Here is a 71449-nt window from a genome sequence, read left to right on the forward strand (position 1 = left end):
CACTTAGAGCGCATACCTCCACCAAGACCCAACCCATAAATTGAATTAACCATCAACATCTCGCGATGACAAAGAACTCCTGAATTCCTGGATGGCTTCTTCCTTGACTCATAGCACATCCTTCCACCAAGTACCATGTTAATCCATCCAGTGTTTTTTGTCAAAAACAACCAAACAAACCAATGGACTGGGGAGAAAAAATAACCTCTTTAGCTCGACAAAATGAACTAAATCCATCCGTATTGACTAATTGTTAAGGTACCTTTCATTTGGTTTACCTTTCAGGAATTTTCTTGACATTTACTGACTTAAAATGTAATGTTATAGTTTTCCCTGTGGAGCTTTTTCAAGTTGAAGTCATATTTAAACCTTAAATCCCAGTTGTCAGCGTTGGAGTCTCTCGGCTGAAGCGACCTCAATAGTTCGACAGGGCTCACGAAGACAAAGTAGACAGTGTGTGTTGTGCCAAATGATGTTCCCATGAAATCAATCACAGGACACTGAGACCTCAAAACTCTGCCAACAGTGTGAGCGTGTGTGAGTCTGGACAATCACTATTAAAGCACAGGAACACGAGGGAAGGGGGAGACACGCAGCTCGGTTGAATGTCATCACGTACTTGCTCTGAACAAAGCATTTTAGACAATTGTATTTAAGTATATCTATTTGTATCTGTCTTTTATACATTTATCATTAATGTACGCTACAGTCAATTTGGTGGATTACTTTCTATTTATTAGGTTACACTACACTGTACAGCGATTCCCATGCTGTGTTCTAATAAAACAGTGATACCAAAACCATGCTCTCTTCTTCAGTGTCTGATTTCGGGCCCATTTGTGAGGAGTTTTGCAGACACGATGCTCTGCCAGCACCAGAGATGGAGAAAGATGTAACTCTGAGGATGATGAGGGTTTTTTTTTTTCAGGAATGACGAGAGGCTGAGCAGCAACGCTGTCGGAAAAACAGCTGCACGGCGAAGTGGCTCCAGAGACATTCACGCAGCCTCTTAAAAGGCACCGAAATAACTGGATTCAATGAGAGAGCCTCAGTGCTCGGAGAAGAGCTGGAGAGGCAGTTGAGAGAGGGTGATAGGCTTTTATTAAAGTCGACACCTCCATTATGCTAACATGTCAAATTATAGGGCCCTGCATGTCTGTTTGAGTAAGTTGACAGACTTAATTTCCGTAGCAAGAAATCACAAATGAAATTGTCACTGCATCTGTGGCACGTTTATGACATTTTGTGACTCCATCCCTTAGCTACCTGGGATTTCAAAAGGAAAAAAGGAGGAAAAATGCTGAGTGTGTCTCTGGGTAACCTCGGGGACTCATTTGTACTGTGTGCGAGGTTCGCCAGGTTATCACTTGTCTAAACAATGATTCAGACAGAAAGCAGAGCAACAACGAGGCTCCGAGCTCCGAGCCGGCGTTCTCCCTCTGGTTGAAGAGGACTCATCATTCCCCGCTGTCACCATGGAAACTAAATTGTATTAGAGGTTCCTGCTGCCTCACTCTGAGGCGCTCACTCCAAACAGAAAAATCCAATTCAAGCTGGTGTGCACGCCTGGCAGCACCGCTCGCCTGTACAAGACTTTTTTTTTTTTGTAGCATCCAGTACATAGAACAGCTTCATGCGGGTTGTCATGACAACTGCACCCCTAATGCTTCTATAGATGACACCTGCTAATGCCAGGACACACACAAACAAACACACACACACACACACACACACACGCATGCACATATGCACACAATTGCTCACTCACTCACAACACTTGCATCTGTTTCTCATTCCGCCTCATCCCGCAGTTCACACTGTTACACACTCATCATCCCGGGCTCTTCCTTTTTCAGCGCCCTCCACCGCGATAATTGTCTCCACTCCTCTCTCCTACGTCTGTGCTCTCCACGTTGCCATGGAAACTGGCTACAACTGATGGGACTGAAATGTTGCGATTGGCATGTACAAAAGGCTTGTGCACATACAAACACGGACACACACAAACACGTTTGCTCATTCATTAATATGCACAAGGCACTCTTAGTTGTTTTGTATGGTTTTGGCTGTACAGATGTGCAACCACAAGAAAATCATAATTGCAAATATTAAGGTCACACACTAGATAAGTGAAAATGTAATTCAAGTTTGATGTCAGGTTTTATCAGCAGAGAAAGGACAGCACCACGAGCAAAGCTGAACCATTTCATTTTAAAGCTTGCATTTATTTCGATACGAAAAAGCAGAAAGAAAAAAGTATTCCACTCAGTTTCATATTTTTGTTGATTATGAAATGAAGTTGTTGTGATTGATGTTTTTTTCATCCCACAAATGAAAAGGGAGCAGATGTGCTTTCTTAAAAAATGACTGTTTGTGTCCAAGATTATGTCAAACCTGTTCACACTGGTGTTTTTATTTGGACTGTGGATCGACTGTCCAAACTGAGTGGGACTCACTCCGACTGTCAGCTCCTGTCTCATATAAAAACACATCCATTGCTTTCCTTTGTAACTAAAGACAATCTCCAATTAACGACAAGATATATATTTTTAACAAATCACAAATTTTTCATATGCCAATGTTCAATCAGACATCTCAAAATATTTGACCTTGAAAAAGCATATTTTTTAAAAATTAAGACCAAATCAGTGCTGTTATTATTTACTGCGACGGGGAAAAACAAATAGTCTGTAGCTGTGCTGGTATTTTTGTAAGACATGTAGTGGAGCATGAAGGTTGTTGCTATGTGGTTAAATTCCTGAGGCATTCTTAAAGCTATTTTAAAGAAGGAGCACGACTCAGGTGTAGTCAGACGGGTCTGTTAAAAAATAATTCAGTAATTAAATTTAAAAATCAAATCGCAGTATATTTCTTATGAATGAGTCTTCTGCCTTTTGAGGTATCAGTGTCTGTGTTAGTTTCACTCCTGATCACAGACAGCTGTAAAAGAGGAGGAGCAGCACATCAGCTGAAGTAATCATTGACTTATAGTAGATACATATACTGCACATATATCTATATATACTATTGACAATAATTTATCTGTAGGCTACTTCATTGTGGCTAAAAACCCTGCAGTAAAAATCCAGCACATCCATGAAGGGCTAGAAATGCTGTCACTCTCCATGTTTCATGTTAGTTTTTGCATCCTATTGTATTGTATAGATTTATAAATCACATTGTGTCCTTATGTCTTTCCACTGATAGAAAAGAGTTGGAGTTGCTGCGTCTGAATCTGAGCTCGATAGGAAAGTCCCTGAGAGAAGACACTACAATGTCCTGTTAGTTAACAACCTGACCTTTGGTACTGCTTGGATACAATACAAAGAGCATGTGTGGAAAGAGACAGGCTCTATTCTCCTGAAGGTGCTGTACAGATGTAATGTGTTAGGATGGTAGACATTTCCTTCACACTGGTTTGCATGTCACCAGGGGTGGACTGGGACAAAAATTCAGCCCTGGCATTGTCTGTCCAGACCAGCCCACTACATTATCAGCGGACACCACATAGAAGTCCACAAATCTCGCGGCATCTTCTCTCATGCATACTACTGTTATCACCTAGCTCAAAGATGGCAACAAGAAGGGAGGCCACACACAAACCTCTCAAGCCAAAAGTAAATTTATTTAACTCCAAATCAAGATAGCTCTAACTACGTAGTGGGATGTGTAAAATATGTTACGAGTCAGTGGTGTTAACAGTGTTTGGATGTGTGAAAATAAGGTGTGATGTATGTTGTAAGCAAAGAAAAACAAAGGCTGAGGGCCCCATGCCCCTGGAAGCAGCCTTTAGATCTGCAGCTGAAGCCCAGCCCAAAAGGGCAGGCCAAGGGTGACGCCCCTGCCAGCTCTACCTGTGTCTGGAAAACAACTCCTCAGGCTCTCACATGTCAAGTGGTCAACCTGAGAAGGACATGGATACATTATAATGTCTCTAATCATCACAAATTAAGTATGATTTCATAAAACATAAAAAATTATAAACTCACCAGACTGGAGGAGACTCAACAGACATGGTACAGTGAAGGCAGAGAGTGGAGGCAGACAGAGGGCAAGTCCTCGAACATGGACAGAGAGGGAACAACTCCTCAGGCTCTCACATGTCAAGTGGTCAACCTGAGAAGGACATGGATACATTATAATGTCTGGAAAATAAAGAAAATGTTTTCCTCTGTCCTGCACCTAGAGTTGAGAACTTTTTGGATGTGTGTTTCTTTTAAAACCTTTTGAAAATTATATAGTATTCATACATTAAAAAAGACATGATAAACTTACCAAATTCTAACAGTGGTCCCAAATGTCCACATATAAAACAGAGGGAGAACGACTCCTCAAATATATCACAACAACCTGTAATGGAGAATAATTTATCATTTAGTGTACATGATCACACCATTAAGGATCAACACATAAGCACAATAACACTTCTGAAAAGAATTAGCTTGATTCTGCATCTCTATTTACAGCTCAGAAAGTTTACTGTTGCTATGGCAACAGTAAACGACGTTAGCAGCTCTTAGCTAGCTTAGCTAAATCATCTGAACAATAATAACCCATAATATCACAATTCGGCATATTAAAACAAAATCAAAAACGTTTTCTACTTTGTTTTGGACATGCTACAAAAATGTAGCCTAGCCAGCGCCAGGCCAACGTTACTTACCATGTGTGCCTCCACTCGCTCATCATTGTCGAGTCCTCCTCGCTCGTCTCCCGGCGCACCTGCTGCTGCTGGGCTGGTGAACCCGGCACCAAACAGGTCCGTCAGTTTGGAACATGTAGCAGCCTCCACCTCCAGAGACTTCAGCTTTTTTTTTCGATGCTTCTCAGCGCCACCCGGGCGTTTTTAACTCTTATTATCCATTTCAAGTTTCTGTCTCACTCCCCCCGCCAATGCCATGAGGTCCCGCCCCACCCTGGTTTGTGTTGTGATTGACAGCACTGTCCGGGCTCTCTGAGCCTGTCATCCCATGATTGATTGACAATGACAAACAATAGACCAATAATATGTGTCGATGCTGGCAACACACTGCTAGCCCTCTGTAGCCAATTGGCCGGCCCAATTGGAGGGAATTTAGAGAGGAAGAAGAGAAAAAAAACAAAAACAAAAAAAACATAGCGGACCAGACCGGCCCACATTGGGTCAACGGCCCACCGGGACGATGCCCGGTATGCCAGATGGCCAGTCCACCCCTGCATGTCACAATATGTAAGGACTGTATATGCGAATGGAATGTTACAGTAATGTGTCTTTATTATTCACTGACTAATGATAATAACGGAACTCATATGAAAACTAGAGAACTCGATAGAACGGATACCACCTCCGTATCCCAACAGTCCGTCTTAAATTCAGTCAAGCTGCTTCAAGTGACCCATGCCTATAGATATCAGTTCCTGAAATGTCTCTGATCGCACAATGTTAAATAAAGAAAAAAACTATTCCTTAAAAACAGACAAATAAACAAACTTACCAGCAAGCAAAGTGACAGGGTTAAAAACATAACCTTTTTTGTGGAGGGTATAACTTTAATATAAAAATTGACCATGTTTTTTTCCAGACAGAATTCTAAAGTGAAATAAACATACACCCAGTGAATACTCACACGAACATGCATATACGTACAACCTTGGAGGCGTATGTACTAATTCAGCATGAATCAGTCACCATGCAGACGGCTGTGGCATTATACAAGCAGAGCCGTAATTAGCTTTTAGCATACTGAAAAACAACACAAAATAGCCTGAGCGCTGTGTGGGCGGGGCCAGAGGGCAGCTGTACTGTAAATGGCTTTCAAAGGTGGATAATGAGGGGTTGCAACTGCACAGAGCAGTTTAGTGCATGTTTACAGAACAATCATTTGCAGTGTATTGTAAATGTAGGGGGTGTATGACTGAGAAAGGTTCATGATGGACCACGTTTTAAGACAACACCTGCCTGTTAGTATAAAGGGGTCAAAATAAGTTGGTAAAGCATTGGAAAAAAACACACAAGCAACAGTTTATAATGAAACATTTTCTACTAGAGAACCTTTTCAAAAAACTGTCCTCAAAGTGATGCACCTAGGAAGCTCCACAGCTATACACACAGCTACATTTTAGACTTTTAGTATCACTTGAAATGAACTTCAAGACCAAACTCACGATGGAAATGCAAACAAAAAGTGAGAACACACTGCCTTGATCGCCATTGTCCTACGTTTAAAAGACTTTGACCCTTTGCAATTTGCTTTATAAACATTTTTCAGGCACATAACCTAATTGTATAACTCAGCTAGACTAGTAAGGCATTAGTTAAATGTGTTAAGTTATCCAGAAACACACTCACATGACGCAGCCAACCAGTAATAATAATTATTCCTTCTTTAGATTTTCCCGGTGACATTTGGTGGCGATCTGAGTAAAATAAATGAAGACCCATTCAATCTGAATGTAAAACAATTTCATACTTTTTGTGGTCCTTTTATTAGGAAAATTGAATTTCAGACACTCTTCAGCCTTTTTAAAGGCCACCCGGTATTCACCATGAAATGAATGAAACACCCTGTCACCTCCACATTGACTCAACCTGCTCAGAAGCATCACTTACAAAAAAGAACATTGCTTTCATGCTAATTGAGTCCATTTTCCAGGAGCGTCTGACAGTATTACCTGGTACTAATAGATCTCATGTACTTTTTGTTCCTTTGGAGTCATTCATGCAGAACAGATTCCAAGCTGAAGTGAGACAGATGCTTGTTGAACATCAGCTATTAAGTGTTTATGGAGAGGATCCTTTTAAACAGGAGGAGAATAAAAGGGTGGAAATGGTTGTTAAAAAGGGAGCCCAGCTTTGAGTTGATATCTTTTCAGGCTAATAGCTGTCTGTCAAACTGTCACTGGTTTTGACTGAAATCTTCACAAAACATTAATGCATTTTTCTGCATATTTAATGTTAGGTCAGTATTGGAAACTTAGAACTCCCCCATATTCAAGTGATAGTATTTTGTCTTCTCTTCCACCCTCAGACAGCTTTAAATACATGCAATGAAAATACCTGATGCAGTTCTCTTTTGTTTTTGTTTATTTCAAATGTATCTCACAAATAACAATACACAACAAAGGAAGACACTGTAAATAAACAAGGTTAAAATGGGGTGACCCAGTCATTTTGGAATCGTATAAGACATTATTATTTACCTGTTTGGTTCAGTTATTGTTTGTTTTCTCATTAAAAGTAAAAAGAGTAAATTCATAATATTTTCCCTCTTTTCATGACAAGGAATCAAAAGGCTGACCGTGTCATGTTGGAAGGCTTCAGCCTCAGAAAGCTCAGAACAGAGACTTGTAATGGGGACTGACTTTACCTTGAAGTGGATCACGTTGCTGTGAGGTCTCGAAGTGAAATTGCAAAGAATTTGAAGGAGTGATCCATCATTTTCTATCTGGACCGAAGGGCTTGCAGGTGAGAAATGATGAAAATTGTCAGCTCCCTGCATGTCCCCGGTAACAGCACCGTTTATTACTTGTGGTTCATGTTATTGCAAATTGATTCACATTCAAAGGTACCACTGGGTTCCTCTGCAAAAATCACAAGGATAGTTTGAGATGGTTTTGGTCCCGTTCCAGCCGACGGCTTTCTTTTTTCAGTAGATATAAGGGAAGATCCTGTAGGGCACGCGGCGACAGTAGGTGTCCCACGCTATTCCGTATTTTGTCCGGCACTGTCTCTCGTCCCGGTCCTCTCGGTGGATCAGCAACACGGCGAAATATATGACGTAGAAGTAGGGCATTATATGTGAGAATCCTGAGGAAAAGAGAAACGTGGACTTTTTAGCAGAAGAAAACAACAACATATCAATGACATATCAAACAGTAGACCACATACCGCCCATCAGTTTGAGTCAATCAAGCTGCACCAAATTTCCCCACACTCATAGATTTCAATTCCTTAAAGGTGCCTGATTATTTTTCATCAAGATCCATGAATTGTTCCCGGGGAAAAATGGTGAAAATGTTGAAAAATTGCCAAACTCTCAATGTAGCTGGATCTGCCCCCTAATCCAGAGCTGCACTCAAATTTGATGGGAACTTCCCGAACTCCTACCTGTTCAGTAGCTTTGTGTAATCTTCCTTAAAATTAAACACACAAACCACCTAACAAACTGACAGGGGGGAAGACATAACCTCCTTGACAGTGGTAAAAACTATAAAATATATATTAACCATTCAAGAAATCATGAATTTCAAAGGATCAGAAAAACACAGAAAAACGAATCCTTTATTATTGTTATACGGGGGTGTTTATAAACATGACATGTGATTTTTTTTTTTGTCTAACTTTTGATTAATTGCTAAACCTAATAAAAAAAGAAAACAAACAAAAAAAAGGGTTTGTTACTATTGACATCAATTTTGAATTATATCGAACAGGCTGAAATCAAGAGAACACCCTCCTCTACAATTGTCTTTTCTTTCAAATGTTCAGTCAGTCGAATACAAGCGCAGCACAGTTAGTACCAGGGAGATTAAGCTCATTATGTTCTTTGAGAATGGGATTCACAGTGTGATTGAGAAAATATCCTCTCGTCTTTCTCTCACTGTTTCTGCGATCAGGGTTTACATGTGGCAACTGCTCCTTTTTGCGGGAGCAGCTTGCATCTGTCTGTAATGTGAAAAACATTCCATCGTTTACCTTCTTTTTCTTGTTTCTTTTGACGCCATAATTCAGCGGTTTCAGCCAGAAACGGCTGTACATCTCAATTACAAAGGCGGCTACACAAGTGACTCACTTCAAGTCGAATACCAATTAGCACAATGTGTCAGCTGGAACAAAAGTCTGACAGTCGCCATTATGAGGAAGTTTTCAAGGGAACATAAAGCAGTTTGCGGGGGATCAAAGTGAGAGTGTTGCTGCCTTCACTTCTCCTGCACCAGTATTGAACAGAGTATAATAACATGATGAGGACAGGAAGGAAATCATAATGACTAATGCTGGGTCCATACAGAGCTGATAAACAGCCACTATGTCTATCGGAAACTGGGGAATACATAGTTTCAGTATTGATGTGAGAAGCTGACTCTTCAGATAAATCAACAGAGATTTTCTTGTATTTTCTTCTGGGCTACAGGATCTCATTTTTCAAGTTGTTTAGCAGAAGTAAGAATGTTGTCACCATCCATGGACTTACCCCAAGCTACAAGATTGTGTAACATTGTTATATGCACCTGTAGAACCCACGAGTTTGTTTATCGGATGAGTCTTTAGTATAACCTCTTATTCGCGATTTCAAGGCTGAGCATTACGAATCCTCAGGTGTCATAGCGGTGTCTGATTGGTCGGCGCTCACTGTTACCATGGAAATGTTGACGACAACTGAGAAAAATCAGGTCGGCTACGATCGGTTCCATTACATGACGTTTATCACAGAGGGGCCGTGATATTCTCTTCCAACCTACTGCAGTTTTTAAGAGATGAGGAAGAGAAAGTCCAACAACTGTAAATCACTACAAAATGGTTAAATTCAAAAAGAAGAGCTTGAAGTTGGGATTATGAATCAATGGTTTATGGGATGCGTACTTCCTTCAGTCTAAAATAATGATGTGGACAGACTTGTACCTTCAACTTTTTTTCCATCTCACAATATTTTCTTTGCTCCAAATCTAATGTTTAATGGGCCTGGTTCCAGGGTTAAAACCTTTTTGAGAAATTGACTTCTGGAACCAGAGTCGCACTGAAAGTGGGCAGTCACTGCTGTGCTCTATTGTGTTGACTCACTACAGACAGAGAGCAGGACCACAAGTTCCACAGAGAGGATGTGGATTGCTCTTCTTCAAAGGTGTTTCAGTCCAATTCAACCGCAGGCAGGGGTCGGACTGAGGTGATCTATGTTTCAAATATAAATCTGCACCATTGCTGGAAAGATTATCTCACTGAAAAGATCAACAAACATGTCTAAAAGTGGGCATAGCTGGATGTGATTAATACTCTGACATACAGTAAATCTCATGTATGACTTCATCCACATTTTCTAATGAAACCTCTCCAGGCTTGTCTTATGTCCGTGTGACCTGCATGAGAAATGAGGCTCGCGGAGGCTTTTAAGCTGTCTCACCACATGGCAGGGACCACGCCAGGGCCATGAGGAGGTCGCCGAGGTAATTGGGATGACGAACGAGACCCCACCAACCGGACACCAGCAGCCGCTTCCCTGTTGCCGTGGCGATGGTCTCCAGTCCTGCAGGGAGGAATTGCAGAGGAGGAAGGAAACATTTGCTGATCACCAAAAAGAAAGTCTACCACCGTACATTGGTCCACTGGGGAGCAATATTAAATCCACAACCGTGTCAAATTTGATTCACAACAAAATTTTGAAGCCAGTGTCAATAACCTTATTAGATCTTGTTTCTTTCACCTAAGAAATAAAGCAATAATCAAATCAGCTCAGTCCTGACCTAGAAAAGCGTGTTCACGCCTGTGTCGCGCCTGCACTACTGTAATGCACTTATTACATGCACCAGTCAATACCCAGAGTCTCAGCTTCAGTAAGTGCAGAACACCGCTGCTCGAAATTCAACAAACCCCAAGTGTAGCACCCGTTTCTCTCCCTTCATTGGCTTCAATTTAGAATTAATGTAATTCCTGATTTGAACTGGTGTTAAAAGACGTTGGTTTTTAATAGTTTTTACCTGCTATCTCTTTCTATTATATTTCTTATTTGTTTTGTCAAGCTCTGTTCTGTGTTGATTTATTCCCGTGTATTTTGTAAAGCTCTATGTTAATATAATTGCTGTAGAAATAGCCTTTCATTATTATTATAGACTCCACATCTCCCTCTCTATTCTGACACAAAGGGGAATTAATCCTGTCTTTACATGAACAGCATGAAAGGTGAATTATAAAGAGTATATTTGAGCGTATTTGTAATAATTTGGAAAACACATTGGAAAACACATTGGAACAAAATAAGAGAATAACTGACGTGCAACACTTGGATGTGTAGGTTCTCGTCTGAACTGGTTCTTCTGCGAGTTGGATTTTCTGAAAATATAATATCCAATACCTGATAGCAAAGAGATACATGTTAATATCATCATAGTCATGACACTCTAAATTTTGCAACCTCATGAAAAGAAGCTAATTACCATTCAGTGTTACTATAACTGCGGCTCCGAGCCAACTCAGGGTCTGTGGGTGCACAACCAGGAAGGCTGCCTGCAGGCCATATGTGAAGGGAACCCAGGCCAGGTCTCCAAACACCAGCATGAAGCCAAAACCATCATGCACAATGTCCATGGTTGTCAAGACAGCCTCCTGTGAGGAGCACAATGAGATGAGGTCAAATACATGTGATAATAAGAAGGATAAAAATGGCAGAGCTGCCAGGTGCCTTATTTGTAACTGTGAATTGACATTTGACACCGCTGAGCCATCACCTCATTCCACAGAGCGTCCGCCACATACAGCAGCTGGAAACTGTTGACCAGTAACATGGCGAGGGACGGGGACCCTCGAAGCTCCACCTCCTTCATCAGCATGCCCAGGTTAATGACGACCTAACAGGAAGTGAAGACCAATCGTCACTAGTTCGACAGTTTCACCTGACAGTTCATGAATATCTCACTAGGGGCGGGAACAAGTATGTTTGTTGGTTTGTGAGCAAGATAATGCAAAAAAATGCAAAACGGTTTACATGAAACTTGTTGGAAGAATGTGGTGTGGGTCAAGGAAGTTTTTTTTCTTCACTTTCTTTAAGATTGCAAGACACAGGGATGTTTGATGTTTTCAATGTTTTCCCAGGGAATTAAGGAATCCTTAGGCATATTTAGGTAACTGATGTCTATGAGCGTGTGAGATTTGATGCAGCCCCTTGGCAGAGGAATGCGTTGTACTCAGTGACATTCTGGTTTCTTTCATTGATTTAGCTGCTGATTACTTTCATGATTAAACAGTTTGTTCCATTAGAGTTTAGAAATGCTCATGCCGTTTGTTGACATTGTCAAATGTCTTGTTTTGTCTGAGCATCAGAGCATAGCTCAAACATATTTAGTTTTACATCATAGAAATAGATCAAGTTTACACAGTTGCTGGAACCTCCAAAGAATAAGCATTTATTTTTCGATGATAAATCAATTTTCAATTTATTGCCAGTCAACTAATTGACTTAGCAACAGATCATTTCAGGTTTAGTGGAAACCTCTGTGAATTTTTACTGCAAAGTGACACATAATCAACGTTTTCCTGAGGTCAGATCCATCTATGGCTGCTCTAATGCTATTATATTTTCTGTTATAAAGGTTTCTCCCTAATGCATTCGCGAATTGAGAACAGAATGATGAAGTCCAAAGGCTACAATCACAATAGCACTGGACCACCATATCATGTACAGCTCCTAAACAAAACCAGTTGTGCTTTACAATCATTGTGTAAAGCATTCTTATGCATCCATTATATAATCTGGGGCTCTGAAAAACCTGCAAATGTAAAATGTCGAATCTTAAAAGTAAATAGTTTGCAACAGGAAATTAAAATCTCCCACATACTGTCTGTAGCCAGTTGGTGGAGGCTTTTTCTGTCCTCTCCTACGCACACAGCTTTAAAACATTCAGATGTGCAAAGATTTGACTCCAGATACAAAGAAACAAAAAAGAAATCTGCAATAAGGACTCGTTACATTTTACAGCATGACTCTATCCTTTGACTTTTCATGTTGATTTTTGTGATTGAGACAAAGATGCTGTAATTCTTGTTAAAATTCTAAATTGTCTAAAGTGCATTTATTCTTATCGGGTCTGATGACGCAGACAAAGATGATGATGATGCACACCCCTGTGCTCCAACTGATCTCTCACTGTGTCAGGTCATCAGGGAGAAAGCTCAGTGATTCTGACTGTGTCAAATCTCACAGTCCACAAATTCTACAGTAGATGACAAGAGAGCAACATCGCCACCTGTTGGTTGTGTTGGGTTCGATCACTATCATGTAACTAAAAGGTGGAGTAGTTTATTCTGGAGAAATTATGATGATATTTGAATTTAACAGCAACACAAATAGAACCCTGTCTTTAGTGTTGCTACAGAAGCTCCAACCTCCTTCTGTGAGTTATTTCAACAGTCACAATAATGTATACTCTACTGTCAGTGATGCTAGGAACAAGGAATTTAAAATAGCACAAGGAAGAAAATAACATGTAAGGTTTATATCTCTGATGTTATTTAGATTTAGTCTGTATACTATAGTACAAACAGCTAATTGACCGTAAAAGGTTTATTTATATAGTTATATAGATAGTCGCTGAATTTGTGTTTTGGATTAGAATTGTGCAATATACCTTTAAAATTCTTGCATAAAAGGAAAGATTACAAAAGTATTTTAGTTTTAAGCACCCCAATCCAAATGTCACAACAGATTTGCATATTTCAATATTTAGATTGAAATGTCAGTCCGTAGATTTATTTATTCATGTTTTGGTTTAAAATAGTTTTTGCTGTTGTTGTGCTGCATCGTTAGAAGATAAACGCTGGTGCTAAGCAAATTCTCTGTGTCAAATGTAAATGTATTCAATACAATTACATTTAATAAAACTGGTCTTGGCATTGGGAAATGACAGTTCTCTTCAGATTAGAGAACTGTACATGAACCTTTTATCTGAAACGTTCATCAGTGTCTGGATTATCTACTGATCTGTTCACTTGTGCAGGTCAAACTCACCCAGCCAATCAGACCTGGTCTGAGCTCACAGAAATATTTAAGGTCAAAGTTTCCGATCCGAGGATTTAACTCCCGTCCAATGAAGAAATCGTACAAGGGATTTCCTAAACAAAACAGAGAGAGAAAAAAAATTCACAGAAGGATTTGAAATACAGTTTAAATCAGAAAATGTCTGCAGATACATATTGTGGATACAAAGTGGAGAGGGAATTAATATCAGCTCTCAACACAACAGGCATTATGTCAATTACTTTATTCTCTAAACCAGTTAACAGCTAATTAGCAACTATAGCTGAAACGTACTTGCGACAAGAAGATTATGTTGTCGTCTGCGTTTGTTTGTCAGTCTGATAGTTAGCAGCATGGATCAGGAGATAAACCATTACATTTTGGTGCAGAGCTGGATCGATTTCACAGATAATAGTTCATGGATCTTGACGGGAAAAAATCAGGCAGGTTTTCAGACTAATATTTAGGAGTCTGTGCTGGTTAATATCCAATTAAAAATGTGTATCTAGTGAATTTAATTGTGGTTTAATAAGAGCAATCCTTGTTTTTAAAGTAACTGTTGGGGCGCAGAGTTGCTATGTGCTCAAGGTCGAGTAAAACGTTTATCATCATTGTTAAGTGTGTTCCTTACAAATATTTTTTTCTTCTGCTAATTAGGACTAAACAATACATCATCAGCAGATGAAAATAAGGAAATTGGTCTTAAAATAAAGGATGCTGCTAACATGGCAAAAAATGCTAAACAAACATTTGGTCACATCTCTTTACAGCTGGGTTTGCTTTCTCTTTCCTACATTACATGCAAGGGCCATTTTCACATGTTAAATAATCACTAATGTTAACTGAATTTCTTTCCTGCTTGACTTTAATAACATGGTACCGAAAAAAACTATGCTTTCTGTGCTAGACTGTTCACTTCATGCCTGCAGGCTCCTGTGGATCTTGGCCGTTACATAGTTACCCAGAGGAATACCAAGATCCTTCACTGAACAATAAAACAGGCGTTCGGTTGCACAGTGCATCACCGCTGGCTGTTTTAGAACAGTATTTTAAGCTGGATTCTTTCTTCAGTGATGAAGCTCGGCTCTCACCTGTGTTGCCCCCCAGAGCGAGCGCATGGGAAGGCGCCCAAAAGGAGCGGATGTAGAGGTAGACGGAGAGCAGGAACGACATGGCTACTGCGCTCACCGCCAGAGGCAACAGCAGCTCAAACAGATGCCCAAGAGGAGCCCCGAGCCCCAGAAACAACAGCAGCAACACGCCGGTGACGCACAGGCCATGAAAACCTGAGAGAGAGACACACAAACAAAACCAAACATTGGAGCAGCAGGGGAGCGAGATAAGCTCGCTGACACAGGCTGGTATTCAAACAGACAGGGGAAAGTTGGAAAAGGTGGGACTTCGCATTGTGTAACTAGCGTAACTCAAGGTCAGACAGTGTGGAGGTGAAACTAAAATAATATGAGTCTCACTTAAAACAAAGAGTAGCAGCTGGTTTATACTTCTACTACAGTTGAAGCTTTACAAATGTAAACAAATAATTTGCTTATGTGTAGTATTCAAACATAGCAATAAAATGTAATAGCTATTATTATTTTTACTTTACTACACTACAATACTCACATTAACTTTTGTCTTTAGTGATCAATACTAAACGATAAACTCTACTTTACCATTAATGGGATACTTGAGGCGTGTTCCATCCCTCAGCACTAATCCTTCAGACACCTGCAGGCAAAAGGGCTTATTATAAAAGGTAAAGTGTTCACTAAAAGTTACACAGTCAATAAAAACACATCATCATAATTTCTGCAATATAATGATGGACAATCGTGTGTTATTTGTTGGTATAATTAAACACCCAAAGCATACCTTCAAAAACCAACGTTGGTTATTGATTATCAATGTGTTTTCTTTAATACTCTATAGACCGGAGGGAATTTAACTTTTCAGCCCACAATTTCCAAAATGTAACAGAGAGTACGATCCCCATCATATCAAAGGTTGTTGATTTCAGTGAGTTCATAAACAATTCACCTACATTCACTTGTTTTAATGTTTCCTGTGCTGATGTAATCTACTTGCTGCAACTGATGCTGTCACTAATCTGTTGTAGTCACCTCAGGAGTCACATGGACACATACAAAATCACAATCACAAAGCTGATTATTATTTGCATGGTTTTTAATTTGAATATTCCCTCGTGCATTTTAGCCTTTGGAGCAGCAATGGTGAAAATATGATATTGAGATTTGTTTTTAAATTGTATTTGACTTCAGGAAATCATCTCACCGCCCTCCTTCTGTATCAAATCCCCAAAAGATTCAAGTTGAATCTTGATCCAGGCTGATCAATGTGTCCTACCTTTCCTAATGGCATCAAGTAGAGGAGGGCATGGAAAGCGATCCATCCCAGCAGAAGCAGGGGGGCCAGAGGGTCCCACAGCTCGTCACTGGAGGGGAGCAGAGGGGGCCATTGGAAGACAGAGGCTTCAGGGGATCGACTCATACAGATCAGGAACAGCACCGTCAATGGAAGAAAGATGGGAATGCATAAAGCACCTGGGAGGTGACAACACATTAGAGTGAGATGACAGACGGTGTTTAGAACACCTGCTTGACAGCAACAGGAGATATAGGCTCTGACGTTAGAGACATGTTCATCTATTAATCGGATTCATATTGCAAATGTAGATTATTACCTGTGAACAACAACATCATCTCATATGACTGCAGTATTTACACTAATACTTGTCTGTGTTGGTGTAACAAAGCTCCTGGTTCAGATCAATATTATTAGAACACATGATTTTACTTTGAAAACTCAGAAACCAATTGGATGTGATGTCCATTTCAGGGAACAGAGCAAGAAACAAGGCACAACATTACACGCACACACACACAAACAAACACAAACACAACACACACACACACACACACACACACACACACACACACACACACACACACACACACACACACACACACACACAGAGACTTGGGTGGTAGTGATTATTCTCACTTAGAGTCGTAATGATGATTTCTGTACTTTGCAGCAGCCGTCTTAATAATTGTCACTGCAGTGAGAGATTGATCATCCTATTATTTTTTATTGAAGTATGATCTACAAACTGTACATTTCCTTGACACATGACCAACTACATTTATTGTACACAAACAGTGAATTTGTATAAATGTTTTTTGTGTTAGCTGTTATCACCGCCACCTTTTATTCCTCCATTTCTGCCTAAAATCTGCTTTTATTCACTAAAACATCAATAACCTAAACCTCTTACCCATGTTTCACCCTCGTAAACTGGAAAAGCAGCAACATAGGATATTGGAATCATAATAGATTCCCCCTTACCGTTTGTAAACAGAAGCAAGAAGAAGTGATACATGCTATAAAAGGTGGCGGTCGAGGTAATGGAGAAGCTGAAATGTGTTGATTAAAGTAAAAGTGGAGGCGAGGTGAGATGTCTCTGCTGTGACTCACCCAGGGTTCCTCCGAATTCCCTCTCTGTGTCATGTGAGGATCTGGGTTTGGATGCTTGATTGTTTAGCCTCATCATTGGACTCCTGTGAAAAGACAGAGGCCGATGAATCCTAGTCCAAAATAGTCAAATCGAAAAGACCGAATGAAGCCCAGTGATCAGATGGTAATGCCAAAGAAACAGAGCCTCCTGAAGATGTCGAGTTGTTAATAAAGAAAAGTGATATCTACATAAAGTTTTTGCAATTTATATTAACAGAAAAGTATGCATATGTATGATCTGCAGTAAAATGTGCTTATATATTATAGATAGATAGATAGATAGATTACTTTATTCATCCCCGAGGGGAAATTAAGTCGTCATAGCAGCCGGTACATTTGAATACAATAAAATACAATACAATACAATAAAATATAAAATATTGCGGTAGAAAGAATAAAAACAGAAACACAAGATAAAATAGGTAGATAAGGTGCAGTGGCAGATGATGGTAATAGTACTGATGATATGATGGTAATGTTATTGTTGTTAGACAGTATATAAAAAAATAGTACAGTATATATAGTACAATAGTATATCTTATCTTATGTAACTTATGTTATATAAGTGTAAGGCTTTGTTTAATTCTCTTAACTGAGCACAGTGTGGGCCTCTTCACAAATACACATCCTTGTTACCAGCAGAGGTGCAGCCCCACAGTATTTGTTCTTTATGCATTTTACTTGCAACTATCTCTACATCATTTACTCAACAGCCGTAGAAAGCAGGGACTTGTACAAACTGTAAAACAATTATCACCTCATATTCAAAACTGTACTAATAAGAATGATGACAGATGCCAGTAGGTTAGGAAATGGTAAGAAAGCTTCCTTTAAACAGCTCCATTATAATTAAAGACAAATTCATTTTATATTCGTGTAGCTCCAAGGCACAACATAAATTATCTCTAGACACTTTACAGAGTAAGGTGGAGACTTTGGAATATTATAGAGAAAACAAACAGATCCCACAAAGAGCAAACCCTTGAGGTCTGTGGGCGAACATCTGCCTCAACTGGTTTGGGTGAGAGGAGAAAGATGAGGGAGAGAGGAAGAAGGGGGGGGGGGAGACCAGGAACAGTTGTGTAACAATGCTGATAACCTGTCAATGCATCTCGGATAATATCCCACATTTAAACCTTTGAACGGGACTTCTACCCTTGATACAAAGTGCAGTTGCCTGAGGTTCTTTTATTGCAATAGAATTCATTAGGATCTGATGCAGTTTTCCCACATGATCCTTAGAAGCAGCTAAGACAAGTCCAGTCTCCACTTGCCTCAAGGAGCTTCTAAATGTAGTTGATCACACTATGAGGAATATTGCATGTGCATACTAGTATTATATGATCGCTACTGCTGTCAACAAACGTCCAAAGTTCAGAGCATTTCTATTCATCTCCCCCAGTGAGAACACAGACTGTGCAGTGACACGAGCGTAGAGAGTAAACAGCTGCTTATATCAAAACACGGTAAGGAAACGTGAGATCTTACCGGTGTGTAACGTGGAGCAGCAGTTAAAGTGTAGGAACTCTTACGCATCCATCAGTCCAGCAGCCTGCACATTGAAACGCCCCCCGACGCACGCTTTTTTCAGAAGGAAATTGCCTTTCAGCCAATCAGATTCCGCCATGGTCATCAGAAGAGGGTGGAGAGAAGAGGGCTCAGCCAATCAGATGAGGTGTTCAGGTGGCGAGTGTGCTGCACGCTATGTTGAAAGAGGGCTGGCAGTGGTTGTGAAACACCTGAATTACATCGTTGTTGTTTTTTACTATAAATGTTATTACTATATCCTTACTTTGTTTTCTTTTACTTTGAGTCTTGTAGAGGAACCACACACTTTGACTCATTCAGACACGTTTATTGTGGACACACTTTAAACCAGGTGTTTGTCTGTGTAAGACATGAACAGAAAAGATGGAACCAGCCTGAAGGCAACATGAGTCTTCTGTAGATGCTTTAGTGTAAGACATAAACGGCATAATCAGATGACATGCACACTGCAAGTTATTCAGCAAAAAGACACTGAGGAGAATATATTAATACATAACATTTCCACCAGACACAACTTTTTTTGTCATTCATATACTGTTCCTATTTCCTTCAATGGGAACATGGGCTTCCCCTTTAATGTCTATTAAATGACAACTTTAACATTTAAAAGGACCCATATATTACACCTTTCTGGGATTCTATTTGAGGTATTGGTACCCTTAAGATGATATATCAGTGGTTTAAAGTAAAAAAAAACTTCTGCAATGTGTATTTCCATGTCCTCTCTTCTGCCTCTCCCTGGAGCCTCTCCCTGGAGCCGCAGACAGAACAGGCTGGTTTCACCTGCCTCTTGAGCCCCTCCGATTGGATGACTGCACCTTGAGTGATCACGCTGCAGAGCTGTTTGTTGTGGTTCGCCTGTGGTAGCTAACAAGCTGCTAGCTCAGCAACAGGTCTGCTTAGTGTCGCGTTATGGTGTGGTGCTGGGGAGCTGGAGTGGTGGGTTCAGAGGCTAGAATGGTACCGACTGGGTGGGTGGGTGGGGCTGAGAGACGAGTGCGATCCCGAATGACATCACACGGGGGAGGAAGTACGAAACTAGACTTTTCGATAACATTTCTTAGAATGGACTGAGTGAAAAAGTCCGTTGAGTGACTGTTTTAGTACTTTGAGGGTCCCTACTGACCCCCTTCAAGTCATTACGGATAGTAAAAGCCCAGAAAATGTATTTTACACAATATGGGCCCTTTTATCAATGTACTAGAAGCTTGTCATGCCTGGATTGCAATGTAGATTTGCCCCAAACTGTCAGTCAGTGTCAGTGTATATGCCTCAAACACAAGATGATTACCTACAGTAGAATTTAAAACAGATTCCCAAAAAGCCATTTTATGAATCTGATCAATAAATTTAACATTCTGTTATATTGCAAATATAATATTTCAATTAAATACAGTTTTCTGGCTGAGCTGCGCTTTGACCCTCAACCTCGTTCACAGATGACTTCGATCACACTCTGCTCCATCGGGGCGGGATCCAGGCAGCGGTGAGCGGAGCTGCCCACTATCTCATCCAGCAGGAAGTGCACCAGGTTCTCGTCGGAGACAAAGCGCCACAAGTACATCTGCAGGTAGTGGCAGTCGACCTGGATCTGCTGCAGCCCGTAGCGGCCAAACGTGCGCAGGCGGACGCACTCTAGGAACGTCTTTAAACTGATTTTGATGATTCCCGTCATCACAGAGACCTGAGGGGGTGGAGGGGCGTGTTAAGAGGGATGTTTTCAGATGAAGGGTAAGTTAAGATTCAACAGCATTGAATAAGATTCATCAGCATAACAAACATCTGCACTCACCTTGTTGAACTCCACTGAACTGAAGATGTCGATCCTCTCAGAAAACAGCTTGTGGATGTTGCTCAGCAGATTGGTATCCATAGGAGCGCTGCAGGCGCACAAAAGATAAATCACTCAAGTAAGATCACAATCAAACCATTTAAGTTTCTCTTATGTTAAGAGATTGCTCACTATTAATTTTCGGGCCTGCAATGAAAATTAAGGAGGTACTATAAATTTGAAGCATGTAAACGCAAGTCATGAAAGAAAATGGTGATTCACAAAGATAAAGGAAAGAAGCTACAACTGACTTTGGACTTAAAAGGTAGGTTGGGTAAGTCTTTTCTGAAATACTTGATTTCTTATTTGCTGAAATCCTCTTCACATCACGATAGCCATAAATTAATAAAGTTGTCTGAATAAATAAGTATAAACATGACCAATTCAGGCCGAATGAAATGATCTAGGTCTCCGATTTTGGAAGGAGCTCCAAAGCTGTGCCTCAGACTTACACGCACTTTCTTGCAACTTAAATGATGCATCTTACGAGTCAATGTTAGCCACATGCCAGTGGAACACACACCAGCAAAATTGCAGGATTTGATCATTCTATCAGAAAGAGTTTGATATGTTGTTAGTACTTAATATGAGAGTGTTGTGAATAACCAAAACCAGACCAAAGCTGCTGGAGGACTTCTCTCTTTCTCAGTCTGTTTGTAGCTTATGTACCTTGGAGTGTAGCTGGCTGCATAGCGCGCTTGCTGCCTGGAGTTGCTGTAAACAGAGAAAGTCCTTTTGCTGGAGTCGCTGCTGTGTGCCTTCCTCACACCTTCCTCGTATAAAAGCCCGACCTACAAAAGAGCAAAACAAGGGATGTAAGACAGCCTGCTTGTGCATGCTGATGAGAGCATAACGACAGGACTGGAAGACATGTTGTTCAGTATGCACAGTTTTACCTGCACGTCAATTGAGGTGGTGTCCTCCACTACTCTCTTCATCACAGCGCGGACATTTCTAGGCTCGATGGTGTTCACCCAATCTCGTGTTTCAACACTCTTTCTTAGCATCTGGGAGATAATCAGGCCCTGAACCTGAACAAACAAATGACAATTCACAATACACACATGGGTGGGAATATTTGGAGTATTTTCCTGCACTGATATGATGTGTTGTCCCTCAGTGAATATTACTGGTAACAACTGACCTTGACATAATGGTTCAGTAGCTTCTGTGCTGCCTCCCTGGCCTCTCCACATAAAGTTGTGACCTGTGTTACAGGACTGTGATGCTGTGAAAGTACAAAACACCTACAGGTTATTTTTTTTTAGAAGTGAGCTACTTTCATTTGAAGAATTGTTTTGAAAATGCATAAAACAGATTTTATGCTGCATTTGTAAAGCGAGTGTTTCCATTTGCCTGCACGAGGAACTGTTCGTCTGTGAGCGTGAGGATGTAGGAGATGGTCGAGGTTTCGTAGTCCAAGCAGAGGCGAGACAGCAGCAACAGGAGGGCCGGGGGAGTTGAACCTCCTTTGTCTCCTGCGCTCTCACAGAACTGGCGAGATGACTGGCAAATAAACTTTATAAAGTTCACCACCAGGCTCTCACGTACACCACGACTACAGAATTCACCCTGCGCGGAGAAGACAACACAAAACAGAGGGTTAAAATTGTACAGGATGGAACAAATGAAACCATTAATTCATCCCAATACCAGGATTCAGTCATTTTATCAATCCCTGTTTTCATTGGTAGTCTTAGCTACTACTTGAGTTTTATCTCATATGGGACGAAGCGTAATATGTTAAACAGCAAAACCATTCACCTTGAAGTAAGGCTTGTTGGAGAACGCAATGTCCTTAGCTGTGAAGAGATGCACTGATGCCAGCACTGATTTAATCTGATTGAGAATGGAGGCTGAAAGGGAGGAGAGCAGCTCCGGCAGGCTGTTTGGAGCATCTCTACCAGATGCCGGCCCCCCATGATGAGCTCCGCCTCCAGTCACTGAAGCGCTAGCCACAGAGAGACGCGGTGTTGCCAAAGCCTGCCTCACATCTGTCAAGCTGTCCAGGTAGAAGCTCTGCAGGGCGGCGAGGTACTGCTTGACTCGCTCCGTCGCCGCCCGAATCACAATCTCTGTCCCCTTGTTTGGCACGGAAGAGCCCGGCAGCAGCTTGGACACGGCCTGAAGTCTGCGGTGGAAGCGGTCAAGTGCACGGACCAGGAGGGAGTTATCTCCAACCCCTTTCTCCTCTTGTATCCTCCGCTCTACAAGTGAGAAATACCGAGCTGCCAGGTCATCCACAAAGGCACTCAGCTTGCCGTTTGCCATCTGGGGGATATTTTTAGATGCTAGCTCTCCCGTCTGAGCGTGGTTGACAAAAAGTTCTTGATAGGATGTAATTAACAAACATAAGCTGCTGACAAATTCATTGCAGCCTCGGTCAATGAATTCCAGGATGTCAGTGTTTGAGGTGGGAGAAGATAGAGCTCTCGTTTTAGGTGACTTATCATCTGGAGATCCGACCACTGCAGTCGATGGGGACCAGCGCACTGGAGCATCTTTCACAGCTGAGGGAGAGGAGTATGGTCTTATCTCTGCTTCCAGGCCCTGAAGGTCCGACTCGAGTCGAGATCGTGCATGGCTCAGGAATTTATCACAGAGCTCCTCAGCTGGCTCGTCCAGCTGTAGCAGCAGCTCCACACACTGTGATAAATCTTTGGCGCTTGATCCACCGTCCCTATGTGCACAGATAAACAGGAAGAAATATATGATCTACAGGAATCAGGAAATGAGGATTTTTTAATCTGTTGATAACAAAAATAGCTGTACCATTGTAGTTTTAGTACAGGCTGCTCACATGTTCACATATGGAAACGTTTTCAGAGAAAAATATGATCTTATGAACAAATATAAATATTATTTGTGATCAAATCTGAGTAAAATTATGCCAAAAGTCCAAAAGAACTAAATTAATATAATAGATAATAAATTCATATAATACAATCTACATTTCTGTGCATTCATAAACCTGCATGCACTCATAATAGTCCCATCCTTTTCTAGCAGCAAAAATTATACATGCTTCCTCACAGCGGCATCACTCACATTAACATAGATTAAGAAATTCCCACCTGAACTTCTGTCGAAGCTCCTGCGCCAGCTTGTCCATGATGGCGTGACAGTCGTCCTGAATCCCCTTGAAGGAGGGCAGGTGGCTGTACTGATGCAGCACACAGCGGGCCCTGCGGTGGGAGCTCACTGCCTGAGCATAGGCCTGCAGCTCCAGACACTTGTTCAGTCGAGCCGGCAGTTCAAACAGAAACTGCAGCTTCCTCAACAGAGTGTGAACCCCTAGAAAGAAATATGTGCCAAGATAAAGAAAATTGAAAATAACCAGGATGAAGCCCCCTGCCCCATAGGTGAATAAACAAAAAAAACTCCAGTATGGGTCTCACCTGACAGTTTTGTAATCTGTGTGTGCTGGTCCTGTAGGGTACCACTGATAGAAGCACTGAACTCTGTGATTGCTGCCATGTTAGCAGAGAGACAGTCCATTTCATCTTCCATCTTTTTGAAGTCATTTTTCATCTTTCTTATGGTATCTGGAAACAGGGAGGGGTTGCTCAACAATCTTGGTTCTCACAATTTAACAAACTTGACAACAAAGGTAAAGCAAAGTTCCCACTAAACAACTTTCACAGTAGTCAGATCACTAGGGCTTGGGAGACTTGTGATTGGGAGAATTACAGTTGTTGTGAGTTTAAACTACATGACTTACTGGTGACGGGGATTCACAAACTACACAATGTTTCACCATGAGAACATTCTAAAACTATGTTTGATCCCGAAAACACATGCAAGAAGAGACACAGTGAATCCAAGTGATCCTGCTGCTCTTCAGTCATCCTGCTGTGGAAGACGCAGCTAGAGCAGGTGAAATGCTTCAGTTATAAGGAACCAAACCCGACAGGCATTTAGTTTTTTGTGTCTGAACCTGATGCAGTATGTTAACTGCACTGAGTTTGTTACCCTGTCCCTCACACACATGGTGATTGCATGTTTTCCCTGATTACAGATATGAGCAGTGTGAAAACAATCAGAGGCCACCTCACCACAACATCAACCTTCACTACCTGCACCCTGTCCTGCCCTCTGATTGGAGGGAGTTGGCCAGAGTTGTCGCCAACTAAGGCGACAACTCTGGCGATTGGAAATCTGATTGGAGTTCGCAACAAAACAAGGACGTGTCTGTCAGCCTTTTTATCAAGTCTTTGAAACACAGATCGGAGGTTTTTCTCTGCGACTTGCAAATCGCCCTGAAACTCATGTAGCGTGAAAAAGGCTGAGGTGAGATGTTCACTCACCTGTAGCAGATATAAACTTGTTGTAGTTTTCATACACCAACGTCTGCATGTCACTGTCCAAAGAGCGTATCTGCTTCACCATGCAGGTCTCCTGGTCCATCAGCTCGGCAAGAGAGCACTCTCTTCTGAGCTGCGTTTGGAGAGGAGACATGGAACGGTCACAGTCACTCATAAAAAGAATAGATGCATATTTTATAAAAAAGAAGAAAAGCAACACACTTTATTGAGTACATCTTTGTTTTTCATTAAACAATTATTCTTATAACTGCTTTAAAGAAAGATGGGTCGAATTAGTAAATGGGTATACTTTGAGCAAATCCCATTTCAATTTTTGCCAGTTCCTTGACATGTCAAGCAATAAAAACCTAATAATTTTCACTCTTAGTTTTCTGTTTCTTTTGGAACCACAACTGTCCACATCCTCATATGAGCGTCCAATTTCTGGCATATTAAAGGAGACCGTCTGATCGTAGATTTCATCAGACAGTAGTTTCCATATAGAAGAATATGGATGAAGATAAGCGGGCAGATCGAGGATATGGTTTTTTGGATCGCTTTCTCTAACATTGTGAGATGGGATGTTTTTCAACATTTTCAGTGATTTCCCAGGAACTGATTAATGGATCTTGATGAAAAATACACATTTAGGGAAAGGAATGATTAAATATCAGGTGACTGTCTAGTGATCTTTTTTTGGCATCATAATCCCGTATTTTCGCAATCGACTACTGATGATGTAACGGCTTCTTGAAGGGCTGTCCCAATTCTTATGGGAAGATTTCAACCACTTCCCCCTGAGACTCCGTTTCAAGAGGCAAGATAACCCTCTAAAACAAGGGGTAGGGCCCAGGTGTGAAATGGGACTAAGTGACTTCAAGTGCTGATCAGGTGCTGATACCTAGTGATGAGTGTTTATTAGTTCAAGTGAGCAGCGTGGAGGCGGACACAGAAACTCCGGATCTCTGTGTTTTCACTGTTTTCCTACAAAGTCAGTGACCGGCTGCTTCCCGTGAACGAGTTCTGGTCTCACTGCATGTTTCTCTCTGAGCAAGTGAGTGAGTGGGGCGCCTGTGCGTGTGCGCATGCCCCCTGCATTTGCATGTGAGAATTGAGATAAATAGTCCAATGAAATAAATGTGGCATAATGAAATAAAATTCCCATGAAATAAATCAATGTAGTCTTTTGAAAACAATAATTTTTAAGTAATTGTATTTATCTAAGTAAATGGATTTAGTTATATATTTAAATCATGCTATATTTATGAATTTATTGGCATGTATTTTATTTCGGGGTTTATTTCATAGCCATATGTATTTATTAAATTTGGACTCATACGGCACTCCATAATGAAGCACACCACACACAGCAAATGGTATAGAGTAGTGCATTGATCTGTAGCAGAGACTCTGTGGGAGTCTTATAGAAAACAGGCTTCATCTCGTTTAACAACATTGAATGGGTTGACAGTGCTGTGCAGTTTAACACAACACCGGTACCGTCAGCAGCTGCAACCTCACACAGCAGAGGTCTCTCACCTTGTTCAGGTAGTGCTCGGGGTCAAAATGAGGCCCGTTGATGTCGCAGGGATCCAGGGACTCCATCTCATCATCAGCCTTTCCCTCCTGGTTCAGGCCGTAGTAAAGCTTCAGCATGCCGTGGACCCTGCGCCTCCTGTCGGGGCCACCGTCCTCCGAATCCGCCGCCGTGACTTCGTCCATAGCGAGCTCCAGCGGCCAGCTGACAAATACAACACAAACAATACGACGATAAACAGGCGTCCAGCAGCAGCAAACAGGAGGCCGCTAACAACCACCGTCTGCACACTGCTCACTTCTTCTTCTTCTAAAAGCAGCTCAGACCCGTGTGGCTCAGCTTCCTCCTAATATTAACACGTTCTTTCTGAATAATTAAGTCAGAAAACGGCTTATTTCTCCAGAAGCCCCATCGGCTGCCTGGAGAAATATACTTCCGGGTATGTACCCTATCCGGTGATACGTCGTCACCGGCAGTCACGTGACTACACTTGGCTGACGTGGGGGAATGTTGTAGTTCTTCTCTCCAGGCGGAGGGAAGGGGAACTACAACTGCGGAATCAATTTTTGTCGTAAATTTGTAATCCTTATTAATGGAGAAAATACTATATTTATGGGTCTCTCTGCCAGTTCTTTCACCATTGCAACTGTTTAATACATCAACAATTCCTTTGATATATGACTACTGACACTGTCACCCGTTCCTTTGACGAAGGCTACCATTGACTTCCATTAAAACATTTCCCGCAGTTTTTCGCAATTAACGAGAGAACCGTTTTGCGAAAGTCTCGGAATAGAGAGATCAAACCATTCCCGACCGAGCAGCAGGTTTTGATGTATGTGTTGTGCATTTGCAACAAAAGCTGAGGGAGGAGTAGCGGAGCAAACTTTATGGCAGAAGAAATAAGAAGTATGGGGAATATTAGTGTATGTGCATGCATTGCATTACTGCACAGATAAGAAACAAATGAATGAATGAGTGAATAATCTATCGTTAATGGAAAGTATCCTCAAGGGTGGAAGTAAGAAGTAACGACTGAAGAAAATTGGAAGAGATGAGAATACTTCCAAATTAATAATGGAGGGGATCAACATCTAGTGAGTTAAAAAAAGACATGGTAATTTGAGTTGACATTTTATTTGAACTGTATTGCATTAATAATCAACTGGGCTGCGTTTTTCCATTCATCATTCACAACACCCCACTGACATGCATTGATTGCAAAAAAACACATCTCATACATATAGTACATTTGTAACTAAAAACAAACTGAATGTAATTAACCAGTAAAAACAATAAATTGTAATCAATTATGTTTGTGAATTTTGAATAGTGTCTTATGCTCAAATGTTTAACTTAGGGAGAAACATTTCTGAAATATTTACAGAGGGGTGATCAAGAGGAGACATTTGAAACTCGAAATACAAGAAAACAGAAGCTGAAGAGCAACAGGCGCCATCTACAGGGAGCACAGTTTTCCTTTTATTAAAAATCTGTCAAAAGTCTATGAAGCATCAGGAAAATACAGTAACAGTGGAATATAGCTTTGGGATTTAGGTCAGGGATATTAAAATTATTTGAATTAAGAGTTAAGGTCAAAACTATTTCCTCAGGGGTAATCCCAAAACAACTGTCCACATGTAAATCAACAGTGTTATATAACTCTTACATCCCTGCAGATTATATTACAATGAAATTAAACACTATAATACTTTCAAAGCCTTATTAAATGTATCTAGTTCAAATTATACAGGTCTGTCAAATTAGGTCGCTCATTATAGTCATTATAGTATTGATGCCGAATATAAAATCATACAATTTAATTCAAATGAAACTAGCATACACACTCGCACTCATTCACACTGCAAGCCTTAGTGGTCAATTCAGATTTCCTTTTTGTATGTAGCTGTTCATATTATCTTGTCAAATGTGGCAAGTATCAGACTCCAATGTGAACTGGCATGGCCCTGATGTGCCCCGCATTCACAGAACAAGTTGTCACATACAGCACCCAGTCCCCCGCTGTGTGAGCGTAGTGTTATGTGTAGGCAGTGAAGTAGAAAAACACATCCTCACAGATATTCTGAGAAACGGCCACTTTGCATCTGTTTATTAACAAAAAGAAAGAAAAAAAACCTAGACATATTTTAATGAGGGAACCACCATTCACTGTTCAACAGCAGCCCAGCGTAGTTAACCAATATATCAATACACTCAGCTAGGAAATGTGAAATGCATCGTCTATTTGAAAATATGGGAAATATATTACAAACACAAATTATTTTAAACCACAACAACATTATGATTAATGGATTCCAAGCACCAAAAACACTGCTATTGAGATTCCAACTAAGTACAAACTAAAAGGCACTTTATGTTTCTGCTCAAAGATAAGGCTTGAAATGACCTATTTCTTCATTCTAGTGTACAAACAGTGACCAGTATATGAAAAACAAAGTAAAAATATTCGCTCATAAAAGCTAACAAACGATACAAAACAATCGGCAGATGTAAAAGATTTTAAAAACAGTGTATTAGTATTAATAGTGCAGTATTACATGATGATGTGTAGTCTTTCGGAATGCCTATTCTACAATGTGACATGCATAGTGTACGTGAGCAAAATTATATTGGTCTGCTGCGGTTAGGGTACCGACGTCATCGGATGTAAAAGTCAAAAGCATAGAGACGTAAGCACAATCTGCAATTTGCAAGCTAAGGAGAATCAGGGAGAAGACACAAGGCCACCACATCTGAAATGAGGACATATTGCATTGTTATAAAGATGTATAACTCCTGTAATGTCCATTACTGAGGTGACACAGTTTGTTAAATGTACGGAAGAGAAAGAAACTGCCCAAATCAGGGTCGGGATGGAGTTCAGGCGTACTCCTGGAGGGACTGTGATCTGCCTCTGGAGTGTTTAGGTAGCAGACTGTTGTTGCAGCATGTTCGATGGCTATGGTTTGGTGTACAGACGGAGATCTTAACGGCAAGCTTGTCTGTACCATGAGCACAGAGAGGACCGCCGCTGTCCAATGAAAGCCACATATCTCAAGAATAGATTTTTAATTCCAATTGAAGCACTAAATGTTCTTTATGAGATGAGATTACCCTTCGTTTTGCAAACACAATTCTAATTGTGTTTGCAGGGATAGTGGTTAGATGGATAACCAAAACTTAGACATTGAAGTTGCAGTTTGAATGGAAGGTTTTCTTTTATTTTAGCTTCTCTTATTAGAGAAGTTGCACAACTTTGACATTGCATAAGTTTTACTTTGCTTATCAGGTCCGACCAAGCAAGTGAGTCAAGTCGTGACTGGTAGACGGGTGTCACTTCCACTAGGTAATACGTTCTTTATTTTAACATAGTACATAGATTTGTAAGATTTTGAGTTTGTTGTACCATAGTTACCATGTACCATCGTTTTACTTTAGCTCTCCAATGAGCACTTTGATACTGTGAACATGCAATTTTGGTTTGTACAATCCGGTAATATGAAATATCCTGTTACTTTACATGTTTAGAACAACATCACATAATTCTGCTTTTCCTAATGAAAATTCATTTAGCTTGTTCTTTTTTTCCAAGAAAACAAGCAGCAAGTCTCAGCAAATTGTGTCAAAATCTCAAATACGTGTACTTACAAGATACTTCCACAGCAAATCCAATGTGCTCCCATGTGGACTTTTTGTGATCTGTGACACCAAACGTTTCTACCAGCACTTTTTACAAGTGGTTTCATCCTTTCATGAGAACAAGGCACTGGCAGTTTAAAGAAGCGGAGTGGTGGGGAACACGCCCTCGGATCGGCCCCTGAAAGTGTTTGTCATGCTGACCGTAAAGAGTTTTTGCCAACTCATACAGCTCTGAGGAGGATGCTTTAATGTTATAAGGGGATGTATTGCAATGTTCAATCCCATAGAAGAGTTAAAGTAAGAGGTAACGCAGTGGTTATACTCATTTGAGGTTAAACATGTTTGAATAATACCAGTAAAAACGTCTCCAGAGTACTGCAAAAGGTGGAAAAGGTCACAAGATATCATACAGTCATCATCTGAGGTTTTCTCTAAGGCATGTCCCAGACTAATGAAGGAGGTCCCTCATATAGTGATCAGAGAATAGCTCTATTATGTAAGGCCATCTCATGAATAGCCACTTCAGTTTTACCTCAGAAGCATAGCTGTTAATAGATCTATTTTTTTTGCTTTTCACATTGCTGTACTCTCTTAATATACGAAATGTCCAAAGATAAATATTGTCACACACTCTTAAATCCCTCACTTGGTCCTCTGCATGTTCATATATTATCGGTTAGATGTCTAGAGCGCGTATCAAGTCTTGTCTTTAAATCTCAGTGTAAAATGTTCACGTTTGGTCTTTGGGACGTACAGGGCAGATCAGTGAGTTTAACCCTGCTCCAGACTCTCTGTCACTTGCACAGCGGAGTATGTGGCTGCAGACGACTGTCGGGTGAAGAAGGACGCAGCTCTTTTTGGCTTCAAGCGTTTGATTTCCTTTCCTGAAAGACAAAGAGGGACAAATATTGAAAAATTCCACCAGCTGAAGTTACCACAGGGAGAGTGTCCTGGTTTAGAAGTAGCTCACGTTAGAGAGATTACGTTAGGATTACTAAATGCAATCATCAGACTCACCATTGTCCACATAACTGATAGTGTTGAGCGAATGGACCCGACTGCACACAACACTGCTTTGCCTGTGCAGCACCCCACGCCGCCCTCCACGTCCGTTCTTGTTGCTGCCATCTTGTCCGGCTGGCTGCTGAGACAGACCCACCTCGCCGTCCATGTCGACTGCAGCTGCACCCTCAGACGCAGATTTCAGCTCCAGACAGAACTCGATGAAGCCGCTCATTAGCTCTGCCTGGTTCCAGACAAAAAAAAAAAAAATCATTAAGTCTGATTCTAAGAGGTAGAGGCAATAACCAGCTGCACTTGACCTTTTGACGGTCTGTTAGTGAGCCACAGGCATAAAACGTCACATTGTGAGCCTCGGATTAGAGTGTGATTATTTATGACTGCCTCCGCCATTATGTAACAGCTCTTCAGCATCTGTTGGCTGAGACAGTCTTTTTTAACCTAACACTCATTGACCAGGGATTATATAGAGAAAAGTACGGCAAATAGCTATTTTGGTCTCAACCCAATGTCAAGTGTTATGCTTCTCCGAGAACAAATGGGCTCAGCAGCTACACCTCATCCTCAAAGTTTCAAAAACACCAGGTGCAGGGCGCTCTCCAGAGATTGCTGCATACTCTCTGTACTTGTTGAAAACATTTGAAGTGAGGTACTCATAAGAGGACTGCATCTAGTACCCTACCCGGCAGCAAGACGACTAATATTGATGTTCTAAATACAGCAGAGAAGGTGGATGTGTCCATCAGGTGGGGAGGGGTGTGACCCAAAAACACGACTCAAACACATAAATGTGCAGTTTTTAAATAAAATAATTTATAGGGATGAAACAGTTTCCAGTTTCATGGTACGACGTGGTTAAAATCCAGTTCGTTGTACCGTTTCAATCTTAAAATACTTTTAAGGTTCAGTGTCTAAGATTTAGGTGAAAAGGATCTATTAGCAGAAATTGAATATAAAATAGTCCTAGTGATGTTTTCAAAATTGTACGAATAGTTATTTTTTTATTATTCTTCATTATTATATTACAACTTAAGGCTGACACAGGTTCTCTCTCATGTTTAGAAGGGGTGGGTGAGGGAGGGGTATTCAGCTGCAACATGCAGCTTCACCACTAGATGAAACTAAAATCTACACACTGAACCTTTAAGTACAAAGGAGATTTGGTTGGTGCTGTAGAAGCATGAGCTGCTAGTGCTCTGGCCGTAGCTTGTAACTGCTAGCATCCAGTGGCGCCAAATTGCTTGCATTTAGCTAACGACTTTTGGGCTCGATTCTACACAACATTAACTTATTTAAGGTGTAAGTTGAATTTGCATAACAGGAATAAATATATTAGTAAAATATAAAACTTGGCGAAATTACTTAGTTTCTATATCAGCACATAAAAAAAACATACTGCAAAAATAGCTGGATTTTGGTCACTATAAATCATGATATAAAATGTTCACAGCATTTTATGTCTAATCATATCAGATAATTTCTGAATTTCCTTTCACTACCTCTGTCTTACTTGTTTTGAGTAGATCTTTAGCAGTTTGTTGACTGGAGTTCCATCTTCATCTCCATCAAACTCCAGCCACAGAATGTGCGAGTCCCCCTCCTCCTCGGGGTAGCTGTGGTCCCAGGAGAGCTCGATGAAACGCAGGCCGAGCAGAACATGCTACAAGAAAACATGTCCGAGGAGAACTATCAGCATTGGTTTCATGAGGAGAAATGAGAAACGCTTTCCACATTTCTGCAGTATGCACGATGTTTTACAGAGCTGTTCACAAAGAAAACTTCAGTGCTCACCTTCTCTTTGACATCCATCACATAGACCCCCTCCAGGCAAATCCCAACATTGACAGCTTTGCGTTTTCCCCTTTGGAGGATCCCTTGCCCTGGTTTGTCAATCTCACCAAAGAAGAAACCACACCTGTTTGTGCAGATTGAAAAATGAGCAATTATTTATCATTGTCTTTTGAGTTTTAAAACCCGCAGACAGAGAATCAATGGCTCATTACAAAAGCTCTTACCCATAATAAGGCAGTGTGTGACACGTGTTGAGGTACTGGTGTAGGAGCTGTGTGGGCTCCGGAGGGATTGCAGCAGATGTGTGGATCTTTCGGTACTCCTCCAGCAGTTTCTGCTCCAGCCCTGCAAGACGACTCGACTTCCCTCTCAGAGTGGAGAGTAAACCACCGCTCCCCAAGGTGACATGTGCAGGCACATAAGAGGTCAGCTTCTTCTCTCTGTGAAAGTGGAGTTTATTATTACAAATTTAGTGCTGAGGAAATCATGTCTCAATATTATATTCAATCAATAATTAATTTGCTTACACTTCCTGCTTAATGCCATGTTGTGATTTGCTTCTGTCACATCCTTATGATAAACAGGATGTAGAAACAACCTACTACATTCAATGCACCAGTCTTGTGCCAGGGTGACTCTGCATTCCAATACATTTCTCCTTTAATTGTCTGGTTTAGTCTTTAACAAGCATCGCAAATCTATAAATGCTACAGACTCTTTCCTCTCCTGAATCACCATGTTCACATATATTAATTAATAAACATAAAATACATGCGTGTTTTAATTTTATGCTCATGTCACTTAAATGTTCATTTTTTTGTGTTTAAAGAGGAGGCTCACAACCAAACGCAAGTCTCACAATAAAGTAAACTGCTCTCCTCAATTACTACCACTCACATGCTGACGTATGAATTTCCTAAAGTGGAACAGTTTCTGTTCTTCGGCGCAATAAATACATCAAATAATGACTACCTAGAGAGGCTCTGAAAATAACTCCATGTGTGAAATCTACAAGCAGTAATTGTAACGCAGTAGTATTTTCTCTCATGTCCACTATTTAAATATGATCGATTTACATATTCAAATGACAGTATGTGTAAATAACATAATCTTTGGCCTTTAGGATAAAGCACTAATGTTCCTTCACAAATAAACACCACTGACACAAACTACGAGGTTTGATGTTAAAATCTTGCAAACACACAAGAGACTTCCTCAAATATATTTGTTCACTTATCTGTTACTAACAGCCGGCAGTCTGTGACGTGTGTTGCAAGTACTTAAAATAAGAACAGTGACTACACTACTTTAAAACTTCTCTATTATATGAATAGCACTTTGAGACTTGTCAAGTACTTTCTGAGTAATTCTGAAACAAGTCTCAAAAGGCTTTCAAGAAAAACAAGAAACAATGATCATCCCACTCCAATCAGAACGGTTGACCTCTTGATATTCATCATAGGTGTAATTTTTTGCAATTTGATGAATTTTCCTCAAATTGCAACAATTTGTTGTTGATTGCGCTGAAGTACTCAAAGCTGTGAAATCAACCAACTGCCTTTTATCCTTCAGTTAAGGGACAGGATTTTGGTTTGTTCTTTTTACAATGTCTTCAAATTATAAAATAGTGTTCAAATAAGCAAATTATGGAGACAAAGATCACAAACATGTTAAATCTGGATAAATCTGGCAAGCTTTGAGGTGCTGGTACATACATTTTGTTACGTTTGGACTAACACCCTTATTTCAGTCTTTTTTCGAAGCTAAGCTACTGTGAACTACGCATCATCTCTAGGCTGTAGCCTTACATAGAGTGGTAAAAAACTATATGTTTAAGAGAAAACTACAAGTCAACACTGGGACCATCTGCAGAAAACAATTCAGAATATGGTCATACATTTTAAACCCTCTTTCTGACTCACCTTACAGTAGCAGTAAACTGTTGACCGTCTAGACCAGTTCCCTCTTCAATAGCAAGAGACAAGGCTCCAAGACTCATCCAGTGCTCTGGATCACAGGGGTATCGACCTGAGAGGATGTTGTTCCTGGCCTCTTCATACAGTAGTTTCAAGACTCCTTCATCATCAATCTGCTCAGGAGGGACACAATAACAAAACATTATCAAACTGTTACGGTATCAGGACAAGAAGCTCAGAGTTAGAGGGAGGCCAATATCTTTGAAAAGAAAATAAGCTTTACTTGTTTCTTGTATCTTAAATAATGAAATTGCTTCTAATGATCTTGTCTGATTTTCAAATAATTAATTTTAATTTGCTGCCTCATCTAGAGCACTTTGTTACTTTGGGTTTTGTTGAGTACTAATGAATTAGGATTATTATAAAACATAAAAAAACATGTTTACCGTTCTGAAGCTGATGAAATGGTAATAACAATTTACAAGAAAACCCATTATGATTCCTGCACTCTAATGACCCTCAGACGATGACCAAATTTCTTCATTAAAGCCGACTAAACATGCTTTTAGTAGAAAGTGATGGAAAACATAATTTGCTCATATCTAAGGTTGATCAATATTCTTCAGAGGATTGGAGTTAGTTGCACCTGCAGCTCTTTAGATTTGGGATAAAACACATTCCGTCTGTATTGGAGATACGGCTCATCTGAGGAAAAGCAGAGAACAATGATGCATTATGGTTCTGTGTGTTTCCATATCATTCTCATGTGTGAAATTCTTTCTCAACACTCGGAGTGGAGGAGTGAAGGTATGGGGACACTGCAGTAGATGTGGGACCAACATCAAATCTAGTTCTCAAGCCCCCTCCAGCCCACTCTGCACTGGCTCACAGTTCTACACTGTGTGTGGGTGGTGTTCCTACCTACTCCACAAAAACACATAACAGCATTTAAATGATTATGCAACGCATTTGTGTTCTCTTTTTTGTTTGATTAGTGCTAAGCTGTCACTTTGTCACCAGTTCTTTGGTAACACTGGACAAAAAGCACACACAGTGGTGGTCTGATCCGCTTTGTCTAGCAGAGTAATGAGAAACAACAACAGACTTTCACATCCCCAAAAGTCCACTGTGGGTGACAAATTGACAGTGCACTAAACAAGATTTTCAGTTTGTAAAAAATAAAACTTAAATTCAGTCTTGTTCCATTTAATTTGCCATAAAGTTGTATTCTTGACCTCATTCATCAAATAGACTTCATTTTTTCTTGATCAATACTATAGAGTTTACTGCATGACCTATTGTAACATAGTAATCAAACTCCGACAATTGATATGTGTGATCATACATTATAATGCATTGAACATTTGTTGCATATCTAATAAAGCATTTGTGTATGAATTTGACTGCTACACATGTAATCATAGATTTCTAATGATTCATTTAATTTACAGTTAATCAGCTTTTATTTCCTCGATTAAGTAATTGTCAAAAATGGTTGCAAGTGTCTACCATAAATTTCTAAAGCTTCTGCGCACCCTTCCAGAATTAAAAGATATGATTTAACAACATCAGTCATGTTTTGATTTGAGAAAACATTAAAGGTTAGTGCATTAAACAGAGCAACATGCTGACTATCTCTCACCTTGTGAAATGTCTTCCCCTGAGGCCTCAGTGAAGCGATACAGCAGGTCTTGCCACTGCCGACACAGCTTGTATGGTTGATGTCTCACCTTTAACTGCAGTTCTTAAGAGTATGGAAGAGATCAAATGTGATACACAGATACTGTATGCATGTTTCCCTGCTCTGACTCTAGTGTGATATTTATACCACTTTCCATTCTCGGAGAGTGGTCAGAGAATTTTGGAACCCACAGTTAATCAAGTCTCTGTCATTTAGGCCCAGGCAAGCAGAGGCATATTCCTCCTGACATTCTGCCAAAAAATTCTTAAATCATGTCACATTTTGTAACAAACATCCATATAAATATCAACATTTTTAAAACATCAGTGCATATAATTTGATCAGAAGAAGGGTTGAAGCAATAGAGTGTCTGGGTGGTAAAGGTCTTACCGAGCAATGGAGAACATAACCAGAAGGCAAAAGCATCATGTGCAGCTTCAGGAACATTGAGAGCCTCATGAACACTTCGGCCCAGCTCCGTCACAGTGACACTGCCAAGCCCTTCTACAGTTAGGTGCACTGCACTGTCCCCAAACAGGTATACGAGCACATCTTGAGCTGTGTGAACAATCACAAATACATCAAATTAAACAAAAAATAAGTAAAGTAAATGAAAGTTCTCCATGTTAGAACAAGACAAAGAGGTGATTGTTATATATTATTTGCTCCACCGTACCCCGGGAAAGTGTTGCAGAAGAAGCAACACTTCCTCTTTGCGAGTGATCATCTGATGAATCTGGAGGAAAGCTGCAGTCATCCCCTTCCATCTCTATTCTGAGACACAATGAGGAAATTCATAATCTGTCACAACACAATAACAAATTACAACAGCTTCTATATAACTGCTTGAGATACAACACAAAACTTCAGGATGTCTACAGTTCGACGGTTTGAATCTCAGATCGGCCGGAGGCTTTCTGTGTAGAGTTTGTTTTCGCCTCGTGTCTGTGTGGGATCTCTCCAGGTTCCTCCCACAGTCCAAGGACATGCAGATTGGGCTAAATGAATGGGAGAATCTAAATTCATTGTAGTTGTGTATGTGACAGTGAACGGTTGTTTATCTCTGTTGGTTTATACACTGGTGACCTTTCCAGGGTGTAGTTCTCCGCCTCTCGCCCATTTTCAGCTGGGATCGGCTCCAGCTCCCCCCACACAATCCTCAAGAAGATACACATTACAGAAGATGGATGGACCTGATCTCTTCAAATCCAAGTTATCTGTGTGAACTGTGAAGCTGGCCGAGCAGTGTCCAGCCAATAAGATGTATGTGCTAACAAGCCTCATACTAACATGGTTATATACAATACTTTTGCGTTAATGTCATATACTTTCAAAAGACCCTTGCCCCCGAGAAGACTAGAAAGGTATCAGCAGCATGAAGGGTTGGTGTTTTTCACTGGCATAACCGACTTCATCCATTTCCTTTGGTCCTGATTCAGTCAACAAGTAATCAGGCTAATTTAGGTGTCACTCTGCACCAGAGCCACCATGTGACTGGAAAAACAACCAGGGCAATCAGAACATCCCAGTCGACCACTGTTGACCTCACCCTGTTGAACTGGTGCGATCGTTTGGCCCAAACACGTCACTGTGGTTTTATGTCATGCGAGCATCGACATTACAGCCTGGATGGTGGTGAACACACAGAGGGATGGCACCAGCAGCATGAGGCCCGAGCTGCTCTCATTTAACTGGCTTGTCCTGCACAAGTCCAAACAATGGCTGAGATACTCTGTGTCTGGATGCTAACTTCACTTTGTTAGCACTAGCTAAGTTAGCTTTAGGGCAGGGGAAGCGGCCGTGCTAGCTATTGACGCGATGACTTTACTTCGCTACTTTCAGACCTGGTGAAACATTTCAGTCAAACGCTGATAAGTCCCCCGAGTGAGCTAACTTTGGGTACTTCACCCACCGGGCTGACACACACACTGTTGTGAGCGGGTAATGGGACAAATGTCTCTGTCGTCCGTCCACCTACCTGCCACTTCCCGTCAATTTCCCTCCACTCGCGGCTGCTTATCCTGGATACGGTCCAACCAGTAGTGTCCCCAGTGTAGCTCCAGACATTAGCCACTGACTGGGACCTCCCCGTTAGCCAGCTGTCTGCAACTAGCTTTCCGGGCAGCTGAGCGGGCGACGCACGAACGAGTCTGTTGTTGTGAGCGGCTCTTCACTGGGTGTGACAGTCACCGTGGAGGGTTGAGAACTCCTCCAATACTGAGGGGCTCGTGGAGGGAAGCGGCTGTAAACTGATCCAAGAGCGAGGGTGTCGATGGTGGGTTTCAAATACACGTTCAATGACAACGTGTCAACTTGTGAACGACTTTACACGGAACCGGTTCGAAAAGATTCGATCCCCGACAATCAGTCGAGAGGTCCGGAGAGCGCGCTGACGTTGCACCACGTGATCAGAACGTCTTCCCACGCAGGCAGTAGATTAGTGTGTTCATCTGCTTCACAGAATTTACTTTGTATAAAATACTTTATATAATACTAATATAAAGTTTAATCGGTTTCTCTGCTGCATAGACTTTACTGTATATAAAATACTATATATATATATATTATATCTAGCTTAATGTGTCTATCTGCTGCATAGACTTTACTATATATACAATATTATAGATATATCATATTTATCTAAAGATGAATTGGTTTATCTGCTGCATAGACTTTACTGTACAAGATATAATATTTATATTGAGATATGTTGCATAGACACAAAATGCATAAAAATACTATTTATCAACACCTCTGGGACAGTCAGCAAAAACTGAACAGTGACGTTCACAAAGCTAATAACTTTTGCATTGTTCTGGCACGTATAATAATGTAGAATATATAATATGTCTGATGTTGCTTCATTTGTGTTATTGCACTGATGTAGTGTACCAGGTTTGTAACCTGCCACAATATGTTTGACACATCACTATCAAACAAGGATGATGGATAACGTACACAATTCAATATACAGCATAAGCACAAATATGTGATGGAATGGTAATATTGAACATCTAGTGGTGAGGATGGCTGGTGCAGTGCCTGTAGTAAACCTGCCTGTTTGGAATGGACTGTATACTTGACCTGTGGTGATGCTGGTTGCAGCTTTCTTTCTGAATCTGTAAAAGTCTCCTGATGTAATTAGCTAGTGAAGACCTGCTGCAGGACCCTGAGGCAGCACCACCACTGCTGCTGCACAAAGGGCTGTTCACCTGTTTATTCAAACTTTCTTAATATTGATCGTATAGCATGTCCAAATCGCATGAAATTCAACACTGCCATTCTTTGGGCTCTAAACAATACACCAGCAAAGTGTGAAGCTGTTAAGATGAACAATTCATGAAATAGGATTTCCACATACAGAAAGACAGAGAGCTTTGATAATTAAGGCGCGTATAACAGCAATAATAATTGCACTGATAATTACGTTTGCTCAGTCAAATATACAGCCCAGCTCTTTTGCAATAAGAATACATGGGAATCCTTATCCAGCTTTATTGTTGATTCTACACCCAAATATGTGAGTTAAAAAAAATCACTCAGCACCCAGTCATGATTTTAAGAGGGCTTTAATAAAGCTTTTCCCATGGGTAGATATAACAAATAGATTCCGGAGAAGGAACAATTGATTTTTTCTGGAAATAAAGAGACTGCAGAATTATTTTATAATTACGCCTAATTAACCACTGGGGGGTAAAAGTAAGGAGAAAAGTGATAAATGGAGTTCAGTTTCTTTTCTTTTGTGTGGCAAAATCAGTTGTCTTAATGAAAAAAGCCTCAGAAACAGCCTGCACCTGAATCTTACATCCACCTGACACAGGGGTATACCTGCCATGGCAGCAGGCTGAGTGGCCTATTAATAAACAGGATTAACAGCTTTAACAAAGGTGAGAGAACAGAGGACACAGTTGATGGCTTTCATCGCATTATCGACACTGATACACCAATCCTCTTAATCCTATTCTTTTCACAAGCAAGGAGAAAGTTGCACCTTAGAGCCCCGGTTATGGAGAGTGACATGTGGAATATCATATGCATGCATTTTATTTACAATAGAAAAGAGTTGAAACAAGTTACTCCATTGCATCAGCTAATCGGTATCTTCAAACTTTAAAAAGGTAAACTATCATTATATGTCATTATCCTGTTGCACTGCAGGGAATTGTGTCTCACGTCTCTCTACAATGCATTCTTACACCCTTGTTTTTGTAGAACCAAAAGTCATCTTTGTACTTTTCCTCATGAATTAATAATTACCCACTGATTGTTTGATCGGCCGATGATTGCTTTATTCATTATATTTGAATTGATTATACATAGAAAAGCATTGTAGTAGTGAAATTAGCAATGCATGACAATAAACCAGTGATGTGATGTTGTGTATTTGTAAAACAAATGTAACAATAAAATTTATTATTATTATAAAAAATGAGAAATAATAAAAGATAGAGAATGTGGTCAGTGATTTATTCATTTAAAGGAGCAGAAGAAATCATGGGTTTACACTAACTTCTGTGGGTGGCTCTTCTCTGGTAAAATACAGAGTGGGAAATATGAATGGGCAAGTATAGTGAGATAGTAAATGTTTACCAGTGATGATCATCTGATAATAAAAAAATACTAGACCTAAATCGTTGATCGCCCTCTCTGTGTAAAAATTATTTACATGTGTGTGTGTGCGTCATGTGTGGTTTAGGCCGTGGCCGCGGGGGTCTCCCCTGCTGCAGTAGTGCCCTCTTCCACCTGGTTTGTGAGCATGAAGAACTTCAGCACAGGGTTTATGAACTCCATGAAGGTGTCTTTCACGCTTTTCTCCAGCAGGTAGCCTTCGGTCTCAATCTCTGTGTTTTCCTTCCCTTCCACGGCCTCCATGGCGGTCTGCAGGAACCGCAAGCTCACCAGTACAGAAGCCTGGGGAGGAGGAAGGTGGAGAAATGTGAGATGTTGAGCTGGATCCACAATATCTATGCTATCTATATCTATAACTTCTTCGCAGCTGTATCAATCCATAAAGGATACATTTCCTGGCCCCTAAGCACCACCAATCTTGCATGGAGTCACTGTGGGGCCACTTTAATTGTTCTCATGCTCTACCTGTAAGACTAAGACTGACAGCACTCCAGCCCCGATGGTGTTCATCAGACCCATATAGTAGTTGACCAGGGCCTCTCTGCAGCCTCGGAGGTAGATGTTGAGCTCCTCCGTCTGGTATTCATAGTTGTAGTGAGCCGAGTCGTTGGTGAGCTGATACTGGATGCACGGCCGTGGAGAGCTGGGGTTGCAACAGCTGAACGGGACACCGTCTACCAAGTAACGGCCATCCACGTTGCTCTTGATGCGGCTAAGTAACCAAAGGAAACATGTGTCAGATAAGAGATGTTTTCACCAGTAAACACAGTATTGTTATGTCCCTGTCGATTTTTCATATTCAAAATCTCTCCCAACTATTTTCCACCACTTACTCTTTGACTTCCTTAGAGCTGAAATCCAGGTAGCGGTTGCTGATCCACTGGACCTCGAACCAGTCCCTGTAGTCACTGTTTCCACAACACTTAAACTCAAGCTGCAGCCGATCGATGGTCTGCTTCTGGAAGCAGCGGCCCGGGGTGTCTGTGTCCTTGTAGAATCGGATGCCGTTCTTCAGGCCGCCCTTCAGGGAAGACTCCAGGCTGCCCTTCATTGCGTAGCTCATGATGACAGCTAGCAGCATGAGGACAGTGAAGAAACAGGAGATGGCGAAGTAGGGCTTCAAGAAGTTCTTCCAGCGAGGGAATCGCCCGGCCTCCAGGGCATCTTGACAGATCTTTGAAGCAAAGTAGTTGATCCCCAAGGAGGCCAGACCAACTATCATCAGGGTGTTGGGCACAACATGGATGTCTCCATTCTCCATTACCTGTAATAAAGTCACATAGTAATGTAATTAATGTACTGAAAGTTACATTTGTTTTAGATGGAAAATCAAAAAGAAAAATTCTTTCATTGATCTCTGATATTTTCATTTTTTGGGATGAATATTAGGATACAATAGTTTCAAATGTTTTTTTTTTTTGTTTTTTTTAATGGATATGGTAGAAGTCCTAAACACACACAATGCATATAATATAATACTGTATGATGCTTTGCATTTTATTTATTAGTATTACAGTCATTCTTAAGTACTCTGTTGAGAAATAAATATGTGGTTTACATCATGAGAGTTGTTGAGGAAAGTGACAAACAATCGCATAAACAGACAGTTAGGATCACATTCATTTTTAATCACTGAAATTATATAATATTTGTTATTTTTACAAACACTAGAAACCTTGCAAAATACAATGAAAGCTGTGAAGATTATGTCATTGGAGGCTGAAAACAATAAAAATACGCAAACTATTCCAATATAATATTGATATACTTCAACATAAGTTTAATCATAGTATTGATTATACTCAAAAGGTATAATGCCAGTCTTCAGAACAGTGGATTAGGATGATTAAGACTGACAGAGCCTGGTTTTATTAAATGATGACTCAAGAGCTAAAGTGGGTCACAGTTGTTTCCAGTCTACATTGACATTTCTTCATCTTCTCAAGATATTCAATTCCATTTTCAAATTTTGTTTTTAGAAGTTTGACATTTTGAAGGAGAGCTGGATTGGCCCTTTCTGAAATGTAGATATTTGATGCACAATTACCAGTTTAGAATCATAACATTCTCATGTGTTATCTGTTTTTTTGAACAAGTATGAATATAGTACGTCCACAAACTCCAATGTACTGTAAAGTCTCTATTCCACCAAGAAACGCGGCTCAATTACAATTACACAATTTTATAATCATAGCACTTTAAAATTAATAATAGCTAAACTTTGGATTTATGAACGAAGCTTCAAAGTCCTGGAATTAAAATTTCAATAAGTACCTCTGACCGTCTGCGGAGCTCCGTCTTCAGTAGGCACCCCAGGGTGAAGGTCATGGCCCCGGCCACTGTGGCACTCCAGGAGAGGAGCCACAGTCCCTGGGCCAGCTTCACCCTTTTCTCAAAGGGGAACTTCATCTTCATCACCACCATGGTTGCAGCGAGGGGCTCCGGGTCTCACCGAGGGAATAGGGGAAGGAGAGCGACGAGGCGACGAGGGACGATGCTGTGCTTTGTCTGTGAGAGAGGAGCAGAGGTGAGAGGCAGAGCTCCAAAGCCTCAGTGAGGGAGATGATAAACTGTACTAAAACTCTGAAGTTGGAAAATAAAGAAGAGGAAAAACAGCAGGCGAAATTAAAAACATACTATAAAACGTCTATTAAAAAAGTCTAGAGAAACGACCACAAAATCCTTGGAGAATACATTTATAAAACTTTGGACGTTAGAGCATCCAAGTTTACCTTATTCAATTCCCCAGAAAGTGCTGAAAAAAGACCAGTTATCTCCACCGACCACTGTGTACCGTCCAGTGTGCCACACAGTGGATTTGGCATACTGGATTTGGCAGAACCTGAATGTCGGGAGTGTCTTACCTCTAATGCCTACCTATCCTATTAAAGTGGTCTGTGAATCCAGGCCATTGTCAGATCAGCACCCATCACTCACACCGAGGGACACAGATGACAAACCAAATTGAACCTGACAGGGAGGTGGATATTATCTTAATGTGTTAGCTGTGCACAGTAACATATATGCTCATGACACAACCTCATATGCACATCTAAACTGAATTCAATCTTAGATTAAAAGACAACAAGACAAGGGGACGTGTTTCAACAATTTAAGAATTTTGACAATAATAATATAATAATGCATTTATTTATACAGCACCTTTAATACATACAATGCAGCTCAAAGTGCTTTACAGTAAAATCAATCAAATCAAAGACATGAAATAAGAGATCAATAAGATCATATTTGCGTTAAAATAAAGACTTAGGAAAAAATCGAAATCAATAAAAATGTAAGAATAAAAATATAACAGCTAAAATTAGATTGTAGAAATAGGTCTTGAGTTGTTTCTTAAAACTATCAACGGAAGAAGCTTGTCTGATGTGTGGTGGGAGTTTGTTCCAAACCTTTGGTGCATAGACAGAAAAAGCTGCTTCCCCAAATTTGTTAGTTTGTTTATGGGATATTGAGCAAGCCCGCAGTAGACGACCTGAGATAAATGTCTATATTCCAATAAAAAAGTCAGCAATAATAATTCAGCATAAGTCAGCATAATAATTTCTTGTCTTTCTTTTTATTTAGTTTTGCTCCTCGTAATGATGTACCTTTTTTTTTTTATATATATATATATATATATATATGTTTATTAGTTTTCCAACAGGTAATACAACACAAAACAAAACAAAAACAAGACAAACATTTGGCTCACACACATATTCAAATCAATACAGGCAGAAGATTCAGGGGTCACGTCCTATACAAGTAAGAAAAAATTTAAAACAGAGTAAAATAGAAGTATACAGAAATAAAAGCAAATCAATTAAATGGTAAAACAGAGTGCCTCTTTTGAGGCAGAGCATTCTGATCTATGATACAAACCCTCTTGTGAGAATGGTGGAAACATTCAGACCAACATATGACGGAAAGGGTTCCCATGTTTTACGAAAGGCATCATCATTGCTGTGAAGTTTACATGTCAAATGGTCCAACACAACATATTCAAATACAACCCTTTGCCACTGAGCCTTAGATGGAGCTTTATCTGTGATCCAATTCAAAAGAATACACTTTCTAGCACAAAAAGCAGGTGTCTGATAAAGTCTTCTTTTAAATTTGTCATTGATGGACATGTCAGATATACCAAGTAGCAGGTATAAAGGGTTATTATTACTGTTAATAGACAGAATCTTATTAATTTCCTGCCCTATGACCTGCCAAAACTGCTGTATTTTTCTACAATTCCACAAACAATGTGTCAGACCCCCAGATTCTATCTTACACTTGGGGCACAGTGGAGATGTATTAGGGTTGTATTTATTACGCTGAGAGGGAGAGATATGAACCCTGTGTAGGAGCTTCAGTTGCATAGCTCTCACTCGGTTACAAATATTCAGTATTTTAGAACCTTTCCAAGCATTATTCCAGTCATTATCTGTTATTCTAACATTAAGTTCCATTTCCCATAAGCACTTCAAAGAGGAGGTGTTTGTGATGTTATACTCCTTAAGGATATTATAAAATAGGCTAATAGAACTGCCAGATTTTTGCAAAAAGAGCTGTCTCTCTAGGCGTGACATATCCTGACACTGACGGATTGAGGTATCCTTCGTGACAAAATCTCTCACTTGCAAATATCAAAAGAAATCCTGTTTTGGAATATCATATTTCGTTTTCAACTGACTAAAAGACATCATGGTAGAGCCTTCCAATAGTTTGTGTAAAGTAGATATTCTTTTATTTTCCCAAATCCGAAAGTTATTGTCCATTAGTCCAGGGGGAAATTCCGGATTGTCACATATTGGAGTGAATACAGATGTGAATCAAGATCTGCCCTCTAATTTTCTAATGGCATACCATGCGTTAACTGTGGAGATTGTAATAGGGTTAGTACAAGCAGACTTCAAAAATGTATTTTTCCTAATAAACAGAAGATTAACCAAAGGGTGTTTAGACATTGCACTTTCTACATCCAACCAGAGAGATGTGGACTTATTATGCACCCAGTCAGCTATGGTACGCAAATGAACAATAAGCTGACATTTTCTAATGTCCGGGAGATCGAGACCCCCCTCTGAGGATGGAAGACATAGCGTAGCTATTTTCAGGCGGGCTTTCTTCTTAGACCATATAAAGGAGCTAAACCAACTATTTAACTGTTTGATAGTCTTATGGAGGAACATGACTGGGATCATTTGTATAGGGTAAAGTAGCCTAGGGAGAACGTTCATTTTTAGAAGTGCGACACGGCCTAACCAGGAAATTGGGAGGGTATTCCATGATGTACCTTTTAAAGGGAGCATTTGAAGTTGGAAAAAACAGTAAAAATGTCTACTGCCAGTGAATATTATTTACATTGCGGACATGTTTCTCCTCAACAACAGTACAAAGGAATGTGTAGTGGCAGAGAGAGTAAGTCTAAATATAGCTTTATCTCTACATGTTGATCATACAGTTGTTTGCAGAGGTTCCATGCAGGCAGAAAGAATCCTCACACTGATCATGGAATTGCTTTTGTGATTGTTTGATATAAACCCACTTTGCATTTCCCCAAATGGAGTCAGTGGTTGTTTCTGAGCAAACACGAGGTTGAGCGATTTTTTTTTTTACATCTGATGTGACATTGATGCACTTGGTAGTTTTATCTAGTCTGTAAATTACAAGAATTAAAATATCCACAGCAAAAATTATCAGGTGTATAAATAAAATAAAAAAAGATTAACTTAGTTAGGTCTAACCTGAAGCTGATAAACCTGGATGAAATCTGGTCATGAGTTCTGTCTCACCCAGCTACAATCTCCATCACCACCTTTCTCAGAAATTAAACAAATGTAGCAATTTTTTCTTCATACACTTTATTAGATTTTATATGGACATAGTTACATGGGTTACATTTACACAAGCTTGCAGAATTTATTTATGCAAGCATTTCTTTTGCCATGTTATTGCAACCAGAGGAATTAAATGTTTTACACAAAGAAAGGACCATACTTAAAGCTGAGACAACATTATAACATATTTTGTGTGTGTATATATACATATATATATATGTAATAGTCTACAACCATATGTTTTACTACTGGGAAATAGATCAACATGAAAAAAAATATTTTAGTATGTGTTTAGGATGCCTTCAACTGTGTGTCTACATACACAAGGACTACACATTATACAAATACATGTTTCATCCAGTAAAGCCAAAACACAAACAATAACAATTGATCGATACAACAAAAATACATATCTGTATCTATTTTACCATTTTACCATTAAATTAGCAAGGTGCAGAACAAAAACTGAACAATATTTTCTATTAAAACCAACATAATTTTTTTACATATTACAGCCATATAATATTCATTTTGCCTCCAGTACCACTTGCAGATGTTTGGTTGTATTGTTTTTTATTTAGGAACAAAAAACGTGGGTCCTTAAGTTTTGCAGTTACAGTAATTGGACCAAACTAAATGAGCTTAATTGAACTTTCCCTTTGTCGGGTAATTGAACCAACCCAACAAAATTAAAATTTCAGTAGCCTCATGCTACTGTCACAGCTTAGTACGCTCCACTTTCAACACCTCGTCTGGAATCCCTCCCATCCAGCCGTGCACCTCTGCCCTGCCCTGACCTTTGCCTTCACTGGCCTGTGATTCAAGTATGAAGTGGTTGAGCATCTGCTCAGCCGTCTGCAGGCTGGCCAGGCCACTATTTACGTCTGACATCCTGCTCTCCGCCAGCATCCCCATAGCTGCCTCCCTGTCACTGTTTGTTCTCCAATGATGAATGATCTCATTATCTAAATCCTCGATAACGTCCTCCCGGGGGTGGTGGAGGTCCATCATGGCCTCGGTGCCCCTCAGCTCCTTTTGCATGTGGTGCCGCGCCAGAGGAATTTCCTCCAGGCTGGCTGACCGGATCAGGATGGAGGAGCCAAGGTTTGGACTTGAGGTGATCCTGTAATTGCCCTCAGCTGTCATGCTTTCAGACAGATTCTTAAAGCCAGAAGGGCAAGCATTGCTTTGCAGTGCTGGTAAAATCTCATTATGGATTTTGAACTGGAGATGAGATGTCTGCCACAGTTGTGCAGAGCACCGGCCTACAGTTTCCTCACCCCCTGACTCGCTGTCTTTGTCCACGTCTGCTTCTTGGTGTTTCCACGCATGAATTCTATTCGATCCAGTCAGTATAAATCGTGGGATCTCGTCCCCAATCTCTGACCAGTCAGATTCCTCCTCCTCTGGAACTGACCTCAGCGACTGGTCCTGGCCGCCGGCGTTAGTGTTCCCGTAGTTATGGGTGTCCATGAACTGAGCCGGAGGGGGGGCGATGGGCAGAACCACTGGATTAATGGCATCGTCTGACTGAAAGTGGATGTTGGTTTTGTGTTGGAAAGATGCTGCCTGTAAAGGTTACAAATGGATGAGTTTATTGATGTAGTGTCAAATAAGATATTGTTGAGTGATTAACTACAAATGCTGACAGCTGTAAGCACATTAAACCTTTCACATAGGCTTATTCATATTTGAGTTGTTTAACATAGTTGGGTAGTTTTACCCCACAGTTGCTGACAGAAATCCGAATACGTTTTTTTCACCACTGAATAGGAATGTGTTTGTACAGTGACTGTCTGCCCAGAACTCAAAGGCCAATATCTTACTTTGAATGTTTCCACACTGTTGCCAAATTTGGCATCAGCGAGCTGCTCCGTCAACGCTGAGATACGCTGGTTCAACCTCTCGCGTTCTCCTTCCATATTCTGAGCCTAACACAGGAAGCAGAGGAACTTTAAGTCAATGGCGGATCTAAGATTTCTATAAATCAGGGAGCATAAAGAGGCACATGTGTCAAAACTGGTTTCTACATATTCATACTCAGGTTTTAATAATTAAGGAGTTCATGTTTTTGTAGTTTACGGTCAAGACACTAAGAAATAGAACTAGTAATCTCACCACTGAGTTTAGCTTTAGCTGCAGGAGATTATTGGTCTGTTGTGTTGAGGAGCAGCTGTCATGGAGTCTAAAGACAGAGAGAGGGGAAGAGTGCAGTAGTCCACATGAATAAAATATTTTTCAATCTGAACACAATGTCTCTCACATGGGATGAGATTAAGAATCCGTTGCAGATCAATCCATAAGAAAAAAACTGCTTCCCTTACCTCTTAAATTTATCGGTGAGGCTGCTGAGCTCCATACGTGTCTTCTGAAGCTCTGCCTCCAAAATCTTTTGGCTGTTCACAAACTCCTCTCCCAGACACTCCATCCTCACTGCTGTCTTCAGCAAATTGTTATGCAGACCTTCATTATTCTCCTGTAGTACTCTGTCAATTACAGAAAAAGACAATGTACACAAGCTTTTGGTGCATTTGTTTGCTGAGCAAATTCTTTCATATTTTTGCTAAAGTATTTTCATTCCTTTGGATGTAAAATCACACATATCAGTGATTTCCATGGTATTCACATCCAAATTAATAGATGAGTGCTTTTATCAGTTAATGTAATCAATAGAGTTACATCATACTTACATTATTCTACCCATCTCATGTGCCTCTTCCTGCAGTAAAGACCAACAAAAAAAAGAAATAATATTTATGGTGCGCAATAAAAAAAGTCAAAAAGCTTTCTTTGCACTTGCATTATTCAATTACCCTTAGTTTGTGCATGTAACTAATCTATTGTTCAGAAATAGATAATCTATTAGTTACACAGTAACATGCACACAAATCAATACACAATCAAATGAGTGGAACATCATTGCATAACCTGTTAATTAAGGAAGTAAAACACAGGCAACTATTGACCTGTCAATAATTTCTTATTGAACATACAGTAATAGTGGATTTCAGAAAGAGTTTTGAATATAATGCCAAACCTTATGTGCCGATGAGTCAGTGAAACTTGTCCGTTCCTCCTCCAGGCTGGAGCGGCTCAGAGTCGTCTTGATTGGGTCTGTTTCAGTTATTAGAGAATCTGGCTTCCTGTGTGAAGGAGGACTGTCATCAGAACAGCCCTTTAGATGAGGGTGGTGGTCACCATGGCCATCATGGTCATGCTCACTGTTTTTTGAGTAGGATTGGTTGAGAGGCGACCCAGGCGGGTCTCCTTGGTGATGCTCTTGAGTGTCAGCTTGGTGGTCTCCTTGGTGTTTCTGATGTGACTCACTGTGGTGGTCTCCGTGGTGATACTGATGGCCGGAACTGTGTTGGTTTCCATGGTGATGCTGATGGCTTGAATTGTGGTGGTCTCCATGGTTATGGCCCTCATTGTGATGGTCTCCATGGTGATGGTGATGTGGTGGGCTTTGGTCATCTCCATGGTGATGGTGATGTGGTGGGCTGTGGTCGTCTCCATGGTGATGGTGATGTGGTGGGCTGTGGTCGTCTCCATGGTGATGTTGATGGCCCTCACTGTGATGGTCTCCATGGTGATGGTGATGTGCTGGGCTGTGGTCGTCTCCATGGTGATGGTGATGTGCTGGGCTGTGGTCTCCTCCATGGTGATGGTGATGTGGTGGGCTGTGGTCGTCTCCATGGTGATGGTGATGGCCCTCACTGTGATGGTCTCCATGGTGATGGTGATGTGCTGGGCTGTGGTCGCCTCCATGGTGATGGTGATGTTTTCGGCTGTGATGATCTCTGTGCTCAATCGGTGATAGGCTGTGGTGTCTGTGTTGATGTGGTGTAGTAGGACGTTCAGTGTCTGGGTGGCTGCTATGGGGATGGTGACCTGAATTCTTGTCTCCATGGTCATGTGTTGGGGTGTGGCGACCTTCTCGATGATGACTTGTGTTGGGGGGGTCTCCATGATGATAATGATGAGTTGTATTATCTTCATGGTGAGGAGAATGACCATGGTCCTCCCCATGGTGATAATGACGGGCAGGGCCACGATGGTCTCCATGACGATGGGGATGATGAGTTGCACTGTGGTGCTGTCCATGGTGGTGAGCTGGGCTGTAGCAATCTCCATGATGATGGTCATGGTTTTGACCATAGTAGCGGTGATGGGATGGGCTGTGGTGGCCTCTGTGGTGCTGAATAGTGTTGTGGTGTTCACCGTGGTGGTGGGTGGGGCTATGGTGATCACCACGACGATGATGATGACGGCGGTGTCCGTGGTGATGCTGAGGACTTGGGCTCCTGCATTCGTCATGGGGAGGATCATGGTGACTGGAAGTGTGATCTCCTTGGTGACGGTGGCAGCACTTGTAGGAAGAAGAGCGGTTGTGATGCTGAGGAGTCTGCGTGTGAGGTTTTTTCAAACAGCTGACGTCGATGCAGCTTCTGGGCCTGTGATACATGTGATTGGGCGAGTCTGCAGAATCATAACTGTGGTGGTGTGGGAAGGACTGAGAGTTAGAGAGACGAGTGGAGCGCTGACTGTTGTGGGAGTGTCTGCTGGAGGTGACTGAGTCTGCACTGGTGGGCCGAATCCTATGCTGTCTGTGTTTCTCAGTGCGGCTGTCTATCTTACTGGCTCTGGCGGAGGAGGCCTGCCGTGGACTGCAGTGTCTTTGAGCATCTGTGACCCCGAGGGTGGTGAGTCTCATCGGGCTGAGCACCTGCCGAGTGATCTCATTCAGAAAGGCGGAGAACTTCTTTTTTTCCTTCATTAAATTCTTCTTGGCTTCACATTTACTTGTTTCTTGTTCAATGTCATCCAAACTTCCATCGCCATCACTGTCTCTGGGTCCAGTGAGAGCCTCCATGGATTTGGACTTGCGGAAATCATTTCCAGAGCCCTTCGCAGTCTTCTGCCTCTTGCTGTGGGTCGGTCTGTTGCGGGAGGACTTGCCTTTCTCTCTTTTCTGTCTGGCTGATTGCTTGTTTTGATCACCCCCTCCATCTATCAACGGGGCTGTGTCGTCTCCTTCTTCAGAATACCTGCGTTTCCCTGAAATGTCAGTACAGGACTGTGAGTGCTGAGGCTTCCTCGGTGGATGTCTGTCCAAACGCTCACCGCTGGAGTCAGAGGACAGGCTGGAGGAAGATGCTGAGGAGGAGGAAGAGAGGGAAGAAGAGGAGAAGGAGGAAGGAGAGGAGGATGTTGATGAAGAGGAAGAGGAAGAGGAGTGTGAGGAGGAACTAGTGGAGGAACTCCGGGAGGCTTCTGTGAGAGAAACACGGTGGTGACTTTGCTTGTGATGGTTATGGTGAGAGGGAGGACGATGAGTCTGGTCATTGACACTTGGCCGTCGATGGTCGGGCTGGTGGTCGCTGAAGAGGCTGTCCTCTAATGATGAATGGGTGCTAGTTCTGACAGAAAACAAGAGGTTAATGTCACACAGGATTCTCTGCTGCTTTAAACACAGAACCTTTCCATCTCTTTCTCTACTGAAACAATTAGATACAGATTTTCACGAATGCAATGAGAGTAGAAAAATTGCATGACTTACTCTTGGCTATGAGTGTCATCTGATTGGTGGGACTTTTTCTTGTGTTGGTGTTGATGGCGGCCTTGATTTTGGTGGTGGTTCTTCGTTGGTTGAGATTTTGAGTTTGCAGTCTTTCCACGCTTGTGGTCTTTTTCTTGATGGTCACACATTTCGGACTTATCCGCTCTCTGTCAGCTGATAGTCGTCCTCAGAACCGGTCAGAATATTGATTCACTGGTGAAATATTTCTCAGTCATGATCATTGTGCTCTTCCCTAAAATACATCCCACATTTTTTTTTTTTATGTTGTAATGTAAACTAGATAAAAAAAAAAAATGAAATTTCATATCAAAAGATTAATAATAAGGTTAGGGTTAACAGCAGCTACATGGTATTGCTGCATCATTTGTAAAAAAAAAGTACAACTAGAAAACTGTTTGTGAAAAATACAACATTGTAAAATACAAGCAACATTATGACACATTCAATTTATAAAACAAAAAAAGTATAGTTCTTCTATTGTGCTTCTATTTCCGACATTATATCAAGTATTTGACTTTTATTTTTTCGTGATACATCTGCAAACATCTGTACTCACGTTCTCAGGCAGCTCCAGGGATGACGCAGGCAGAGATGCCCCTTGTATCAGAATTGCAGCCTGTCTGTGACGACCCTCGTAATAGAAGTGGGAAGCACATGTGAACGACTAATGATCACACATCAATATATATACTCTGGTGCTGTCCAATGACAGAGGAGCCAGTTTTGAGAGATTGAACTCTATTAACTCTATCGTACACCAAATTCATTCAATACATACCAATATCAATTGTTAAAATGCCGTTCTAATGTACAAATCACTCTGTAGCCTTCTTGTTACACACAATTTGGACTAAATAATTGCAGAATATACTAAAAAAATATATACAAAAAAAAAATCCAGGGATCTTTGGACAATGCCAAAAGGACATGATTTTAGGGGTTTGTTAAGTGTTATGTCTGTTATGAGGCTCACTTTACCAAAATGTCAGAGGATAATTAAAAAACAGCAGGGATGGTGCTGTGTGTGTAGGAATCAGATATCACTCACAACTTGCTTTGTGCTTGTTTGTTTTATAGAATTTTTGAATATTCACAAAAAACTCTTTTAACACTTAATGTGTTAACTGTGATGATGCTGGGTTAAGAACCACAAAGCTGTGACGTGAGGGCAAACGTTCAACCTTGATTGTGCAGAGCAGACAAAGAGAGAAACTGTGCAGCTTACAGTCCACACGATAACTACAGAGTGGCAAGTTATTGATCGGGATGTCCCTATTATGTCACTGCAATGCGCAATGTAATAACTCAGAGCTACTGAGAAATAATTGAACACCAATAGAGTGACAAAGGTAATTGTACTACATCAGACAACATGATGTTTTAATAAACCGCTCATGACAAATTGTTCTGTGCTCAGAAATACATGACAACTGAAATCAAAGGGTCGGGCTGTCACATCTGTCATCCTCATTGTAAAGTGGCTTTATTATAATATTCATAGCCTCGGGCGACTTTCCCTACATCAATGTAATGTGGCCCGGATCCTCTGTCGATCAATGACAAACCTACGCAACTGCCAGACACAGTGGAAAGTCAGAGGACGCAACTCATGCGAACATGTGATGTATCTGTGAGTTTTTACTGACACCACTCGCCAGGGGTTATTATGAGAGTTCTCAAGGACAGTGTGTGACAACGTTACATCGAAGGAGATCTAGACCATCAGAGGCCCAGTAATGAAAGCAGCAGCTATGCTGAAAGAATGCCACTGCCCATTATACATGATGTTTCTGATACATTTTTGTAAGGCAACTTATTACCTCCGACCAAGGAAGTCATGATTTAATACACCTGTCCGTCTGTTTGTAAACAAGATTACACAAAAACTACTGGACACATTATTAAAAAACTTGGAAGGATCCACAAATAATTTTTCACCTTGTGAGATAGTCTCCGCACATACTCCACCAAGTGCCAACAGTCAAAAAATCAAGCTGCACCGAATTTCACAAATTTAGATAAATGAGCATCTTAAATATGGCTGATCCATTAATTATTATTTGGGGAAGAAATCCTGGATCTGCACCAAAGTATGTTTAGAAGTTTTTGCATAACCCCAACAACAAACAATCAAACCAGACTGCACACAACCGGCAGAGGTGAAAACATAACCTCTACGGCAGGTAACTCTCTGAAACTCATAAGAAAACATACACTAATGCAAGAAAGATGTTCTTTCCGCAGAGGAAAACCTTTGAACGTTGAGTATTATGCAAACAGAAAATATTTGAAATAAGCTGCTAATTCCAAGCCAAGGTAGTAAGTTATACCCTATGGGAATACAATATACAGCCAGTGTACGCAGTGTTGGGAACTAATGAAGTAGAAATACTTCGTTAATGTAGATTTTTGACATATCTGTACTTTACTTGAGTATTTATTAGGGCCCGAGCACCGAATGGTGAGAGGCCCTATTGAATCTGTAAGGATTTTTATTATTAGGGCCCGAGCACCGAATGGTGAGAGGCCCTATTGAATCTGTAAGGATTTTTATTATTATTATTATTATTTATTATTATTATTATTATTATTATTATTATTAGGGCCCGAGCACCGAAATCGGTGGGAGGCCCTATTGAAATTGAAATGATTATTAGGGCCCGAGCACCGAATGGTGAGAGGCCCTATTGAATCTGTAAGGATTTTTATTATTATTAGGGCCCGAGCACCGAATGGTGAGAGGCCCTATTGAATCTGTAAGGATTTTTATTAGGGCCCGAGCACCGAAATCGGTGGGAGGCCCTATTGAAATTGAAATGATTATTATTATTATTATTATTATTATTTTTCTTAGCTTAAATGAATTGGCTTTTTGAGGGCTTTAATGTGCTCAAAAAGTTGTAGGAGTTTGCAGTAAATTCGAAGGCGGCGAAAATTTACGTATTCTGGAGTATTTTGAAAAGGGCGTGGCAAAATGGCTCAAGAGCGCCACCTACGGAAAAGCCCCTCATTTAGCATTCACCGATCTTCAAAAAAAACAAAGACTATTGTGTATCATGACTAGATGCACAAAAAAGTCCATCAGTGCATTATGAATAACGCAACAGGAAGCCCGCCAGTTTGACTTTAGTGGCCATTTTGGTCATATTCGATATTTTTTGTTTTAAGTACTCCTCCTACAGCTTTCATCAAATCAACTTACAATTTAGACGATCGTCATCACAACAAAATGGAGATCTAAAGTTATTGAAGGATTAAGTTTTAGCAAAACCGTCTGACCGTGGTGTGGCCTCAAAGTTTGATTAAACGCCATCAAAACACGGGCTCCTGTATCTTGGACATATTTTGTCCAATCGAGTCCAAACTATACACATAAGACAAGAGTCGCGACCTGAAGACATCGGTACAGAAATCGTGACTTAAAATCACAGCGTCCCCTGGTGGCAACAGGAAATGTGTTTTTTTTGTACGTGTTATGTTTTTATGTACTACTCGGAGAGCTTTCATCAGATCAACTTAAAAATTAGATGAGACTCTACAAAACAAGATGAAGATCTAAAGTTATCAAAATTTAAACTTTTCATCAATCCGTGTGACCGTGGTGAGGCTTAAAATCTTGATGTGCAAAATGAAAAGACCTGTTTTCATTTCAACCATGTATGTGTTTCATGGTCTTATACTGACCTCTAGTGGCTTTATATTGCCGGCACAACCTACTTGTACTGCAATATTAAGTCACTAGAGGGCAGTGTAGGATCATGGTTTGACCAAGGCACAAATTGTGTCACCTAAGGCAGGGGTAGGCAACCTTTACTATTTCCTCCACTCTTCCCCCAATTTAAAGCTGTCTGTTGCCGCACAACATATTTGATAACACAGGTTATAAAGTTATATATATATATATATATATATATAGTCATGCAATATATATAAAAACTATAGTTTGTTGCATTTATTAAATAATAGAACGACAATAAAGACAACTGTTGACATTTAACTGCTATTTTTACCTGTTACAAAATAGGAAAACACCAAACTCTGACCATGGCGTGGAGTCAAAGTCTGATCACACGCCATCAAAACACGAGTGTCTGTATCTTGGACATATTTGGTCCAATCAACTCCAAACTAGACATGTAAGACAAGGGTCGCGACCTGATGACATCTAAAAAGACATCATGACTTAAAATCCTAGCGCCACTGGCTACAGGAAGTGAAGCGTTTATTGTTGCTGCAGAGCTTAAAACGCACGCAAGGCAGAGACATGCGCTTGGTCATCGATCGTTCTCTCTCCCCCGACCGCAACAGACTTGAAATTGCCTGTGCTCGACCACTCTTCCCCCAATTTAAAGCTGTCTGGTGCCACACAACATATTTGATAACACAGGTTATAAAGTTATATATATATATATATATATATATATATATATATATATATAGTCATACAATATATATAAAAACTATAGTTTGTTGCATTTATTAAATAATAGAACGACAATAAAGACAACTGTTGACATTTAACTGCTATTTTTACCTGTTACAAAATAGGAAAACACCAAACTCTGACCATGGCGTGGAGTCAAAGTCTGATCACACGCCATCAAAACACGAGTGTCTGTATCTTGGACATATTTGGTCCAATCAACTCCAAACTAGACATGTAAGACAAGGGTCGCGACCTGATGACATCTACAAAGACATCATGACTTAAAATCCTAGCGCCACTGGCTACAGGAAGTGAAGCGTTTATTGTTGCTGCAGATCTTAAAACGCACGCAAGGCAGAGACATGCGCTTGGTCATCGATCGTTCTCTCTCCCCCGACCGCAACAGACTTGAAATTACCTGTGCTCGACCACTCTTCCCCCAATTTAAAGCTGTCTGGTGCCACACAACATATTTGATAACACAGGTTATAAAGTTATATATATATATATAGTCATACAATATATATAAAAACTATAGTTTGTTGCATTTATTAAATAATAGAACGACAATAAAGACAACTGTTGACATTTAACTGCTATTTTTACCTGTTACAAAATAGGAAAACACTAAACTCTTACCATGGCGTGGAGTCAAAGTCTGATCACACGCCATCAAAACACGAGCGTCTGTATCTTGGACATATTTGGTCCAATCAACTCCAAACTAGACATGTAAGACAAGAGTCGCGACCTGATGACATCTACAAAGACACCATGACTTAAAATCCTAGCGCCACCTGCTGGCTACAGGAAGTGAAGCGTTTATTCTTGCTGCAGAGCTTAAAACGCAAGCAAGGCAGAGACGTGCGCTTGGTCATCGATCGCTCTCTCTTCCCCGACCGCAACAGACTTGAAATAGCCTGTGCTCGGGCCCGTTAGTGCTACAACGTAGCCCTAGTTATTATTATTATTATTATTATTTTTCTTAGCTTAAATGAATTGGCTTTTTGAGGGCTTTAATGTGCTCAAAAAGTTGTAGGAGTTTGCAGTAAATTCGAAGGCGGCGAAAATTTACGTATTCTGGAGTATTTTGAAAAGGGCGTGGCAAAATGGCTCAAGAGCGCCACCTACGGAAAAGCCCCTCATTTAGCATTCACCGATCTTCAAAAAAAACAAAGACTATTTTGTATCATGACTAGATGCACAAAAAAGTCCATCAGTGCATTATGAATAACGCAACAGGAAGCCCGCCAGTTTGACTTTAGTGGCCATTTTGGTCATATTCCATATTTTTTCTTTGATGTACTTGTCGTACAGCTTTCATCAGATCAACTTCAAATTTAGACGATCGTCATCACAACAAATTGGAGATCTAAAGTTATTGAAGGATTACGTTTTAGCAAAACCGTCTGACCGTGGTGTGGCGTTAAAGTTTGATGAAACGCCATCAAAACACAAGCTTCCATATTTCAGACATAGTTTGTCCAATTGAGTCCAAACTAGACACATACGACAAGAGTCGCGACCAGAAGACATCACTGCAGAAATTGTGACTTACAATCACAGCGCCCCCTGGTGGCAACAGGAAATGTCTTGTTTTTAAGACGTGTTATGTTTTTATGTACTACTCGGAGAGCTTTCATCAGATCAACTTAAAAATTACATGAGACTCTACAAAACAAGATGAAGATCTAAAGTTATCAAAATTTAAACTTTTCATCAATCCGTGTGACCGTGGTGAGGCTTAAAATCTTGATGTGCAAAATGAAAAGACCTGTTTTCATTTCAACCATGTATGTGTTTCATGGTCTTATACTGACCTCTAGTGGCTTTATATTGCCGGCACAACCTACTTGTACCGCAATATTAAGTCACTAGAGGGCAGTGTAGGATCATGGTTTGACCAAGGCACAAATTGTGTCACCTAAGGCAGGGGTAGGCAACCTTTACTATTTTCTCCACTCTTCCCCCAATTTAAAGCTGTCTGTTGCCGCACAACATATTTGATAACACAGGTTATAAAGTTATATATATATATATATATATATATATAGTCATGCAATATATATAAAAACTATAGTTTGTTGCATTTATTAAATAATAGAACGACAATAAAGACAACTGTTGACATTTAACTGCTATTTTTACCTGTTACAAAATAGGAAAAACACCAAACTCTGACCATGGCGTGGAGTCAAAGTCTGATCACACGCCATCAAAACACGAGTGTCTGTATCTTGGACATATTTGGTCCAATCAACTCCAAACTAGACATGTAAGACAAGGGTCGCGACCTGATGACAACTACAAAGACATCATGACTTAAAATCCTAGCGCCACTGGCTACAGGAAGTGAAGCGTTTATTGTTGCTGCAGAGCTTAAAACGCACGCAAGGCAGAGACATGCGCTTGGTCATCGATCGTTCTCTCTCCCCCGACCGCAACAGACTTGAAATTGCCTGTGCTCGACCACTCTTCCCCCAATTTAAAGCTGTCTGGTGCCACACAACATATTTGATAACACAGGTTATAAAGTTATATATATATATATATATATATATATATAGTCATACAATATATATAAAAACTATAGTTTGTTGCATTTATTAAATAATAGAACGAAAATAAAGACAACTGTTGACATTTAACTGCTATTTTTACCTGTTCCAAAATAGGAAAACACCAAACTCTAACCATGGCGTGGAGTCAAAGTCTGATCACACGCCATCAAAACACGAGTGTCTGTATCTTGGACATATTTGGTCCAATCAACTCCAAACTAGACATGTAAGACAAGGGTCGCGACCTGATGACATCTACAAAGACATCATGACTTAAAATCCTAGCGCCACCTGCTGGCTACAGGAAGTGAAGCGTTTATTGTTGCTGCAGAGCTTAAAACGCACGCAAGGCAGAGACATGCGCTTGGTCATCGATCGTTCTCTCTTCCCCGACCGCAACAGACTTGAAATTGCCTGTGCTTGACCACTCTTCCCCCAATTTAAAGCTGTCTGGTGCCGCACAACATTATTGATAACACAGGTTATAAAGTTATATATATATATATAAAAACTATAGTTTGTTGCATTTATTAAATAATAGAACGACAATAAAGACAACTGTTGACATTTAACTGCTATTTTTACCTGTTACAAAATAGGAAAACACCAAACTCTGACCATGGCGTGGAGTCAAAGTCTGATCACACGCCATCAAAACACGAGTGTCTGTATCTTGGACATATTTGGTCCAATCAACTCCAAACTAGACATGTAAGACAAGGGTCGCGACCTGATGACATCTACACAGACATCATGACTTAAAATCCTAGCGCCACTGGCTACAGGAAGTGAAGCGTTCATTGTTGCTGCAGAGCTTAAAACGCACGCAAGGCAGAGACATGCGCTTGGTCATCGATCGTTCTCTCTCCCCCGACCGCAACAGACTTGAAATTGCCTGTGCTCGACCACTCTTCCCCCAATTTAAAGCTGTCTGGTGCCGCACAACATATTTGATAACACAGGTTATAAAGTTATATATATATATATAGACATACAATATATATAAAAACTATAGTTTGTTGCATTTATTAAATAATAGAACGACAATAAAGACAACTGTTGACATTTAACTGCTATTTTTACCTGTTACAAAATAGGAAAACACTAAACTCTTACCATGGCGTGGAGTCAAAGTCTGATCACACGCCATCAAAACACGAGCGTCTGTATCTTGGACATATTTGGTCCAATCAACTCCAAACTAGACATGTAAGACAAGAGTCGCGACCTGATGACATCTACAAAGACACCATGACTTAAAATCCTAGCGCCACCTGCTGGCTACAGGAAGTGAAGCGTTTATTCTTGCTGCAGAGCTTAAAACGCAAGCAAGGCAGAGACGTGCGCTTGGTCATCGATCGCTCTCTCTTCCCCGACCGCAACAGACTTGAAATTGCCTGTGCTCGGGCCCGTTAGTGCTACAACGTAGCCCTAGTTATTATTATTATTATTATTATTTCCCTTTGGGGGGCTTTTTCAGGGACTAGACATGCTCAAAAAGTTATGAAACTTTGCAGGAAATTCAAGGTCTGCGGACATTTTAGTATTCTGGAGTAATTGGAATTGGGCGTGGCAAAATGGCTCTACAGCGCCCCCTGGAACCAGCCCCTAGGTTTCCACATAACGGATTTTCATCAAAATCTGGATATAGGTGTATCGTGACCAGTCATGAAAAAAAGTCTCATGGAGCATTATGAAAAACGCAACAGGAAGTCCGCCATTTTGCTTTTAGTGGCCATTTTGGCAATATCCCACATTTTTACTTTTACGTACTTGTCCCAGGGCTTTCATCAGATCAACTTCAAATTCAGATGAGTGTCATCACAACAAGATGGAGATAAAAAATGATTGAGGGATTTTTTTTTTATCACACCGTGTGACCGTGGCATGGCGTTAAAAATTGGTTACACGCCATCAAAACACGGGCATCTGTATCTCGGACATACATGTTCCAATCAGGTCCAAACTAGACATGTAAGACAATAGTCCCCGCCTGATGACATCTATGCATAAATGATGACTTAAAACCGCAGCGCCCCCTGGTGGCAACAGGAAATGTCTTGTTTTTTGCTTGTCTTACACTTGGATGAATTTCTCCTCATCCACTGACCTCAACCATGTCAAACTGTATCAAATGGGTCCCAAGACATTGACAATGAAGACATAAGATTACCGTGACTTTTCGTCAAACGCCATATGAATGGCGTGGCATTAAAGTTCATCAACTCGCCGTGAAACACGAAATTGCTGTAACTTCAGTGTTCATGATTCTATCTCTCTCAAACTACATGTGTGTAACAACAGCCCCCCCCTGAAGATATTCATATGGTTTTAAGAAATGGGCGTGGCAAAAAAACTGACCAGCGCCCCCTATAGGGCAACCCCGGCACTACGATGGCCGACATTTATACAAATCTATCGGGACATGTGTCGTTTCATAACAAACAAAAAAATATCTTGGATAGGTATGCTTGACCAAACAGGGAGGCCGCCATTTTGGATTAAGTGGCCATTTTTTTTCCATATTCCACATTTTTACTTGATGCACTTGTCCCAGGGCTTTCATCAGATTAACTTCAAATTAAGATCAGTGCCATCACAACAAGATGGAGATAAAAAGTGATTAAGAGATTGACCTTTCGTCACACCGTGTGACCGTGGCGTGGCGTCTTGAGTTTGATTAAACGCCATCAAAACACGAGGTTCTGTATCTCGGACATACATTGTCCAATCGAGTCCAAACTAGACATGTAAGACAAGGGTGCCATCCTGATGACATCTACACAGAAATTATGACTTGAAATTACAGCGCCCCCTGGTGGCTACAGGAAGTGACATGTTTTATACTTTGATGAACTGCTCCTGGCTGATTTACAATATACAGCTCAAATCAGATCAGTCAAGTCATTAGATCATGGTCAGAATTGTGACGTTTCCTCAAACCGTGTAAACATTGATGTGCGGCGAAGGATTTTCCTTCGCCAAAGGACACGATGTTATCATAACTCCACTGTGCATTGTCCTATCACTACAAAACTTCTGTCACATGGTCAGAGTCCAAGCCTGAACAGCTCTATGTGTCAATATTTCCTCAGTGTCATAGCGCCACCTACTGATTCGCCAGGAAACAGGAAGTACTTTGTTAATCCACTCTGCATTATCCAACCGGCTCCAAACTACTGACCTATGATCACAATACTGATCTGAACAGCTCCACATATAAATATTAGTTCAGGGTCATAGCGCCACCTACTGATCAGTGTGAAAATTAAGTTGTGTTAACATTGTCCAATTGACACAAAATTGCTCACGCTACATCAGAGCGCCTACATGAACAGATATATATGTCTGTGCGTAATAATAGTGATGGCGCCACCTACTGGCAAACCTACTGCCGCAGAGCGCAAAACGCATGCAACGTGGAGAAGTGCATGCTCGATCGATGATGTGCGCTTGGTCATCGATCGCTCTCTCCACCGACCGCAACAGGCTTCAACGTGCGGGTGCTCGGGCCCGCAAGTGCTACAACGTAGCCCTAGTTATTATTATTATTATTATTATTTCCCTTTGGGGGGCTTTTTCAGGGTCTAGACATGCTCAAAAAGTTATGAAACTTTGCAGGAAATTCAAGGTCTGCGGATATTTTAGTATTCTGGAGTAATTGGAATTGGGCGTGGCAAAATGGCTCTACAGCGCCCCCTGGAACCAGCCCCTAGGTTTCCACATAACGGATTTTCATCAAAATCTGGATATAGGTGTATCGTGACCAGTCATGAAAAAAAGTCTCATGGAGCATTATGAAAAACGCAACAGGAAGTCCGCCATTTTGCTTTTAGTGGCCATTTTGGCAATATCCCACATTTTTACTTTTACGTACTTGTCCCAGGGCTTTCATCAGATCAACTTCAAATTCAGATGAGTGTCATCACAACAAGATGGAGATAAAAAATGATTGAGGGATTTTTTTTTTATCACACCGTGTGACCGTGGCATGGCGTTAAAAATTGGTTACACGCCATCAAAACACGGGCATCTGTATCTCGGACGTACATGTTCCAATCAAGTCCAAACTAGACATGTAAGACAATAGTCCCCGCCTGATGACATCTATGCATAAATGATGACTTAAAACCGCAGCGCCCCCTGGTGGCAACAGGAAATGTCTTGTTTTTTGCTTGTCTTACACTTGGATGAATTTCTCCTCATCCACTGACCTCAACCATGTCAAACTGTATCAAATGGGTCCCAAGACATTGACAATGAAGACATAAGATTACCGTGACTTTTCGTCAAACGCCATATGAATGGCGTGGCATTAAAGTTCATCAACTCGCCGTGAAACACGAAATTGCTGTAACTTCAGTGTTCATGATTCTATCTCTCTCAAACGACATGTGTGTAACAACAGCCCCCCCCTGAAGATATTCATATGGTTTTAAGAAATGGGCGTGGCAAAAAAACTGACCAGCGCCCCCTATAGGGCAACCCCGGCACTACGATGGCCGACATTTATACAAATCTATCGGGACATGTGTCGTTTCATAACAAACAAAAAAATATCTTGGATAGGTATGCTTGACCAAACAGGGAGGCCGCCATTTTGGATTAAGTGGCCATTTTTTTTCCATATTCCACATTTTTACTTGATGCACTTGTCCCAGGGCTTTCATCAGATTAACTTCAAATTAAGATCAGTGCCATCACAACAAGATGGAGATAAAAAGTGATTAAGAGATTGACCTTTCGTCACACCGTGTGACCGTGGCGTGGCGTCTTGAGTTTGATTAAACGCCATCAAAACACGAGGTTCTGTATCTCGGACATACATTGTCCAATCGAGTCCAAACTAGACATGTAAGACAAGGGTGCCATCCTGATGACATCTACACAGAAATTATGACTTGAAATTACAGCGCCCCCTGGTGGCTACAGGAAGTGACATGTTTTATACTTTGATGAACTGCTCCTGGCTGATTTACAATATACAGCTCAAATCAGATCAGTCAAGTCATTAGATCATGGTCAGAATTGTGACGTTTCCTCAAACCGTGTAAACATTGATGTGCGGCGAAGGATTTTCCTTCGCCAAAGGACACGATGTTATCATAACTCCACTGTGCATTGTCCTATCACTACAAAACTTCTGTCACATGGTCAGAGTCCAAGCCTGAACAGCTCTATGTGTCAATATTTCCTCAGTGTCATAGCGCCACCTACTGATTCGCCAGGAAACAGGAAGTACTTTGTTAATCCACTCTGCATTATCCAACCGGCTCCAAACTACTGACCTATGATCACAATCCTGAATAGAACAGCTCCATATATGAATATTAGTTCAGGATCATAGCGCCACCTATTGATCAGTGTGAAAATTAAGTTGCGGAAACATTGTCCAATTGACACAAAATTTCTCACGCTACATCAGAGCGCCTACTTGAACAGATCTATATGTCTGTGCGTAATAATAGTGATGGCGCCACCTACTGGCAAACCTACTGCCGCAGAGCGTAAAACGCATTTAACGTGGAGAAGTGCATGCTCGATCGATGATGTGCGCTTGGTCATCGATCGCTCTCTCCACCGACCGCAACAGGCTTCAACGTGCGGGTGCTCGGGCCCGCAAGTGCTACAACGTAGCCCTAGTTTACTTTGAGACTTTTACTCAAGTCATTTTCTGACGGGTGACTTTTACTTTTACTGAAGTTACTTTCAGGTAAGATATCTGTACTTTTACTCAAGTATGGCTTTCAAGTGCTTTATACACCACTGAGTGAACATTAGAAATATAAAGTGTGTGTTGTCACTGGCCCTGGGCTCTGTCCAGTCAGCGACTTCACTGACTTTCACAGGACATTGCTGAGGAGGTCCTGAGCCAGTCACACCACTAGGGGGAGTGATATACTAAGTATTTGTGGTGCAAGGTCGATAATTAACATGGTTTTATCTACAGGCAGGTCAGAGTGGTACTTCTCATTCTGAGCAAAAGTTCAGTGTTCTGCTCAAGGCTGAAGCATCTAATAACCCCCTTCTCCTTATGGTGAAAAAAGAAAAAGACACAAGATCGTTTTCTTTTTTCTATTCTTCTTTACCACACATATCTGGGATATGGCAATGTGACATTATGGAGAAAAAATATTTTTAATTACAAAATTTTTTACTGCAATAAAACGTGCCATTTCATTATACAAACTAGAACTAAACAACAAATTTGTAATTTGTATCTGGTCCAAACATATCTCTGTTGGTCAAGTTAACACAGAGACTGAGGCATTTACAGTATCAGGTCATAAACACACACAAACCCTGGGACTCTATGTGAGCTTGTATTTACTGCAGGTGAAATAAGGTGCAAACATGATCTTCAAAAGTAAACTTTTATTACTGGAGTCAGAGAAATATGTAGTCTCTCCATAGAGAATCGCTATTAGAGAGCATAAGTGAGTAGTTAATTGCCGTTATCGTGCAATTTTTTTGTGTTATTTTCATTTACAAATCCTTCTTTGACAAATTAACAATTTACTATGGTGGTATCCATATGTCACAATATGTTGCTAAAAACTGGGGAGAGGAAGAACAGATGTTTGAGCTACTGCAGTCAAATATGGAATAGCAATAATATATTTGTTTTATAACTTAATATTATTCATCATCGTAGAAATTGAAATAATACAACTTCCTGCACTCTTGATTTTGCATGTGCACAGCAGAAGATGATTCATAAAGTGTGAAAAATATTAACATACTGAAGTTCTGTAATATTCCCCTTTAATAGACGGTCAAAAACACATCAGGGAAATGTACATGTATGGCAAGTCTAAAAGCAATGCACCCAATTTCAGAAATAAAGCAGACACCCATAAATAGTTATGTTAATCATGTGAGGGGGTATTTGATTCCTGTTCTGACCTCTTCTGTATGGCTACTCAATTCAAATCCACATGTGGAATCAGTGTGTAACCCTGTGAACGTTACTTAACGTTTCATAACTGAATATATACATTTTGACATTTTCAACCAGCAAAGGATGTTCTCTCAACATCAACAGCGTTTTAATTCGTTTCTAATGAACTTAAAATGTGACCTTAAAAAAGGTCAGTGACGAATGTTAGTAATTATAAATACTCTTTGTCAACAGATAATCGAAGCAACTTACTGGACCCTTTATCTACTGTTCACGGTTTCAGGCCTTGGTCCAACATTAAACTTTCAGGTTGCTTTGCTGGGATCACAGAGCACCTCCTGAATGATGTGACATATTTTCATGGTCAGAAGGGCTAATGCAAATGAATGGATCCAGTAATTCCATTTTGAAGAGACGCAGCATCTCTTTTCCACTCAAGTTGGGTAAACAGCTCCCTCTACTGGCATAACCGTGTATTGAAAGTCCCAAGGTAACACAGAAGCAAGAGAAGGAAACGATGGCTCTTATTCAGTTTTTCCCAACTCGAATGTTGGGGTTTTGAAGAGGATCTAAATTTGGGTCTGAGCCGGCCGAGGCACGTCCGAGTTTAGCCATGATGATTATCAACGTAAAAAATCCAAGAACTCCAACCAGAATGAGCATGAAGACCCGCTGCCTCCAGGAAAGAGATGTCCGCTTTCCACCGGTGCGGTTCCTGAAAAGATTCATACATGTTAAACTTGAGATCACAAAACCATGGCATAAAACTTTATTCCAAGTGTCACAGCAGCAACTCGTAGAACTTACTTGAGAATTTGAGCAAACCAACTTAACGTTGGTCTTCTCCGGTATTTGTCGTCGTCAAAGTCAATCTGTGTGACAGAGCTTTGGCCGACGTCTCGAGTATCGTAGAGCTTTCTTGGGGATGATGCTGTAGAATATAACAACAAACAGAAAAACGACTCGTTTTTTTGTGTTGCCTACGTTTTAGGCAACACAAGGGAATGCAGGGCTGCAGAGAGGACCCAGATGGGTTTTCAATGGTTTACCTGAGTGTAATGTTACAGTGTCACAGGAGTTGGCAGAAGCAAAGTTCATCACAGACTGCTCCTGCAAATTTGGATCCCCATTTTTACGAGGACCCCCAAGATCTTCCTGTGCTGGAGCTGAGACTGGGTTTGGTGGTGGACTGACGCTGGTGTTGAAAGAATGGCTTGGGTATATGCTACTTTGCTCTTGTGCTGTCGAGACAGAAAAATACATAATTTAATTATTTGATCATATTGCCCAATATGTACAAATGTTGACTTTCACCATTAACTAAACCTCAAAAGTGCAATATGTAACATAAGCCACTAGGAGTCTTTCTATTAAAACAGTAACAAAAGAGCTAGCTTGATGATGTTGTGTAGCAGCGTGGGATCATGGGAGATGATGATGTTGAAAATCTACCTGATGCAACTCGGGTGTAAATCAAGTTGATGGAGGTAATGTGTTAAAGATTTATTCATGCAACAAAGCAGAAGCCAATATAAAGAGTGGAAGGAGAAAAACAGCTTATTGTAAATCTTGATTTAAATATGGTTTGAAAGATTTTAGATGATGCAATTTGTTTAATAGTTTTAAGACATTTGAATGAAGAATTGTATCATATTGTATGTTTCAATACCATTTGACATATATTGACTAAAAATAGTCTGAAAAATTAAGCATGTGTTGAAATTCTCTGGAAAAAAAACATTATGTCTTACCATCAAACGTTGACCAGTCAGTATAATCAGTGACATCATTTGCTGTGGGCTCCTCAAGTGCCTCAATGGGGTCTTCAATCTGTCAGTCAGAGATCGCCTTTGATTAATGTTTGAACATTACATCTTTAAAATATGCATTTTAAATACAGCCGGAGGGTTCACACAATTCTGGGTGTCTTATATTCTTTTCTTTTGTTTTCAGAAAGACTGTCTAATGGTTGTGAGAGCAGAAAGGATTTAACAGGAACAGGCCCTTACCAGCGGCAGCCCTAAACCAGCTCTAGCCCAGTTAACAGAGGACAGCTGTTCTTTCAGCACATCGGCAATTGGGCTGGCCAGGTTAGAGGGGGGAAACACTGGACCCTGACAGGTGGGACACTGGTACCCTGCTGGAGCCGTGTGGAGTGGCAGTCGAGATGCCAAGTTATTAAGACAGGACCAGTGGAACACATCTGTGGATGGCAAAAACAATTTACTTGAAATCCAAACAGGGAAGGGATGGCTTTTTTTCTTTTCTCCATGTGATTTGTTTGACCAATGCATCTCCATGAATTTAATAGAAATAGAAAATGTAGAATCTTACCATAGCAGATCAGTCTGACTGTGTCTTGTGCATTCAGCAGAGTATTACACAGAGCACAGTTAGGGTTGTAGTCGCTGTCCTGGAGCCATTGCAGATATGACTGCACGATACACTGAAGGGCAGGGGATGGATATGCAGAATTTTAATGTGAGCACAATATATTTTGCAGAAATACACGTAGTGTGATACGTATTAATCCACTGACCTTGTTGTGGTTGGAGACGAGGCAATGCTCACACACATTGACACGATGCTCGAAGCAGAATAAATTGGTCACCTTTCTCTTTGGGCACTTGCAGAGACCCATAGCCACCTGTGCTGTTTTGATGACAACAAACAGTCCAGCAGGTTTGTCAAAGATGCATATACAACAACACTATCAGTTCTCATTGTTCCATAATCTAGAAGTTGCCCAGCTGTCTAGTGTGAACAGGGTCAGAAGTGCGAGGTATGTCTTCATTACTAGTATAAAGTATTAAAATGTAAAGGTTTACATTGTATCAACGTATCCTGCGGTAAATTTTATCTTGCAGACCTAAAAGAGGCGAATGGCTCTTTGTTTTTTCTTGACAGGTTTCCTGTTGGTATATTTCTGCTTGTGACCACTTCAGGTGCAAATTCATCATTGACTCATTTAGATAAAGAAACTTGCTTTGAAAGTTATAATTTTTTTTTGTTGCTTTAGTCAAATACAGACGTAACTGTCTAAAGACTTTATTCTTTTGCAAATTTCCAATAGATTTTTCCAAAGAATCTGGACATACGACAATTAATATAAATACTGTGGAGGAGGATTGTGAACATATTCTCACAAACTGACATGTTGGTATTTCCAGGGATTTTTGTAATAATAATAATAAATTATAAAACATACATACTACATTATATATTACGATTGATTAAATATTAAGGTCTATTACATTTCCCAGTCAGCAAGCAATAATGAAATGAACGCTCCAATTAAACTGTTGAACTCTCTGCATGTCAAGTTCAGCAACAACCATGACAGAGAAACCTGAAATGGCTACATTCTAATATGTACGACACACTACAATAACAAATAAGGACAGAATAGGACAGCACACAAGATGAGAAGTCTAATCAAAACAAACTCATATGTAAAACAACAGGAACAACAGTGTAGTCCCTTATCATACAAAAGAAAAAGGCCAACATAAGCCAATCCAAATGTTAATAAGTGACGTTTTCTGAGATTTCTGTTCAGGCATAGTGACATTAAGATAAACATACTCTCCTAGTTGTCATGTCACCAGCATTCAAATTCGTATGAGTATGATTATATAATGCCTCAGAGTTGCTGTTTTCACAATCAAATCCTCGTCATGTTATGGATATAGACAGGTTGTCATGAAACCATTTGATTCAATCATTGATTGTTTATCAGTAGCATTCAGCTCTTAGAGCAGCTCACACTGATTGCTGACGTGATTTGTATTCCTGTACCTGCACTAGTTAGCCCAAACAAACACAAGCTGACTTCATGTTGCACCACAAACTAAAAACACGTCTTGTTAGCTCCAACACCAGCTCCTTCCTGCCAGCGTTCACCTGAACTAGCATTAGCTGCTTGCTAAGCTGGAAGTTATCAGGTGAGGCGACGTTAGCGGGCTAACCGAGCTAGCAGCAGGAGTTGAGGAAGTGTCCGCTCAGGTGATAACTTACTTGGTGTTTACCTGTCACACAGACTTTAATCACGTCCCGGTCTGTTCAGACTTCGAGTGGCTATCATTTACGCTTCCTGCTCGGATCCTCACGGGAGGCGGATACACAAGCTGTCATCGGTAAAGTAGCAGCAGCAGCTAGCTGGTTCCTCCCTCTCTGTTTATGTGCCACGTCTCTTCCGCTTCGTGTCTCTATGTTGTGAAACCGAGTTCCGCACACCGCCACCTGCTGACCGGAGTGTGTAACGTTCTTCTTCTTTCTGTTATATAAAGTGCCCTCGGTGGTTGACAAACAGGCTTATAGCTGCAACACCGCCCTCCACTGGACTGGAGCATGGAACTTATACATTATTTGAGCTCGTTTTGCTGACGTATCTCCCAAGGTAAATTTGTGCTTTCCGTCATTTAGTGCTGATATTAATTCACTTATTTCTTCACCATGCCTGTCGCAATTTAGAGGTAATTCTGCCCGGTTACCAATTATGATCATACAGATCAAGAATATAGTCTCCTTCAAAAGGTCACTAAAATAAAACTAAATAATTCAGCTTTGTAGTGGTTGCCTTGTTGTTATTTTTGTGTATTATTATTATTGTAGAATTAAAAGTAAAAAACTTGTGTGTGTCCAATTCAGTTTTTAGGGTGCAGCTAATGGGGATCCTAATAAACATACATATAGTGTTTCATAGTTTCCTGTTTATTACAATTGGTGCATATTCAAATCATATGTCTTCTAGGTCCTTATTTTTCGGAGGACTACAACCATCTCTTTGTCTGGGTTCCTGCCTGACATTCCATTTACGGCCTCATGTTTGTAAAACTTCTAATAATATTTCCCTGTGTTCTTGTACATATGATGCTTTACAAAACAGCTCTTGTATGTAAGTGAATGTTCAAATGATTGTTTGGCATAATGCCAACATGCCGACCTTCTCATCTCCTTCATCCTATAGGAAGATAAAAGAAGGAAGTCCATATATGTACTGTCTCCATTGTGACAATT

General features: G+C 40.6%; 5 protein-coding genes across 10 annotated transcripts; all 5 read right to left on the reverse strand.

The window, feature by feature from the left end:
• Nucleotides 1–7045: 7045 nt before the first annotated feature.
• On the reverse strand, nt 7046–18817 carry tm7sf2 (transmembrane 7 superfamily member 2). The gene is made up of 11 exons (XM_053441396.1): nt 18723–18817; nt 17196–17278; nt 16065–16261; nt 15374–15428; nt 14792–14986; nt 13692–13795; nt 11416–11535; nt 11125–11293; nt 10962–11042; nt 10095–10217; nt 7046–7786 (listed from the first exon to the last, which is right to left on the reverse strand). The coding sequence occupies exons 2-11, from the start codon at nt 17269–17271 to the stop codon at nt 7626–7628; spliced, it is 1281 nt and encodes a 426-aa protein (XP_053297371.1). The 5' UTR covers nt 17272–17278; nt 18723–18817; the 3' UTR covers nt 7046–7625.
• A 257-nt stretch (nt 18818–19074) lies between these two features.
• Nucleotides 19075–26901, reverse strand: vps51 (VPS51 subunit of GARP complex). The gene is made up of 11 exons (XM_053442191.1): nt 26457–26901; nt 24921–25050; nt 24012–24158; nt 23688–23907; nt 22378–23293; nt 21970–22185; nt 21758–21841; nt 21510–21644; nt 21283–21404; nt 20575–20662; nt 19075–20466 (listed from the first exon to the last, which is right to left on the reverse strand). The coding sequence occupies exons 1-11, from the start codon at nt 26637–26639 to the stop codon at nt 20206–20208; spliced, it is 2502 nt and encodes an 833-aa protein (XP_053298166.1). The 5' UTR covers nt 26640–26901; the 3' UTR covers nt 19075–20205.
• Nucleotides 26902–28535: 1634 nt separating this feature from the next.
• Nucleotides 28536–38903, reverse strand: frmd8 (FERM domain containing 8). Of its 2 annotated transcripts, none has more exons than XM_053441216.1 (11): nt 38480–38903; nt 37178–37270; nt 36892–37059; nt 36463–36564; nt 35467–35525; nt 34827–34993; nt 33129–33344; nt 32905–33028; nt 32624–32773; nt 31111–31339; nt 28536–30977 (listed from the first exon to the last, which is right to left on the reverse strand). In XM_053441216.1, exons 2-11 carry the CDS (start codon nt 37266–37268, stop codon nt 30865–30867), a joined length of 1419 nt encoding a protein of 472 aa, XP_053297191.1. In that variant the 5' UTR covers nt 37269–37270; nt 38480–38903; the 3' UTR covers nt 28536–30864. The 2 variants fall into 2 exon arrangements, with proteins under 2 accessions (XP_053297191.1, XP_053297190.1); XM_053441215.1 differs by having other exon boundaries at nt 37178–37275.
• A 2290-nt stretch (nt 38904–41193) lies between these two features.
• LOC128456841 (peripherin-2-like) lies at nt 41194–43554 on the reverse strand. The gene is made up of 4 exons (XM_053441217.1): nt 43405–43554; nt 41964–42394; nt 41596–41842; nt 41194–41412 (listed from the first exon to the last, which is right to left on the reverse strand). The coding sequence occupies exons 1-4, from the start codon at nt 43552–43554 to the stop codon at nt 41194–41196; spliced, it is 1047 nt and encodes a 348-aa protein (XP_053297192.1).
• Nucleotides 43555–65884: 22330 nt separating this feature from the next.
• On the reverse strand, nt 65885–70647 carry zfpl1 (zinc finger protein-like 1). Of its 5 annotated transcripts, none has more exons than XM_053441748.1 (8): nt 70459–70647; nt 68970–69077; nt 68765–68876; nt 68440–68633; nt 68182–68260; nt 67480–67671; nt 67238–67361; nt 65885–67145 (listed from the first exon to the last, which is right to left on the reverse strand). In XM_053441748.1, the coding sequence occupies exons 2-8, from the start codon at nt 69069–69071 to the stop codon at nt 66959–66961; spliced, it is 990 nt and encodes a 329-aa protein (XP_053297723.1). In that variant the 5' UTR covers nt 69072–69077; nt 70459–70647; the 3' UTR covers nt 65885–66958. The 5 variants fall into 5 exon arrangements, with proteins under 5 accessions (XP_053297723.1, XP_053297721.1, XP_053297720.1 ...); XM_053441746.1 differs by having other exon boundaries at nt 70448–70647; XM_053441745.1 differs by having other exon boundaries at nt 68970–69086; nt 70465–70646.
• Nucleotides 70648–71449: the final 802 nt, after the last annotated feature.

The sequence above is a fragment of the Pleuronectes platessa genome, chromosome 15 (assembly GCF_947347685.1).
Source record: "Pleuronectes platessa chromosome 15, fPlePla1.1, whole genome shotgun sequence".
NCBI lineage: Eukaryota > Metazoa > Chordata > Actinopteri > Pleuronectiformes > Pleuronectidae > Pleuronectes > Pleuronectes platessa.

Bases quoted from the DNA above. Each gene is read 5' to 3' on its own strand.
- tm7sf2 (XM_053441396.1), bottom strand. From the start codon at position 17,271: ATGATGAGGCTAAACAATCAAGCATCCAAACCCAGATCCTCACATGAC. The intron at 16,262-17,195 runs GTGAGTCACAGC...GTCACCTCCCAG, and splicing joins GGAATTCGGAGGAACCCTGG to GTGCTTTATGCATTCCCATC. The intron at 13,796-14,791 runs GTGAGAGCCGAG...TGTTTTGTTTAG, and splicing joins CGCTCTGGGGGGCAACACAG to GAAATCCCTTGTACGATTTC.
- frmd8 (XM_053441216.1), bottom strand. From the start codon at position 37,268: ATGGAAGGGGATGACTGCAGCTTTCCTCCAGATTCATCAGATGATCAC. The intron at 36,565-36,891 runs GTAAGACCTTTA...CATACTCTTAAG, and splicing joins GTTATGTTCTCCATTGCTCG to AACTGCAGTTAAAGGTGAGA. The intron at 32,774-32,904 runs GTGAGCACTGAA...GTTTTCTTGTAG, and splicing joins TGATGGATGTCAAAGAGAAG to CATGTTCTGCTCGGCCTGCG.
- vps51 (XM_053442191.1), bottom strand. From the start codon at position 26,639: ATGGACGAAGTCACGGCGGCGGATTCGGAGGACGGTGGCCCCGACAGG. The intron at 21,842-21,969 runs GCAAATGGAAAC...GTACTTTCACAG, and splicing joins ACGAACAGTTCCTCGTGCAG to CATCACAGTCCTGTAACACA. The intron at 20,663-21,282 runs GTACATAAGCTA...GTGCGCCTGCAG, and splicing joins GCAGCCAGCTACACTCCAAG to CGCTCCTATGGATACCAATC.
- LOC128456841 (XM_053441217.1), bottom strand. From the start codon at position 43,554: ATGGTGGTGATGAAGATGAAGTTCCCCTTTGAGAAAAGGGTGAAGCTG. The intron at 42,395-43,404 runs GTACTTATTGAA...ACTTTATTACAG, and splicing joins AGCTCCGCAGACGGTCAGAG to GTAATGGAGAATGGAGACAT. The intron at 41,843-41,963 runs GTAAGTGGTGGA...TTGGTTACTTAG, and splicing joins AGCTCTAAGGAAGTCAAAGA to CCGCATCAAGAGCAACGTGG.
- zfpl1 (XM_053441748.1), bottom strand. From the start codon at position 69,071: ATGGGTCTCTGCAAGTGCCCAAAGAGAAAGGTGACCAATTTATTCTGC. The intron at 68,877-68,969 runs GTCAGTGGATTA...CCTGCCCTTCAG, and splicing joins TCGTCTCCAACCACAACAAG to TGTATCGTGCAGTCATATCT. The intron at 68,634-68,764 runs GTAAGATTCTAC...TGCCATCCACAG, and splicing joins AGTCAGACTGATCTGCTATG to ATGTGTTCCACTGGTCCTGT.